This window comes from Oncorhynchus keta, chromosome 8, assembly GCF_023373465.1.
Source record: "Oncorhynchus keta strain PuntledgeMale-10-30-2019 chromosome 8, Oket_V2, whole genome shotgun sequence".
NCBI lineage: Eukaryota > Metazoa > Chordata > Actinopteri > Salmoniformes > Salmonidae > Oncorhynchus > Oncorhynchus keta.
Window position 1 is genome coordinate 47,793,781 of NC_068428.1, and position 71,035 is coordinate 47,864,815.

The 71,035-nt window shown below is 45.9% G+C and overlaps 2 protein-coding genes and 4 long non-coding RNA genes across 66 annotated transcripts in view; 2 read left to right on the forward strand and 4 right to left on the reverse strand.

Annotated features, from left to right (window-relative positions):
* The first annotated feature begins 4,481 nt into the window (after positions 1-4,481).
* On the forward strand, positions 4,482-32,182 carry tbpl1 (TBP-like 1). 2 transcript variants are annotated; one of them, XM_052524593.1, is made up of 8 exons: positions 4,482-4,901; positions 5,261-5,440; positions 8,939-9,182; positions 10,190-10,272; positions 12,036-12,099; positions 22,282-22,385; positions 31,261-31,355; positions 31,750-32,182. In XM_052524593.1, exons 3-8 carry the CDS (start codon positions 9,048-9,050, stop codon positions 31,830-31,832), a joined length of 564 nt encoding a protein of 187 aa, XP_052380553.1. In that variant the 5' UTR covers positions 4,482-4,901; positions 5,261-5,440; positions 8,939-9,047; the 3' UTR covers positions 31,833-32,182. The 2 variants fall into 2 exon arrangements, with proteins under 2 accessions (XP_052380553.1, XP_052380554.1); XM_052524594.1 differs by lacking the exon at positions 4,482-4,901 and adding an exon at positions 4,916-5,081.
* Positions 12,312-20,929, reverse strand: LOC127931529 (uncharacterized). 2 transcript variants are annotated; one of them, XR_008141648.1, is made up of 6 exons: positions 20,871-20,929; positions 19,130-19,215; positions 16,061-16,189; positions 13,911-13,954; positions 12,466-12,510; positions 12,312-12,377 (listed from the first exon to the last, which is right to left on the reverse strand). It is a non-coding gene; the product is annotated as an uncharacterized LOC127931529 (long non-coding RNA). The 2 variants fall into 2 exon arrangements; XR_008141647.1 differs by lacking the exons at positions 12,312-12,377; positions 12,466-12,510; positions 13,911-13,954 and having other exon boundaries at positions 15,745-16,189.
* LOC127931530 (uncharacterized) lies at positions 16,233-17,883 on the reverse strand. The gene is made up of 3 exons (XR_008141649.1): positions 17,601-17,883; positions 16,753-16,797; positions 16,233-16,331 (listed from the first exon to the last, which is right to left on the reverse strand). It is a non-coding gene; the product is annotated as an uncharacterized LOC127931530 (long non-coding RNA).
* Positions 29,958-31,252, reverse strand: LOC127931528 (uncharacterized). Of its 5 annotated transcripts, none has more exons than XR_008141645.1 (4): positions 30,834-31,252; positions 30,682-30,733; positions 30,371-30,448; positions 29,958-30,082 (listed from the first exon to the last, which is right to left on the reverse strand). It is a non-coding gene; the product is annotated as an uncharacterized LOC127931528 (long non-coding RNA). The 5 variants fall into 5 exon arrangements; XR_008141646.1 differs by lacking the exon at positions 30,371-30,448 and adding an exon at positions 30,474-30,551; XR_008141643.1 differs by having other exon boundaries at positions 30,682-30,759.
* A 119-nt stretch (positions 32,183-32,301) lies between the features above and the next one.
* LOC127931527 (uncharacterized) lies at positions 32,302-34,392 on the reverse strand. Of its 50 annotated transcripts, XR_008141639.1 has the most exons (7): positions 33,231-34,392; positions 33,135-33,192; positions 32,960-33,017; positions 32,824-32,881; positions 32,727-32,765; positions 32,547-32,668; positions 32,345-32,488 (listed from the first exon to the last, which is right to left on the reverse strand). It is a non-coding gene; the product is annotated as an uncharacterized LOC127931527 (long non-coding RNA). The 50 variants fall into 50 exon arrangements; XR_008141603.1 differs by lacking the exons at positions 32,727-32,765; positions 32,960-33,017; positions 33,135-33,192 and adding an exon at positions 33,018-33,134 and having other exon boundaries at positions 32,824-32,959; positions 33,231-33,405; positions 33,580-34,392; XR_008141602.1 differs by lacking the exons at positions 32,727-32,765; positions 32,960-33,017; positions 33,135-33,192 and adding an exon at positions 33,018-33,134 and having other exon boundaries at positions 32,824-32,959; positions 33,231-33,405; positions 33,522-34,392.
* Positions 34,393-65,322: 30,930 nt separating this feature from the next.
* The window catches only part of slc2a12 (solute carrier family 2 member 12), a 67,172-nt gene continuing 61,459 nt past the window's right edge, over positions 65,323-71,035 (forward strand). For 5 of the 6 annotated variants that reach the window (XR_008141650.1, XM_052524598.1, XM_052524595.1 and 2 more), the window contains exon 1: positions 65,323-65,513. The gene's annotated coding sequence lies outside the window, so the exon portion shown is untranslated. Of the gene's footprint in view, positions 65,514-65,758; positions 65,887-71,035 lie in introns of those variants that run through there. The other variant, XM_052524596.1, reaches the window with a different exon arrangement.

The following is a 71,035-nucleotide window of genomic DNA, read 5'->3' on the forward strand; positions in this document are numbered from 1 at the left end:
TAGGGTGTTGTCAGGGGCTAGGTGAGAGTAGGGGGTAGTGGTAGGGTGTTGTCAGGGGCTAGGTGAGAGTAGGGGTAGTGGTAGGGTGTTGTCAGGGGCTAGGTGAGAGTAGGGGGTAGTGGTAGGGTGTTGTCAGGGGCTAGGTGAGAGTAGGGGGTAGTGGTAGGGTGTTGTCAGGGGCTAGGTGAGAGTAGTGGGGGTGTCAGTGGTAGGGTGTTGTCAGGGGCTAGGTGAGAGTAGGGGGTAGTGGTAGGGTGTTGTCAGGGGCTAGGTGAGAGTAGGGGGTAGTGGTAGGGTGTTGTCAGGGGCTAGGTGAGAGTAGGGGGTAGTGGTAGGGTGTTGTCAGGGGCTAGGTGAGAGTAGGGGGTAGTGGTAGGGTGTTGTCAGGGGCTAGGTGAGAGTAGGGGGTAGTGGTAGGGTGTTGTCAGGGGCTAGGTGAGAGTAGGGGGTAGTGGTAGGGTGTTGTCAGGGGCTAGGTGAGAGTAGGGGCTAGGTGAGAGTAGGGGGTAGTGGTAGGGTGTTGTCAGGGGCTAGGTGAGAGTAGGGGGTAGTGGTAGGGTGTTGTCAGGGGCTAGGTGAGAGTAGGGGGTAGTGGTAGGGTTTAGTCAGGGGCTAGGTGAGAGTAGGGGGTAGTGGTAGGGTTTAGTCAGGGGCTAGGTGAGAGTAGGGGGTAGTGGTAGGGTTTAGTCAGGGGCTAGGTGAGAGTAGGGGGTAGTGGTAGGGTGTTGTCAGGGGCTAGGTGAGAGTAGGGGGTAGTGGTAGGGTGTTGTCAGGGGCTAGGTGAGAGTAGGGGGTAGTGGTAGGGTGTTGTCAGGGGCTAGGTGAGAGTAGGGGGTAGTGGTAGGGTGTTGTCAGGGGCTAGGTGAGAGTAGGGGGTAGTGGTAGGGTGTTGTCAGGGGCTAGGTGAGAGTAGGGGGTAGTGGTAGGGTGTTGTCAGGGGCTAGGTGAGAGTAGGGGGTAGTGGTAGGGTGTTGTCAGGGGCTAGGTGAGAGTAGGGGGTAGTGGTAGGGTTTAGTCAGGGGCTAAGTGAGAGTAGGGGGTAGTGGTAGGGTTTAGTCAGGGGCTAGGTGAGAGTAGGGGGTAGTGGTAGGGTTTAGTCAGGGGCTAGGTGAGAGTAGGGGGTAGTGGTAGGGTGTTGTCAGGGGCTAGGTGAGAGTAGGGGGTAGGTGGGAGTGGTAGGGTGTTGTCAGGGGCTAGGTGAGAGTAGGGGGTAGTGGTAGGGTGTTGTCAGGGGCTAGGTGAGAGTAGGGGGTAGTGGTAGGGTGTTGTCAGGGGCTAGGTGAGAGTAGGGGTAGTGGTAGGGTTTAGTCAGGGGCTAGGTGAGAGTAGGGGGTAGTGGTAGGGTTTAGTCAGGGGCTAGGTGAGAGTAGGGGGTAGTGGTAGGGTGTTGTCAGGGGCTAGGTGAGAGTAGGGGGTAGTGGTAGGGTGTTGTCAGGGGCTAGGTGAGAGTAGGGGGTAGTGGTAGGGTTTAGTCAGGGGCTAGGTGAGAGTAGGGGGTAGTGGTAGGGTTTAGTCAGGGGCTAGGTGAGAGTAGGGGTAGTGGTAGGGTGTTGTCAGGGGCTAGGTGAGAGTAGGGGGTAGTGGTAGGGTATAGTCAGGGGCTAGGTGAGAGTAGGGGGAGTGGTAGGGTGCTGTCATGGGCTGGGTGAGAGTAGGGGGTAGCGGTAGGGTGTTGTCAGGGGCTAGGTGAGAGTAGGGGGTAGTGGTAGGGTGTTGTCAGGGGCTAGGTGAGAGTAGGGGGTAGTGGTAGGGTGTTGTCAGGGGCTAGGTGAGAGTAGGGGGTAGTGGTAGGGTGTTGTCAGGGGCTAGGTGAGAGTAGGGGGTAGTGGTAGGGTGTTGTCAGGGGCTAGGTGAGAGTAGGGGGTAGTGGTAGGGTTTAGTCAGGGGCTAGGTGAGAGTAGGGGGTAGTGGTAGGGTTTAGTCAGGGACTAGGTGAGAGTAGGGGGTAGTGGTAGGGTTTAGTCAGGGGCTAGGTGAGAGTAGGGGTAGTGGTAGGGTGTTGTCAGTGGCTAGGTGAGAGTAGGGGTAGTGGTAGGGTGTTGTCAGGGCCTAGGTGAGAGTAGGGGGTAGTGGTAGGGTGTTGTCAGGGGCTAGGTGAGAGTAGGGGGTAGTGGTAGGGATTTGTCAGGGGCTAGGTGAGAGTAGGGGGAGTGGTAGGGTGCTGTCATGGGCTGGGTGAGAGTAGGGGGGAGTGGTAGGGTATAGCAAGGGTGGTTCGTTGCTCCAGAGCCTTTCCATTCACCTTCACACTCCTGGGCCAGACTACACTCAATCATATGACCCACTGAAGAGATGAGTGTTCAGTAAAGACTTAAAGGTTGAGACCGAGTTAGCGTCTCTCACATGGATAGGCAGACCGTTCCATAAAAATGGAGCTCTATAGAAGAAAGCCCTGCCTCCAGCTGTTTGCTTAGACATTCTAGGGACAATTAGGAGGCCTGCGTCTTGTGACCGTAGCGTACGTGTAGATATGTACGGCAGGACCAAATCAGAGAGGTAGGTAGGAGCAAGCCCATGTAATGCTTTGTAGGTTAGCAGTAAAACCTTGAAATCAGCCCTTGCCTTAACAGGAAGCCAGTGTAGGGAGGCTAGCATTGGAGTGATATGATCACATTTTTTGGTTCTTGTCAAGATTCTAGCAGCCATATTTAGTACGAACTAAAGTTTATTTAGTGTTTTATCCGGGTGTCCGAAAAGTAGAACATTGCAGTAGTTTAATTTAGAAGTGACAAAAGCATGGATTACCTTTTCTGCATCCTTCCTGGACAGAGTTTCTGATTTTTGCAATGTTACGAAGATGGAAAAAAGCTGTCCTTGAAACAGTCTTGATATGTTCGTCAAAAGAGAGATCAGGGTCCAGAGTAACGTCGAGGTCCTTTACAGTTTTATTTGAGACAACTGTACAACCGTCAAGATGAATTGTTAGATCCAACAGAAGATATCTTTGTTTATTGGGGCATAGAACTAGAATCTCTGAGTCGATGATGGCTCTGAAAGCCATTTGGACTGGGTCTGTAGACTTTTCCACGTGAATATTAAAGTCACCAAAACTTTTAATATTATCTGCCATGACTACAAGGTCCGATAGGAATTCAGGGAACTCAATGAGGACTGTAAACAGTAGCTATAAAAAGTGATTGAGTAGGCTGCATAGATTTCACGACTAGAAGCTCAAAAGATGAAAACACAGTCATTTATTTGTTTGTACATTGAAATTTGCTATCGTAAATGTTAGCAACAACTCCTTTGCGAGATGCACGGGGGATATGGTCAGTAGTGTAAACAGGAGAAGAGGCTTCATTTAACAGTAAATTCATCAGGCTTAAGCCATGTTTCCGTCAGGCCAATCACATCAAGATTATGATCAGTGATTAGTTCATTGACTATAACTGCCTTGGAAGTGAGGGATCTAACATTAAGTAGTCCTATTTTGAGATGTGAGGTACCACAATCTCATTCAATAATGGCAGGAATTGAGGAGGTGTTTATTTCAGTGAGATTGCTAAGGCGAACACCGCCATGTTTAGTTTTGCCCAACCTAGGTCGAGGCACAGACACGGTCTCAATGGGTAAAGCTGAGCTGACTACACTGACTGTGCTACTAATGGTAGACTCCACTAAGCTGGCAGGCTGGCTTACAGCCTGTTTCCTGGCCTGCACCCGATCTCATTGTGTATCATTCTCCACATTTAGCCTCATGTCAGTTTCAGTGAGGACGTTTCACCACAAGAGGGAGTTCCATAACTTCCATTTCACATTTCCACTTGGGCATCTTTTTTCAAAGTTGCCCAATTGCAAAAAAAAAACTGCGACATTGGCAACACTGTGAGCGGAAACACACGGTCTTGGAACTAAACCGGATACTAATTCCCTCATTGGTTGCTCTGATAAAAGTCAATTTGATCAAATGTCGATTTTTTTTTGCGAATTTACGGTGTAGAGGCAGAGTTTATGATTGTCAGAGATCACTCCTCCTTCCTGTGTGACCGTGCTCTCCTCAGTTGAAAACCTCTGAAGAATTAAAGCGGCGCACTGTAACATGGAAACGCGTTCGCAGACTAGAAGACACATATCTCGAATGTGACATGAGCTTTCATATAAGCATTGCGACGTTGACATTCGACGTGTGTTTTTATATATGCTATTTGTAATTCAACACAGTCCATTACTTGCACGACATTTTCATTATATACGATGTGTCAATTCTATAATTTTCTTTTTCTTCCATACTCTCTCCATTTTCATTATATACGATGTGTCAATTCTATAATTACATTTTTGTTATTATTATTATTATTATTATTATTATTATTATTATTTTTGTTCATACTCTCTCCGGGTGGGACATCCAACAATTGGATTGAATTAACCCTCATTGAAATATCAACTGGAGACATCTTTGTCCACAAGAGGGTGATATAACCACAGAGATTCTTATGTCGGAAAAACTGCAGCCCTGCCCCCTCCTCCCTTTTCTACAACCCAAACAGGAAGCAGTTAGCCAGAAGGTTATCTCACAGACGCGAGAGCAAATAACGTTACATTTCGCCCGTGATAATTGGCGATTGTTTTTTATTTTGGCAACAGTTCAGTGAGGTATATCTCCACTTAAGAAGAAAATACAGTCTTGGAGAATCCCATCAAAAATTAGCTAACTAATGTAAAATTAAAAAAAAAAAAGAATAATAATAAAAAGCAAGTTGCCCCTGAAGAGCTAACAACGTTAGCCATTTTCTTTGTTAATTGGCTGGCTAGCGAGCTGAAACGTGTACCGAGCTACATGTCAATTTCCTCTTTGTTCGCAAGCCTGCTAACTGACTATTGATGTAACTAGGTAACAAGCGAACGAACGTCAACGACCAATGAGTTACGAGGTGATTGTGCAGGTCAGGCGTACACAGGTACGTTACTACGCAACGCCGGGTAGCAAAACTAAACTGACCTAGCTAAGCTAAACTCAACTCCTATTCAATATCTTTATAGACTTTTTATTTTTGTTGTTGTTGATTTTAATGATGCAGAAACCTGACAACCAACTTATTTTGTAATAATATACAAGAGCGGTGTGTCTAGACGCCCTGGTAAGAAGTTAGCCAGTGCTACTCTGCTGATGCTAGCTAGCTAGTTCACTTGACTTACTAATTAGCTTAACGTTATTCCCCCTTTTATCTTACTTAGATAATGTCTCTCTGTACCATTCTGATGTTATTTGTGAAAAATTGAATGTAACGTTTTCAATGTAATGTTTTAATATTTGCAGTATATCGTTTTTTCTGACCGGGGTCGTATGAACATCCCTGGTCTGTGTGCTGCAAGGAGCAGCTGTTGAGGAGTTCCCGGATAAATCCTCATTATCACGTCCATCTGTGGAACTAATTGTCTCTATTTTCCACTTGAGACAAGTCTGATTGAAGAACAAGAACATCTATAGACACACCCGGTATGTTATGGTACACGAAACAACAACAAAGCTGAGGTGGATATTTAATATACATGGTCAGGTATACAGTACCAGTCAAATGTTTGGACACCTACTCGTTCCAGGTTTAAAAAAAAAAAACTATTTTCTACATTGTAGACTAATAGTGAAGACATCAAAACTATGAAAGAACACATATGGAATCATGTAGTAACCAAAAAAAGGGTTAAACAAATCACAATATATTTTATATTTGAGATTATTCAAAGAAGCCACCCTTTGCCTTGATGACCGCTTTGCACACTCTTGGCATTTAACAGGTGTGCCTGTGGAATTTCTTTCCTTCTCAATGCGTTCCAGCCAATCAGTTGTGTTGTGACAAGGTAGGGGTGGTTTACAGAAGATGGCCCAATTTGGTAAAAGACCAAGTCGATTTTATGGCAAGAACAGCTCAAATAAGCAAAGAGAAACGACAGTCCATCACTACTTTAAGACATGAAGGCCAGTCAATCCTGAAAATGTATTTGGACGTTTCTTCAAGTGCAGTGGCAAAAACCATCAAACGCTGTGATGAAACTGGCTCTCATGAGGACCGCCACAGGAAAGGAAGACCCAGAGTTACATCTGCTGCAGAAGATAAGTTCATTAAGAGTTACCAGCCTCAGAAACTGTAGCCCAAATAAATGCTTCAGAGTTCAAGTAACAGACACATCTCAACATCAACTGTTCAGGGGAGACTGTGTGAATCAGGCCTTCATGGTGGAATTGCTGCAAAGAAACCACTACTAAAGGACACCAATAAGAAGACCGAACATGAGCAATGGACATTAGACCGGTGGAAATTTGTCCTTTGGTCCAAATTTGACATTTTTGGTTACGCATGTGTGGTCCCCACCTTGAAGCATGGAGGGGGAGGAGGTGTGATGGTGTGGGGGTGCTTTGCTGTTGACACTGTCAGTGATTTATTTAGAATTCAAGGTACACTTAACCAGCATGGCTACCACAGCATTCTGCAGTGATACACCATCCCATCTGGTTTGCACTTAGTGGGAATATAATTTGTTTTTCAACAGGACAATGACCCAAAACGCCTCCAGGCTGTGAAGGGCTATTTAACCAAGAAGGATAGTGATGGAGTGCTGCATCAGATGACCTGGCCTCCACAATCACCTGACCTCAACCCAGTTGAGATGGTTTGGGATGAGTTGACCCGCAGAGTGAAGGAAAAGCAGTCAACAAGTGCTCAGCATATGTGGGAACTCTTTCAAGATGGTTGGAAAAGCATTCCAGGTGAAGCTGGTTGAGAGAATGCCAAGAGTGTGCAAAGCTGTCAAGGCAAAGGGTGGCTACTTTGAAGAATATAGAATATATTTAGATGGAACACTTTTTGTTGGTTACTACATGATTCCATGTCTGTTATTTCATTGTTTTGATGTCTTTACTATTATTCTACAATTTTAGAGAATTGTAAAAAATAAAAAATAAACTGTAATGAGAGGTATGTCCCAACTTTTGACCGAATCTGTACATTTTCTGTATCATTTCCTGTATCAATCGAGACTTTGGTCCATATACAGCTGAAGTCGGAAGTTTACATACTCTTAGGTCGGAGTCATTAAAACTAGTTTCTCAACCACTCCACAATTTCTTGATAACAAACTATAGTTTTGGCAAGTCGGTTAGGGCATCTACTTTGTGCATGACACAATTTTTCCAACAATTGTTTACAGACAGATTATTTCACTTATAATTCACGATCACAATTCCAGTGGGTCAGAAGTTTACATACACTAAGTTGACTGTGCCTTTAAACAGCTTGGAAAATTCCAGAAAATTATGTAATGTCTTTAGAAGCTTCTGATAGGCTAATTGACATCATTTGAGTCAATAGGAGGTGTACTTGTGGATGTATTTCAAGGCCTGTCGTCAAACTCAGTGCCTCTTTGCTTGACATGGGAAAATCAAAAGATATCAGTCAAAACCTCAGGGGGAAAAAAATTGTAGACTTCCACAAGTCTGGTTCATCCTTGGGAGCAATTTCCAAACGTCTGAAGGTACCACGTTCATCTGAACAAACAATAGGACGCAAGTATAAACACCATGGGATCACACAGCCGTCATACCGCTCAGGAAGGAGACGCATTCTGTCTCCTAGAGGTGAACTTACTTTGGTGCGAAAAGTGAGAAACAATCCCGGAAGAACAGCGAAGGACCTTTTAAAAAATATATATTATTTCACCTTTATTTAACCAGGGAGGCTAGTTGAGAACAAGTTCTCATTTACAACTGCGACCTGGCCAAGATAAAGCAAAATGAAGCCTTGTGAAGATGCTCGAGGAAACGGGTACAAAAGTATCTATATCCACAGTAAAACGAGTCCTATATCGACATAACCTGAAAGGTCGCTCAGCAAGGAAGAAGCCACTGCTCCAAAACCGCCATAAAAAAGCCAGACTACGATTTGCAACTGCACATGGGGACAAATATTGTACTTTTTGGAGAAATGTCCTCTGGTCTGATGAAACAAAAATAGAACTGTTTGGCCAAAATGACCATCTTTATGTTTGGAGGATAAAGGGGGAGGCTAGCATGCCGAAGAACAACATCCCAACCATGAAGAACGGGGGTGGCAGCATCATGTTGTGGGGGTGCTTTGCTGCAGGAGGGACTGGTGCACTTCAAAAAAATAGATGGCATCATGAGGCAGGAGAATTATGTGGATATATTGAAGCAACATCTCAAGACATCAGTCAGGAAGTTAAAGCTTGGTCATAAATGGGTCTTCCAAATGGACAATGACCCGAAGCATACTTCCAATGTTGTGGCAAAAATGACTTAAGGACAACAAAGTCTAGGTATTGGAGTGGCCATCACAAAGCCCTGACCTCAATCCTATGGAACATTTGTGGACAGAACTGAAAAAGTGTGTGTGAGCAAGGAGGCCTACAATTATACCAGCTTTGTCTGGAGGAATGGGCTAAAATTCACCCAACTTATTGTGGGAAGCTTGTGGAAGGCTACCTGAAACGTTTGACCCAAGTGAAACAATTTAAAGGCAATGCTACCAAATACTAATTGAGTGTATGTAAACTTCTGACCCACTGGCAATGTGATGAGACATAAAAGCTGAAATAAATCATTCTCTATTATTCTGACTTTTCACATTTCTTAAAATAAAGTGGTGATCCTAACTGACCTAAGACAGGGGATTTTTACTAGGATTAAATGTCAGGAATTGTGAAACTGAGTTTTAAATGTGTTTGGCTAAGTTGTATTTAAACTTCAACTGTACATTTATCAAGCCTTTCAGTGTAGAAGTGCTGGTCTAGGATCAGTTCCCCTCTCCATGTAAATCTGATACATTGTGATCTAAAATGTAAAACTGATCTTAGACCAGCACTCCTACTCTGAGATGCTGCGATATCGAATGGCTATTGGTGAAGGTGGTGAAGACTTCATTCATCTAGCTAGCGGAATGAGATCTCTAATACTAGGAATGTCTCTGTCTGTGATTTCTAGTGTTCTTCTCCAGGCGGTTGTCATGCACCTGTAATCCGCTTCCTGTCAGCCAGACAGCCGGGCCCAGCCACCCAGACCCAGCCACAGCGCTCCGGTCCAGTGGGTCCCCATGGAGCCCAGTAATGACGTAGCGTTGGATATCATTATCACCAACGTGGTGGCTGTATTCAGGACACGCTGCCACCTCAACCTGCGCACCATCGCTCTGGAGGGGGTCAACGTAATCTATAAACCTGAATATGGGGTAAGGACAGACGCACAATGGGTGGACTGGCGGCCATTTTGAGTGTACACACAACCTGTATTATTTTACTTAGCTCTTAAGACTACAGGATTCTAATATCCCATAACTCTTTGCAGCAATGGAACCAGCTTTGCTTGTTAGCAACGGTCGCTAGCACTTTATTTTCAAACACTCCAGCATGGAATTATTAGTGTCTTAACCTGTATTTTTTTAAACATTTTTTTTTTAAACAGAAGTAAAATCAGAAAGTGTAACCCTCAATCTTTTTCTGTAATTTGTCGATTCAACTCAACTGACTTGACAATACATGCAATCGATTGCATGAGCCACATCAGTTGGCATCATTTGAATGAAAATTCTACGTTACCATGGAAATTATTGCATCACAATACCAGCCAGCCATTGTGAGTTTCCCAGTCAAATTGCCATGGTTATAGGTTCCGAGCCTGTTCTATGTCTATGGTGAGGACACCACCTGTAATGTTGTTTCACCTTTCAACTCAGTTGGCCAGAGAATTGGCTTTCCCGGAATTCCTCTCAACGTTTCTACAGTTTTTTTTTTTTTTTTTTTTTTTTGTGTTCTCAAAGGAACCCGGGGCGTTTTGTTTTGAGGGAACCCGGTGCGTTTTGTTTTGAGGGAACCCGGTGCGTTTTGTTTTGAGGGAACCCGGTGCGTTTTGCTTTGAGGGAACCCGGTGCGTTTGAGGGAACCCGGTGCGTTTGAGGGAACCCGGTGCGTTTGAGGGAACCCGGGGCGTTTTTCTTTGAGGGAACCCGGTGCGTTTGAGGGAACCCGGGGCCCTTATCTTAATTGATCTACATACTGTGTTACACTCTCCTTTAGTTCTATGCACTTCTGTGCAGATTAGTTTTTGAACCGGGCCGTATACAACTCTCCGTGGTTCTGTTTGCGTAGAGTATGTAGAGTCCTTCAGGTGCTCTGTGACTAGTAACTATGTGAGGACAGTGGGTATTGTATAGTCCTATCCTGTGTGTGTATCTTCTAGAAAGTCCTGATGAAACTCCGCAAACCCAGGATCACCGCTTCCATCTGGTCTTCAGGGAAAATCATCTGTACGGGCGCTACCAGGTAAACACACCTCAACACACACACACCTCAACACACACACACACCTCAACACCCACACACACCTCAACACCCACACACACCTCAACACACACACACCTCAACACCCACACACACCTCAACACACACACACACCTCAACACACACACACACCTCAACACACACACACACCTCAACACACACACACCTCAATAAACACACACACCTCAATACACACACACACCTCAACACACACACACACCTCAACAAACACACACACACCTCACACACACACACACCTCAACACACACACACACACCTCAACACACACACACACCCCAACACACACACACACACACCTCAACACACACACACACACCTCACCCTCACACACACACACACACACCTCAACACACACACACACACACCTCAACACACACACACACACCTCAACACACACACACACACACACCTCAACACACACCTCAACACACACACACACACACACCTCAACACACACACACACACACCTCAACACACACACACACACACACACACACCTCAACACACACACACACACACCTCAACACACACACACCTCAACACACACCTCAACACACACACCTCAACACACACCTCAACACACACACACACACACACCTCAACACACACACCTCAACACACACACCTCAACACACACACACACACCTCAACACACACACACCGCAATGCAATACACACACACCTCAATACACACACACACCTCAACACACACACACACCTCAACACACACACACACCCCAACACACACACCACACACACCTCACACACACACACACACACACACACCTCAACACACACACCTCAACACACACACACACCTCACACACACACACACACCTCAACACACACACACACACCTCAACACACACACACACACACCTCAACACACACACCTCACACACACACACACACACCTCAACACACACACACACACACCTCAACACACACACACCGCAATGCAATACACACACACCTCAACACACACACACACCTCAACACACACACACCTCAACACACACACACACCTCATCACACACACACACCTCAACACACACCTCAACACACACACACACACGCAATGCAATGCAACACACACACACCTCAACACACACCTCAACACACACACACGCCTCAACACACACACACGCCTCACACACACACACACGCCTCAACACACACACACACCTCACACACACACACACCTCAACGCACACACACACACACCTCAACGCACACACACACACACCTCAACGCACACACACACACACCTCAACGCACACACACACACCTCAACGCACACACACACACCTCAACGCACACACACACACACACACACCTCAACGCGCACACACACACCTCAACGCGCACACACACACCTCAATGCACACACACACACACCTCAATGCACACACACACGCCTCAATACACACACACACGCCTCAATACACACACACACGCCTCAACACACACACACCTCAACACACACACACCTCAATACACACACACACCTCAATACACACCTCAATACACACACCACACACACCTCAATACACACCTCAATACACACACCACACACCCCACCATACACACACACCACACACACCACCATACACACACACACACCACAATACACACAGTAGACAACACACCACAATATACACACACGCAACACACCAACGCTATCATGTATACACACACTGATCTGTGTCTCTCTGTCTCCCCAGCGAGGATGAGGCTAAGCAGGGAGCCCGGAGGTTAGCCCGCACCCTGCAGAAACTGGGCTTCAAGGTATGAGAACTAACCTGTTCATGACCCGTGGGGTTCAGTTGGTAGAGCGTGGTACTAACCTGTTCATGACCCGTGGGGTTCAGTTGGTAGAGCGTGGTACTAACCTGTTCATGACCCGTGTGGTTGTTGGTAGAGCGTGGTACTAACCTGTTCATGACCCGTGGGGTTCAGTTGGTAGAGCGTGGTACTAACCTGTTCATGACCCGTGTGGTTGTTGGTAGAGCGTGGTACTAACCTCTTCATGACCCTTGGGGTTGTTGGTAGAGCGTGGTACTAACCTGTTCATGACCCGTGTGGTTCAGTTGATAGAGCGTGGTACTAACCTTCATGACCCGTGGGGTTCAGTTGATAGAGCGTGGTACTAACCTGTACATGACCCATGGGGTTCAGTTGGTAGAGCGTGGTACTAACCTGTTCATGACCCGTGGGGTTGTTGGTAGAGCGTGGTACTAACCTGTTCATGACCCGTGGGGTTGTTGGTAGAGCGTGGTACTAACCTGTTCATGACTCGTGGTGTTGTTGGTAGAGCGTGGTACTAACCTGTTCATGACCCGTGGGGTTGTTGGTAGAGCGTGGTACTAACCTGTTCATGACTCGTGGTGTTGTTGGTAGAGCGTGGTACTAACCTGTTCATGACTCATGGGGTTCAGTTGGTAGAGCGTGGTACTAACCTGTTCATGACTCGTGGGGTTGTTGGTAGAGCGTGGTACTAACCTGTTCATGACCCGTGGGGTTGTTGGTAGAGCGTGGTACTAACCTGTTCATGACCCGTGTGGTTGTTGGTAGAGCGTGGTACTAACCTGTTCATGACCCTTGGGGTTGTTGGTAGAGCGTGGTACTAACCTGTTCATGACCCTTGGGGTTGTTGGTAGAGCGTGGTACTAACCTGTTCATGACTCGTGGGGTTCAGTTGGTAGAGCGTGGTACTAACCTGTTCATGACTCGTGGGGTTCAGTTGGTAGAGCGTGGTACTAACCTGTACATGACCCGTGGGGTTCAGTTGGTAGAGCGTGGTACTAACCTGTTCATGACTCATGGGGTTCAGTTGGTAGAGCGTGGTACTAACCTGTTCATGACTCATGGGGTTCAGTTGGTAGAGCGTGGTACTAACCTGTTCATGACCCTTGGGGTTGTTGGTAGAGCGTGGTACTAACCTGTTCATGACCCGTGGGGTTCAGTTGGTAGAGCGTGGTACTAACCTGTTCATGACCCTTGGGGTTGTTGGTAGAGCGTGGTACTAACCTGTTCATGACCCGTGTGGTTCAGTTGGTAGAGCGTGGTACTAACCTGTTCATGACTCGTGGTGTTCAGTTGGTAGAGCGTGGTACTAACCTGTTCATGACTCGTGGTGTTCAGTTGGTAGAGCGTGGTACTAACCTGTTCATGACCCGTGTGGTTGTTGGTAGAGTGTGGTACTAACCTCTTCATGACCCTTGGGGTTGTTGGTAGAGCGTGGTACTAACCTGTTCATGACCTGTGTGGTTGTTGGTAGAGCGTGGTACTAACCTGTTCATGACCCGTGGGGTTGTTGGTAGAGCGTGGTACTAACCTGTTCATGACTCGTGGTGTTCAGTTGGTAGAGCGTGGTACTAACCTGTTCATGACCCGTGGGGTTCAGTTGGTAGAGCGTGGTACTAACCTGTTCATGACCCGTGTGGTTCATTTGTTAGCGTGGTACTGACCTGTAGATGACCCGTGGGGTTGTTGGTAGAGCGTGGTACTAACCTTCATGACCCTTGGGGTTGTTGGTAGAGCGTGGTACTAACCTGTTCATGACCCGTGGGGTTCAGTTGGTAGAGCGTGGTACTAACCTGTTCATGACCGTGGGGTTCAGTTGGTAGAGCGTGGTACTAACCTGTACATGACCTGTGTGGTTGTTGGTAGAGCGTGGTACTAACCTGTTCATGACTCGTGGTGTTCAGTTGGTAGAGCGTGGTACTAACCTGTTCATGACCCTTGGGGTTCAGTTTGTAGAGCGTGGTACTAACCTGTTCATGACCTGTGTGGTTGTTGGTAGAGCGTGGTACTAACCTGTTCATGACCCGTGGGGTTGTTGGTAGAGCGTGGTACTAACCTGTTCATGACCCGTGGTGTTCAGTTGGTAGAGCGTGGTACTAACCTGTTCATGACTCGTGGTGTTCAGTTGGTAGAGCGTGGTACTAACCTGTTCATGACCGTTGGGTTCAGTTGGTAGAGCGTGGTACTAACCTGTTCATGACCCGTGGTGTTCAGTTGGTAGAGCGTGGTACTAACCTGTTCATGACCCGTGGGGTTGTTGGTAGAGCGTGGTACTAACCTGTTCATGACCTGTGTGGTTGTTGGTAGAGCGTGGTACTAACCTGTTCATGACCCGTGTGGTTGTTGGTAGAGCGTGGTACTAACCTGTTCATGACCCGTGGGGTTCAGTTGGTAGAGCGTGGTACTAACCTGTTCATGACCCGTGTGGTTGTTGGTAGAGCGTGGTACTAACCTGTTCATGACCCGTGGGGTTGTTGGTAGAGCGTGGTACTAACCTGTTCATGACCCGTGGGGTTGTTGGTAGAGCGTGGTACTAACCTGTTCATGACCCATGGGGTTGTTGGTAGAGCGTGGTACTAACCTGTTCATGACCCGTGGGGTTCAGTTGGTAGAGCGTGGTACTAACCTGTTCATGACCCGTGGTGTTCAGTTGGTAGAGCGTGGTACTAACCTGTTCATGACCCGTGGGGTTGTTGGTAGAGCGTGGTACTAACCTGTACATGACCCATGGGGTTCAGTTGGTAGAGCGTGGTACTAACCTGTTCATGACCCGTGTGGTTGTTGGTAGAGCGTGGTACTAACCTGTTCATGACCCGTGGGGTTGTTGGTAGAGCGTGGTACTAACCTGTTCATGACTCGTGGGGTTGTTGGTAGAGCGTGGTACTAACCTGTTCATGACCCTTGGGGTTGTTGGTAGAGCGTGGTACTAACCTGTTCATGACCCGTGGGGTTGTTGGTAGAGCGTGGTACTAACCTGTACATGACCCGTGGGGTTCAGTTGGTAGAGCGTGGTACTAACCTGTAGATGACCCGTGGTGTTCAGTTGGTAGAGCGTGGTACTAACCTGTTCATGACCCGTGGGGTTCAGTTGGTAGAGCGTGGTACTAACCTGTTCATGACCCGTGGTGTTGTTGGTAGAGCGTGGTACTAACCTGTTCATGACCCGTGGGGTTGTTGGTAGAGCGTGGTACTAACCTGTTCATGACTCGTGGTGTTCAGTTGGTAGAGCGTGGTACTAACCTGTTCATGACCCGTGTGGTTGTTGGTAGAGCGTGGTACTAACCTGTTCATGACCTGTGTGGTTGTTGGTAGAGCGTGGTACTAACCTGTTCATGACCCGTGTGGTTGTTTGTAGAGCGTGGTACTAACCTGTACATGACCTGTGTGGTTGTTGGTAGAGCGTGGTACTAACCTGTTCATGACCCGTGGGGCTGTTGGTAGAGCGTGGTACTAACCTGTTCATGACCCGTGTGGTTCAGTTGGTAGAGCGTGGTACTAACCTGTTCATGACCCGTGGGGTTCAGTTGGTAGAGCGTGGTACTAACCTGTTCATGACTCATGGGGTTGTTGGTAGAGCGTGGTACTAACCTGTACATGACCCGTGGGGTTCAGTTGGTAGAGCGTGGTACTAACCTGTACATGACCCGTGGGGTTGTTGGTAGAGCGTGGTACTAACCTGTACATGACCCGTGGGGTTCAGTTGGTAGAGCGTGGTACTAACCTGTACATGACCCGTGGGGTTCAGTTGGTAGAGCGTGGTACTAACCTGTACATGACCCGTGGGGTTGTTGGTAGAGCGTGGTACTAACCTGTTCATGACCCGTGGTGTTCAGTTGGTAGAGCGTGGTACTAACCTGTTCATGACCGTGGTGTTCAGTTTGTAGAGCGTGGTACTAACCTGTTCATGACCCGTGGTGTTCAGTTGGTAGAGCGTGGTACTAACCTGTTCATGACCCGTGGGGCTGTTGGTAGAGCGTGGTACTAACCTGTACATGACCTGTGTGGTTGTTGGTAGAGCGTGGTACTAACCTGTTCATGACCCGTGGGGCTGTTGGTAGAGCGTGGTACTAACCTCTTCATGACCCGTGGGGTTGTTGGTAGGGTTGTTGGTAGAGCGTGGTACTAACCTGTTCATGACCCTTGGGGTTGTTGGTAGAGCGTGGTACTAACCTGTTCATGACCGTGGGGTTCAGTTGGTAGAGCGTGGTACTAACCTGTTCATGACCCGTGGGGTTGTTGGTAGAGCGTGGTACTAACCTGTACATGACCCGTGGGGTTCAGTTGGTAGAGCGTGGTACTAACCTGTACATGACCCGTGGGGTTGTTGGTAGAGCGTGGTACTAACCTGTTCATGACCCGTGTGGTTGTTGGTAGAGCGTGGTACTAACCTGTTCATGACCCGTGGGGTTGTTGGTAGAGCGTGGTACTAACCTGTTCATGACCCGTGGGGTTGTTGGTAGAGCGTGGTACTAACCTGTTCATGACCCGTGGGGTTGTTGGTAGAGCGTGGTACTAACCTGTTCATGACCCGTGGGGTTCAGTTGGTAGAGCGTGGTACTAACCTGTTCACGTGGGGTTGTTGGTAGAGCGTGGTACATGACCCGTGGGGTTCAGTTGGTAGAGCGTGGTACTAACCTGTTCATGACCCGTGGGGTTCAGTTGGTAGAGCGTGGTACTAACCTCTTCATGACCCGTGGGGCTGTTGGTAGAGCGTGGTACTAACCTGTACATGACCTGTGGGGTTGTTGGTAGAGCGTGGTACTAACCTGTTCATGACCCTTGGGGTTGTTGGTAGAGCGTGGTACTAACCTGTTCATGACCCTTGGGGTTGTTGGTAGAGCGTGGTACTAACCTGTTCATGACCCTTGGGGTTGTTGGTAGAGCGTGGTACTAACCTGTTCATGACCCTTGGGGTTGTTGGTAGAGCGTGGTACTAACCTGTTCATGACCCTTGGGGTTGTTGGTAGAGCGTGGTACTAACCTGTTCATGACCCGTGGGGTTCAGTTGGTAGAGCGTGGTACTAACCTGTTCATGACCCGTGGGGTTCAGTTGGTAGAGCGTGGTACTAACCTGTTCATGACCCGTGGGGTGGTGTTCAGTTTGTTCAGTTGGTAGAGCGTGGTACTAACCTGTTCATGACTCGTGGGGTTGTTGGTAGAGCGTGGTACTAACCTGTACATGACTCGTGGGGTTCAGTTGGTAGAGCGTGGTACTAACCTGTTCATGACCCGTGGGGTTCAGTTGGTAGAGCGTGGTACTAACCTGTTCATGACCGTGGGGTTCAGTTGGTAGAGCGTGGTACTAACCTGTTCATGACTCGTGGGGCTGTTGGTAGAGCGTGGTACTAACCTGTACATGACCCGTGGGGTTCAGTTGGTAGAGCGTGGTACTAACCTGTTCATGACCTGTGTGGTTGTTGGTAGAGCGTGGTACTAACCTGTTCATGACCCGTGGTGTTCAGTTGGTAGAGCGTGGTACTAACCTGTTCATGACCCGTGGTGTTCAGTTGGTAGAGCGTGGTACTAACCTGTTCATGACTCGTGGGGTTGTTGGTAGAGCGTGGTACTAACCTGTTCATGACCCGTGGGGTTGTTGGTAGAGCGTGGTACTAACCTGTACATGACCCATGGGGTTCAGTTGGTAGAGCGTGGTACTAACCTCTTCATGACCCTTGGGGTTGTTGGTAGAGCGTGGTACTAACCTCTTCATGACCCTTGGGGTTGTTGGTAGAGCGTGGTACTAACCTGTACATGACCCATGGGGTTCAGTTGGTAGAGCGTGGTACTAACCTGTTCATGACCCGTGGGGTTGTTGGTAGAGCGTGGTACTAACCTGTTCATGACCCGTGGGGTTGTTGGTAGAGCGTGGTACTAACCTGTTCATGACCCGTGGGGTTCAGTTGGTAGAGCGTGGTACTAACCTGTTCATGACCCGTGGGGTTGTTGGTAGAGCGTGGTACTAACCTGTTCATGACCCGTGGGGTTGTTGGTAGAGCGTGGTACTAACCTGTTCATGACCCGTGGGGTTGTTGGTAGAGCGTGGTACTAACCTGTTCATGACCCGTGTGGTTGTTGGTAGAGCGTGGTACTAACCTGTTCATGACCCGTGGGGTTCAGTTGGTAGAGCGTGGTACTAACCTGTTCATGACCCGTGGGGTTGTTGGTAGAGCGTGGTACTAACCTGTTCATGACCCGTGGTGTTCAGTTGGTAGAGCGTGGTACTAACCTGTTCATGACCCGTGGTGTTCAGTTGGTAGAGCGTGGTACTAACCTGTTCATGACCCGTGGGGTTCAGTTGGTAGAGCGTGGTACTAACCTGTTCATCACCCGTGGGGCTGTTGGTAGAGCGTGGTACTAACCTGTTCATGACCCGTGGGGTTGTTGGTAGAGCGTGGTACTAACCTGTTCATGACCCGTGGGGTTGTTGGTAGAGCGTGGTACTAACCTGTTCATGACCCATGGGGTTGTTGGTAGAGCGTGGTACTAACCTGTTCATGACCCGTGGGGTTGTTGGTAGAGCGTGGTACTAACCTGTTCATGACCCGTGGGGTTCAGTTGGTAGAGCGTGGTACTAACCTGTTCATGACCCGTGGGGTTCAGTTGGTAGAGCGTGGTACTAACCTGTTCATCACCCGTGTGGCTGTTGGTAGAGCGTGGTACTAACCTGTACATGACCTGTGTGGTTGTTGGTAGAGCGTGGTACTAACCTGTACATGACCTGTGTGGTTGTTGGTAGAGCGTGGTACTAACCTGTTCATGACCCGTGTGGTTGTTGGTAGAGCGTGGTACTAACCTGTTCATGACCCGTGGGGTTGTTGGTAGAGCGTGGTACTAACCTGTTCATGACCCGTGGGGTTCAGTTGGTAGAGCGTGGTACTAACCTGTACATGACCCGTGTGGTTGTTGGTAGAGCGTGGTACTAACCTGTACATGACCTGTGTGGTTGTTGGTAGAGCGTGGTACTAACCTGTACATGACCCATGGGGTTCAGTTGGTAGAGCGTGGTACTAACCTCTTCATGACCCTTGGGGTTGTTGGTAGAGCGTGGTACTAACCTGTTCATGACCCTTGGGGTTGTTGGTAGAGCGTGGTACTAACCTGTTCATGACCCGTGTGGTTGTTGGTAGAGCGTGGTACTAACCTGTTCATGACTCGTGGTGTTCAGTTGGTAGAGCGTGGTACTAACCTGTTCATGACCCGTGTGGTTGTTGGTAGAGCGTGGTACTAACCTGTACATGACCCATGGGGTTCAGTTGGTAGAGCGTGGTACTAACCTGTTCATGACCCGTGGGGTTGTTGGTAGAGCGTGGTACTAACCTGTTCATGACCTGTGGGGCTGTTGGTAGAGCGTGGTACTAACCTGTTCATGACCCGTGGGGTTGTTGGTAGAGCGTGGTACTAACCTGTTCATGACCCGTGGGGTTGTTGGTAGAGCGTGGTACTAACCTGTTCATGACCCGTGGGGTTCAGTTGTAGAGCGTGGTACTAACCTGTTCATGACCCGTGGGGTTGTTGGTAGAGCGTGGTACTAACCTGTACATGACCCGTGGGGTTCAGTTGGTAGAGCGTGGTACTAACCTGTTCATGACCCGTGGGGCTGTTGGTAGAGCGTGGTACTAACCTGTTCATGACCCGTGGGGTTGTTGGTAGAGCGTGGTACTAACCTGTTCATGACCCGTGGGGTTGTTGGTAGAGCGTGGTACTAACCTGTTCATGACCCGTGGGGTTGTTGGTAGAGCGTGGTACTAACCTGTTCATGACCCGTGTGGTTGTTGGTAGAGCGTGGTACTAACCTGTTCATGACTCGTGGGGTTGTTGGTAGAGCGTGGTACTAACCTGTTCATGACCCGTGGGGTTGTTGGTAGAGCGTGGTACTAACCTGTTCATGACCCTTGGGGTTGTTGGTAGAGCGTGGTACTAACCTGTTCATGACCCGTGGGGTTGTTGGTAGAGCGTGGTACTAACCTGTTCATGACCCGTGGGGTTGTTGGTAGAGCGTGGTACTAACCTGTTCATGACCCGTGGGGTTGTTGGTAGAGCGTGGTACTAACCTGTTCATGACCCGTGGGGTTGTTGGTAGAGCGTGGTACTAACCTGTTCATGACCCGTGGGGTTGTTGGTAGAGCGTGGTACTAACCTGTTCATGACCCGTGGGGTTCAGTTGGTAGAGCGTGGTACTAACCTGTTCATGACCCGTGGGGTTGTTGGTAGAGCGTGGTACTAACCTGTTCATGACCCGTGGGGTTCAGTTGGTAGAGCGTGGTACTAACCTGTTCATGACCCGTGGGGTTCAGTTGGTAGAGCGTGGTACTAACCTGTTCATGACCCGTGGGGTTGTTGGTAGAGCGTGGTACTAACCTGTTCATGACCCGTGGGGTTGTTGGTAGAGCGTGGTACTAACCTGTTCATGACCCGTGGGGTTCAGTTGGTAGAGCGTGGTACTAACCTGTTCATGACCCGTGGGGTTGTTGGTAGAGCGTGGTACTAACCTGTTCATGACCCGTGGGGTTGTTGGTAGAGCGTGGTACTAACCTGTTCATGACCCGTGGGGTTCAGTTGGTAGAGCGTGGTACTAACCTGTTCATGACCCGTGGGGTTCAGTTGGTAGAGCGTGGTACTAACCTGTTCATGACCCGTGGGGTTGTTGGTAGAGCGTGGTACTAACCTGTTCATGACCCGTGGGGTTGTTGGTAGAGCGTGGTACTAACCTGTACATGACCCGTGGGGTTCAGTTGGTAGAGCGTGGTACTAACCTGTTCATGACCGTGGGGTTCAGTTGGTAGAGCGTGGTACTAACCTGTACATGACCTGTGTGGTTGTTGGTAGAGCGTGGTACTAACCTGTTCATGACCCATGGGGTTCAGTTGGTAGAGCGTGGTACTAACCTTCATGACCGTGGGGCTGTTGGTAGAGCGTGGTACTAACCTGTACATGACCTGTGTGGTTGTTGGTAGAGCGTGGTACTAACCTGTACATGACCTGTGGGGTTCAGTTGGTAGAGCGTGGTACTAACCTGTTCATGACCCGTGGGGTTCAGTTGGTAGAGCGTGGTACTAACCTGTTCATGACCCGTGGGGTTCAGTTGGTAGAGCGTGGTACTAACCTGTTCATGACCCGTGGGTTCAGTTGGTAGAGCGTGGTACTAACCTGTTCATGACCTGTGTGGTTGTTGGTAGAGCGTGGTACTAACCTGTTCATGACCCATGGGGTTCAGTTGGTAGAGCGTGGTACTAACCTGTTCATGACCCGTGGGGTTGTTGGTAGAGCGTGGTACTAACCTGTTCATGACCCGTGGGGTTGTTGGTAGAGCGTGGTACTAACCTGTACATGACCCGTGGGGTTCAGTTGATAGAGCGTGGTACTAACCTGTTCATGACCCGTGGGGTTCAGTTGGTAGAGCGTGGTACTAACCTGTTCATGACCCGTGGGGTTCAGTTGGTAGAGCGTGGTACTAACCTGTTCATGACCCGTGGGGTTGTTGGTAGAGCGTGGTACTAACCTGTTCATGACCCGTGGGGTTCAGTTGGTAGAGCGTGGTACTAACCTGTTCATGACCCGTGGGGTTCAGTTGGTAGAGCGTGGTACTAACCTGTTCATGACCCGTGGGGTTAGTTGGTAGAGCGTGGTACTAACCTGTTCATGACCCGTGTGGTTCAGTTGATAGAGCGTGGTACTAACCTGTACATGACCCATGGGGTTGTTGGTAGAGCGTGGTACTAACCTGTTCATGACCCGTGGGGTTGTTGGTAGAGCGTGGTACTAACCTGTTCATGACCCGTGGGGTTCAGTTGATAGAGCGTGGTACTAACCTTCATGACCCGTGGGGTTCAGTTGATAGAGCGTGGTACTTGCAATGCCAGGGTTGTGGGTTTAATTCCCACGGGGGACCGTTACGGGCCCAGAAAATACCATGTGCTAAATGACTCCAATGTAAACATCACAAAACGTTATTAAAATGACAGGAATCGATTCCTTACGACAGTGTTGATTCCTTAAGAAATTGTAAATCGAGCCCTAACTACAGCCCACCACAAACTATCGTGTGTGTGTGTGTGTGTGTGTGTGTGTGTGTGTGTGTGTGTGTGTGTGTGTGTGTGTGTGTGTGTGTGTGTGTGTGTGTGTGTGTGTGTGTGTGTGTGTGTGTGTGTGTGTGTGTGTGTGTAGGTGAGGTTCTCAGAGTTCAAGGTGGTGAATGTCCTGGCAGTGTGCTCCATGCCCTTCGCCATCCGACTCATCGACTTCACCATGAACAACCGGCCCATCGCCAGGTAAAACAGACAACGACGTCACGCCAGCAATGGATCACGCACACACACACACACACACACACACACACACACACTGCAACAACCATTGCCAACCGTTTCCACAGATCTCCACTCTCAACACAGCAGTGTGTGACCGTGTAGATGAGGCCTTTCTATAGTAAAGGGTGTCCCAGCCAGAACAACCCATAGGACACTAGTCCATCTCCTGTTTCTGTAGTGAGACAGCTTGATGTACCAGGACACCCCCTGGACAGGACACTAGTCCATCTCCTGTTTCTGTAGTGAGACAGCTTGATGTACCAGGACACCCCCTGGACAGGACACTAGTCTATCTCCTGTTTCTGTAGTGAGACAGCTTGATGTACCAGGACACCCCCTGGACAGGACACTAGTCCATCTCCTGTTTCTGTAGTGAGACAGCTTGATGTACCAGGACACCCCCTGGACAGGACACTAGTCTGTCTCCTGTTTCTGTAGTGAGACAGCTTGATGTACCAGGACACCCCCTGGACAGGACACTAGTCTGTCTCCTGTTTCTGTAGTGAGACAGCTTGATGTACCAGGACACCCCCTGGACAGGACACTAGTCCGTCTCCTGTTTCTGTAGTGAGACAGCTTGATGTACCAGGACACCCCCTGGACAGGACACTCGTCAAGAATCAATGCTATATCTTTAATTGAAATGCTCTTTGATTTTGGTACAATCTGACATTCACTGCTGTTCAAAGTTTTTTAGGGAAACTGGCCCATAGATTTTAAATTCTCAATGGGAATAGAGTCCATCTCCTGTTTCTGTAGTGAGACAGCTTGATGTCAAAACACATTTAGCTATTGCACCTTTTGTCCATCTCCTGTTTATGTCAAATCACTGACTCACTAGTCTGTCCCTGTTTCACATGAGACAGCTGGATGGAAACGTGGTACTGACTCACTAGTCCATCTCCTGTTTCTGTAGTGAGACAGCTTGATAAACTGGATGGAAACTAGTCTGTGTTTCTGTAGTGAGACAGCTTGATGTACCAATTAGTCCCTCTCCTGTTTCTGTAGTGAGACAGCTTAATGTACGTGACACTAGTCCATCTCCTGTTTCTGGTGAGACTTGACAGGACACCCCTGGACAGGACACTAGTGTGTTTAAACTGGATGGAACACGTGGGTAAGCCTGTCTCCTGACTCTGTAGTGAGACACTCGACACTAGTCTGCCCCTGTAGTGAGCCCACATAAACGTGAATCAATGAAATGCTCTTTGATTTTGGTACAACTGACTCACTGCTGTTCAAAGTTTTTTAGGGCCCCTGGCCCATACATTTTAAATTCTCATGGGAATAGATGACTGTCAATTAGCCCCTGTACCCAAAAACATTTAGCTATTGCACCTTTTCATTCTATTAGCCCCTGTTATGTCAAATCACTGGTCATGGAAACGTGGGTACTGACTCACTCAATTAGCCCCTGTGCCCACATAAACGTGGATGGAAACGTGGGTACTGACTCACTCAGCTAATATTGTTTCAGATTGGTAAATTGGTCTAGCCAGCTATCTAAACTTGTAGTAATCATGGTGGATTTACTGACCTAGGGGCCCCCATTCATTTTGTTAGTCACGCTCACTCAGATATCCTGTTCAAAACTGAAAACATTTCTCTCCACCCTATGACAAAATCAATAGCATTGCAGGAAATTACTTTTAAAATGTCAAATTGATCTCCGCGCCATGGCAAAATAAGAATTGCACGAAATGCCTTTCTATAAATGTCATACATCTCCTCTCAGACCCATGGTACCTGCCTACAGAGCAGCAAGAGGAACTACCCCTTCCCTACCTTCAGGCTCTGCTCAAATCCCTCCATCCCGAGCACTCTATCTGCCACCGCTGGTCTCTTGACCCTCCCACTGCTACAGAATGGCTGTTCCTGCTGGTCTCTTGACCCTCCCACCCCTACAGGAGGGCTGTTCCTGCTGGTCTCTTGACCCTCCCACCCCTACAGGAGGAATGTTCCTGCTGGTCTCTTGACCCTCCCACCCCTACAGGAGGGCAGTTCCCTCTGGTCTCTTGACCCTCCCACCCCTACAGGAGGGAGTTCCCTCTGGTCCCTTGACCCTCCCACCCCTACAGGAGGGAGGTTCCCTCTGGTCTCTTGACCCTCCCACCCCTACAGGAGGGCAGTTCCCTCTGGTCTCTTGACCCTCCCACCCCTACAGGAGGGAGTTCCCTCTGGTCCCTTGACCCTCCCACCCCTACAGGAGGGAGGTTCCCTCTGGTCTCTTGACCCTCCCACCCCTACAGGAGGGAGGTTCCCTCTGGTCCCTTGACCCTCCCACCCCTACAGGAGGGAGGTTCCCTCTGGTCCCTTGACCCTCCCACCCCTACAGGAGGGAGTTCCCTCTGGTCCCTTGACCCTCCCACCCCTACAGGAGGGATGTTCCTGCTGGTCTCTTGACCCTCCCACCCCTACAGGAGGGAGTTCCCTCTGGTCCCTTGACCCTCCCACCCCTACAGGAGGGAGTTCCCTCTGGTCCCTTGACCCTCCCACCCCTACAGGAGGGCAGTTCCCTCTGGTCTCTTGACCCTCCCACCCCTACAGGAGGGCAGTTCCCTCTGGTCTCTTGACCCTCCCACCCCTACAGGAGGGAGGTTCCCTCTGGTCTCTTGATCCTCCCACCCCTACAGGAGGGAGTTCCCTCTGGTCCCTTGACCCTCCCACCCCTACAGGAGGGAGTTCCCTCTGGTCCCTTGACCCTCCCACCCCTACAGGAGGGAGTTCCCTCTGGTCTCTTGACCCTCCCACCCCTACAGGAGGGCAGTTCCCTCTGGTCTCTTGACCCTCCCACCCCTACAGGAGGGAGTTCCCTCTGGTCCCTTGACCCTCCCACCCCTACAGGAGGGAGGTTCCCTCTGGTCCCTTGACCCTCCCACCCCTACAGGAGGGAGTTCCCTCTGGTCCCTTGACCCTCCCACCCCTACAGGAGGGAGTTCCCTCTGGTCCCTTGACCCTCCCACCCCTACAGGAGGGAGTTCCCTCTGGTCTCTTGACCCTCCCACCCCTACAGGAGGGCAGTTCCCTCTGGTCTATTGACCCTCCCACCCCTACAGGAGGGAGTTCCCTCTGGTCTCTTGACCCTCCCACCCCTACAGGAGGAATGTTCCTGCTGGTCTCTTGACCCTCCCACCCCTACAGGAGGGAGTTCCCTCTGGTCTCTTGACCCTCCCACCCCTACAGGAGGAATGTTCCTGCTGGTCTCTTGACCCTCCCACCCCTACAGGAGGGAGTTCCCTCTGGTCTCTTGACCCTCCCACCCCTACAGGAGGGCAGTTCCCTCTGGTCTATTGACCCTCCCACCCCTACATGAGGGCAGTTCCCTCTGGTCTATTGACCCTCCCACCCCTACAGGAGGGAGTTCCCTCTGGTCCCTTGACCCTCCCACCCCTACAGGAGGGAGTTCCCTCTGGTCCCTTGACCCTCCCACCCCTACAGGAGGGAGTTCCCTCTGGTCTCTTGACCCTCCCACCCCTACAGGAGGGAGTTCCCTCTGGTCTCTTGACCCTCCCACCCCTACAGGAGGGAGTTCCCTCTGGTCTCTTGACCCTCCCACCCCTACAGGAGGGAGTTCCCTCTGGTCCCTTGACCCTCCCACCCCTACAGGAGGGAGTTCCCTCTGGTCTCTTGACCCTCCCACCCCTACAGGAGGGAGTTCCCTCTGGTCTCTTGACCCTCCCACCCCTACAGGAGGGAGTTCCCTCTGGTCTCTTGACCCTCCCACCCCTACAGGAGGGAGTTCCCTCTGGTCCCTTGACCCTCCCACCCCTACAGGAGGGAGTTCCCTCTGGTCCCTTGACCCTCCCACCCCTACAGGAGGGCAGTTCCTGCTGGTCTCTTGACCCTCCCACCCCTACAGGAGGGAGTTCCCTCTGGTCTCTTGACCCTCCCACCCCTACAGGAGGGAGTTCCAGCTGGTCTCTTGACCCTCCCACCCCTACAGGAGGGAGTTCCCTCTGGTCTCTTGACCCTCCCACCCCTACAGGAGGGAGTTCCCTCTGGTCCCTTGACCCTCCCACCCCTACAGGAGGGAGTTCCCTCTGGTCTCTTGACCCTCCCACCCCTACAGGAGGGAGTTCCCTCTGGTCTCTTGACCCTCCCACCCCTACAGGAGGGCAGTTCCCTCTGGTCTATTGACCCTCCCACCCCTACAGGAGGGAGTTCCCTCTGGTCCCTTGACCCTCCCACCCCTACAGGAGGGAGGTTCCCTCTGGTCCCTTGACCCTCCCACCCCTACAGGAGGGAGGTTCCCTCTGGTCCCTTGACCCTCCCACCCCTACAGGAGGGAGGTTCCCTCTGGTCCCTTGACCCTCCCACCCCTACAGGAGGGAGGTTCCCTCTGGTCCCTTGACCCTCCCACCCCTACAGGAGGGAGGTTCCCTCTGGTCTCTTGACAGGAGGGGTGGGAGGGGTTCCCTCTGGTCCCTTGACAGGAGGGGTGGGAGGGGTTCCCTCTGGTCCCTTGACAGGAGGGGTGGGAGGGGTTCCCTCTGGTCTCTTGACAGGAGGGGTGGGAGGGGTTCCCTCTGGTCTCTTGACAGGAGGGGTGGGAGGGGTTCCCTCTGGTCTCTTGACAGGAGGGGTGGGAGGGGTTCCCTCTGGTCTCTTGACAGGAGGGGTGGGAGGGGTTCCCTCTGGTCTCTTGACAGGAGGGGTGGGAGGGGTTCCCTCTGGTCTCTTGACAGGAGGGGTGGGAGGGGTTCCCTCTGGTCTCTTGACAGGAGGGGTGGGAGGGGTTCCCTCTGGTCTCTTGACAGGAGGGGTGGGAGGGGTTCCCGCTCGTCTCTGTCCTGGCAACCCGATGATGGAAGTAGCTTCCCCCTGAAGGACAGCAGAGTCCCTTCCCGTCTTCTAAAAACCTGCCCTCTTCAAATAGTATCTTAAATAGTCCTACAGCAACCACGCCAAACACCCCCTTACTAGCTCTGATCTTGCTACTTTTTGTTGAGGTAAAACATGTATTACTACGAATGTGTGATGTAGTTGTCCCACCTGGCTCATCTTAAGATAAGAGCTTCTGCTAAATGACTAAAATGTCAAATTTCATGGCAAAATGTGTAGACTTGCAGGACATGAATTCAAAAATTTAAAAAAAATTTTTAAAAATGTCCCAGGGTCCTTAGCTCAGTAATGAGCTTTATTGTCGAACCGCTGAGCTGTAGTCAACGAATAGCATTCTCACATAGGTGTTTGTTTTGTCTAGGTGGGAAAGGGCAGTGTGGAGTGAAATAGAGACCGCATCATCTGTGGATGTGTTATGGCGGTATGCAAATTGGAGTGGGTCAAGGGTCTCTGGGATAATGGTGTTGATGTGAGCCATTTACTAGCTTTTCAAAGCACTTCATGGCTACAGACGTGAGTGCTACGGGTCTGTAGTCATGTAGGCAGGTTACATTAGTGTACTTGGGCACAGTGACTATAGTAGTCTGCTTGAAGCATGTTGGTATTTCAGACTCAATCAGGGACATGTTGAAAATGTCAGTGAAGACACTTGCCAGTTGGTCAGCACATGCTTGGAGCACACGTCCTGGTAATCCGTCTGGCCCTGCGGCCTTGTGAATGTTGACCTGTTCAAAGGGGTCTAACTCACAGCGTCACCCACAGACTATTGGTTAGAGTGTTTTTTTGGATTTAGTAATTTAGTGAAAAAGGTTGCATAAGTATTCAAACCCCTGAGCTGACAAGGTACAAATCTGTCGTTCTACCCCTGAACAGGCAGTTAGCCCCACTGTTCCCAGGCCGTCATTGAAAATAAGAATGTGTTTGAGTCTTAAGTCTTGCCTGGTTAAATAAAGGTTCAAATTCTGCTTTTTTTAAAAAAAAAAAAAAAACTGTCAAGTTGGTTGTTGACACATTTTCACTCTGCTCATGATGTTAATGCCTCGAAAATTGAAAACATGTATATTTTTTGAATGTTTTGGTTAATTTAGTTGAAAATGTATTTACATAAGTCTTTTATTCTAAAAAAACTCAAAAAGTCCTTGAGCCAATACATTTTGAGTCTTTCTGGTTAGAATCACCTTTGAGTCTTTCTGGTTCGAATCACCTTTTGAGTCTTTCTGGTTCGAATCACCTTCGAGTCTTTCTGGTTAGAATCACCTTTGAGTCTTTCTGGAGGAATGTTTTGAGTTTTTTCTGGTACAGGCTCACTTTCTTTTGAGTCTTTCTGGTTGAAAATCTATGGCAAGACTTAAAAATTTCAACAAAATCTTTCTGGTTCGAATCACCTTTTGAATCTTTCTGGTTAGAATCACCTTTTGAGTCTTTCTGGTTAGAATCACCTTTTGAGTCTTTCTCAGTAATTGGAAAACCTCCCTGGTCTTTGTGGTTGGAAAACCTGGAAAACCTCCTGGTCTTTGTGGTTGGAAACACCTGGTCTGGAAATTTCTGGAAACCTGGTCTTACCATCATTGGTCTCTAAGAACTGGTTGATCACCTGTTTTCTCCTTTAACACATTAAACTTTTAATAAAATTCTTAAAGCTCTGTCAAGTTGGTTGTTGACAGTCATTTTTTAAGTCTTGCCTTTGTGGTAAGATGTTCAAGCCTCCCTGGTCAGAAACATTCAAACTCTTTGTGGTTTTTTTTGTAATTTATTTGTACCCACCTTAGGTCTTTTTTGGTTATTGTCTGTTGAAAAGTGAATTTGTCTCCTCCCTGGTCTTTTTTATCCTGGTTGGAAAACTCAAAAAGTCCTTGTCTTTGTGGTTGGAAAACCTCCCTGGTCTTTGATGTTGGAAAACCACCATGGTCTTTGTGGTTGAAAAGTGGTCTCTTGTGGTTGGAAAACCTCCAAACTTTGTGGTAACTCTTCGTGGTTGGACATGAACCTCCCTGGTTTTGTCTTTGGAAAACCTTGGTCTTTGTGGTTGGAAAACCTTTGGTAACTTTGTGGTTAAAACCTCCTGGTCTTTGTTTTGGAAAACCTCCCTTTTTATTCTGTAAAGGCTTCCTGGTCTTTTCATGGTTGGTCTTTGTGGTTGAAAATCTATGGTCAAGACTTAAAAACCTCCCTGGTCTGGTTGTGGAACAAAACCTCCTGGTCTTTGTGGTTAAAACCTTAATTAACCTTGTCTGGTTGGAAAACCTCCCATCATGGTTGGAAAACTATGGTCTTTGTGGTTGGAATACCTCTGGTCTTTGTGGTCTTTGTGGTTCTTCTCACTCTGGTCTTTGTGGTTGGAAAACCTCCCTGGTCTTTGTGGTTGGAAAACCTCCTGGTGTTTTCCTATGGTTGGAAAGCCATCCCTGGTCTTCCTGGTTGGAAAACCTCCCTGGTCTTTGTGGTTGGAAAAACTACTGGTCTTTGTGGTTGATCCAGTCCCTGGTCTTTGTGGTTGAAATACCTGGTCTTTGTGGTTGGAAAACCTTCCTCTCCTGGTCTGGCAACTAAGAACCTCTGGTCCTGGTCTTTGTGGTTATAAACCTCCCTCAAATTCTGCTTTTTTGGAAAACCATTGGTATTTTTGGAAACCCATCCTGGTCTTTGTGGTTGGAAAACCTCTTTGTGAGTCTTTGTGGTTGGAAAACCTCCTGGTCTTTGTGGTTGGAAAACCTCCCTGGTCTTTGTGGTTGGAAAACCTCCCTGGTCTTTGTGGTTGGAAAACCTCCCTGGTCTTTGTGGTTGGAAAACCTCCCTGGTCTTTGTGGTTGGAAAACCTGGTCTTTGTGGTTGGAAAACTGGTCTCCCTGGTCTTTGTGGTTGGAAAACCTCCCTGGTCTTTGTGGTTGGAAAACCTCCCTGGTCTTTGTGGTTGGAAAACCTCCCTGGTCTTTTGGTTGGAAAACCTCCCTGGTCTTTGTGGTTGGAAAACCTCCCTGGTCTTTGTGGTTGGAAAACCTCTCCCTGGTCTTTGTGGTTGGAAAACCTCCCTCTGGTCTTTGTGGTTGGAAAACCTCCCTGGTCTTTGTGGTTGGAAAACCTCCTGGTCTTTGTGGTTGGAAAACCTCCCTGGTCTTTGTGGTTGGAAAACCTCCCTGGTCTTTGTGGTTGGAAAACCTCCCTGGTCTTTGTGGTTGGAAAACCTCCTGGTCTTTGTGGTTGGAAAACCTCCCTGGTCTTTGTGGTTGGAAAACCTCCCTGGTCTTTGTGGTTGGAAAACCTCCCTGGTCTTTGTGGTTGGAAAACCTCTCCTGGTCTTTGTGGTTGGAAAACCTCTCTGGTCTTTGTGGTTGGAAAACCTCCCTGGTCTTTGTGGTTGGAAAACCTCTCTGGTCTTTGTGGTTGGAAAACCTCCTGGTCTTTGTGGTTGGAAAACCTCCCTGGTCTTTGTGGTTGGAAAACCTCCCTGGTCTTTGTGGTTGGAAAACCTCCCTGGTCTTTGTGGTTGGAAAACCTCTCTGGTCTTTGGTTGGAAAACCTCCCTGGTCTTTGTGGTTGGAAAACCTCCCTGGTCTTTGGTTGGAAAACCTCCCTGGTCTTTGTGGTTGAATCTGTGTTGTGAAAATGCACTGCTCGACTGAGGGACCTTACAGATAATTGTTTGTTTTGGGGTAGAGAGATGAGGTCGTCATTCACAAATCATGTTACGCTTATTATTGCACACAGTGAGTCCATCCATACAACTTATTTTTTACTCCTGAACTTGTTTAGGCTTGAAAATAACAAAGGGGTTGAATACTTATTGACTCATTACATTACAGCTGTTCATTTTTTAAATAATTCCACTTTGACATTATGTGGTTTGTGTCACTGATCTACACACATCGCAATTGAATCTGTTTTTAAATTCAAGCTGTAACGCAACAAAATGTGAAAACGTCAAGGGGTGTGAATACTTTCTGAAAGTGTGTGTGTGTGTGTGTGTGTGTGTGTGTGTGTGTGTGTGTGTGTGTAGCTATGAGCCAGAGCTCCACCCCGCTGCCACCTACAGGATCAAAACCCTCAAGGCCACCGTCCAGGTCTTCTCTACTGGCAGCCTTACCATCACAGGTACACACACACACACACCGTCCAGCGACAGCCTTACCATCACAGGTACACACACACACCGTCCAGCGACAGCCTTACCATCACAGGTACACACACACACCGTCCAGCGACAGCCTTACCATCACAGGTACACACACATACCGTCCAGCGACAGCCTTACCATCACAGGTACACACACACACACCGTCCAGCGACAGCCTTACCTTCACAGGTACACACACACCGTCCAGCGACAGCCTTACCTTCACAGGTACACACACACCGTACACAATAAAACTTTTAAGTCTTTTCACTTTTGTGGGGAAACTTGAAAACCGTGTCCAACCACACCCAACGCATTTCATATGACTAACTTTGTCTGTCTGTGTGTCTGTGTCTCGTCTGTCTCTCTCAGGACCAAATGTGCAGGCTGTAGCCACGGCTGTAGAGCACATCTACCCCATGCTGTTAGAGTGTCAGAAACCCCTCCGCAAATAACACACACGGAAAAACAGCAACGGACTGGAGAGAGAGAAAGACAGAGGCTAAAAAGCACCTCACCCATTGGATGCATTGTATTATCCTCAACTTGTCTGCCCCGGCAACAGTCTGGGCCTTCGTCCTGATTGGCTGGATTTGTCCAGGAAGTCAGAAAGGCAGCTTCCGTCCTCCTACTGTCCAATGACCTGTTGTCTTGGTGACAGCTACGCCCTCTGAACTTTGACCCTGGATGACCTCTACAGGATGACCTCTACAGTATGACCTCTAACCTTTCACCTTTAGCAGCCAGCCAGCCAATGATGGCTGCTCCAGTGACTGATTCACACTAGAAGGGGCGGGACTCTCCAAGCCAACCATGATTCCTTATTATTTTAGATTTGATGATGTCACGGGTTGTGTTCCAAATGGCAGCCTATTCCCTATATAGTGTACTACTTTCATGGGTCCTGGTCTAAGGTAGTACACTATGTAGGGAATATGGCCCTGGTCTAAAGTAGTGCACTATGTAGGGAATAGGCTGTCATTTGGAACACACAAAGGGTTTTAATGCATGGGCAGACAGACCAGTCTTCAACATGACCTGTCCCACAGAACATGACAGACCAGTCTTCAACATGACCTGTCCCACAGAACATGACAGACCAGTCTTCAACCTGACCTGTCCCACAGAACACAAGGGTTTTAACAGAACATGACAGACCAGTCTTCAACATGACCTGTCCCACAGAACATGACAGACCAGTCTTCAACATGACCTGTCCCACAGAACATGACAGACCAGTCTTCAACATGACCTGTCCCACAGAACATGACAGACCAGTCTTCAACATGACCTGTCCCACAGAACACAAGGGTTTTAACAGAACATGACAGACTAGTCTTCAACATGACCTGTCCCACAGAACATGACAGACCAGTCTTCAACATGACCTGTCCCACAGAACACAAGGGTTTTAAAAGAACATGACAGACCAGTCTTCAACCTGACCTGTCCCACAGAACACAAGGGTTTTAACAGAACATGACAGACCAGTCTTCAACATGACCTGTCCCACAGAACATGACAGACCAGTCTTCAACATGACCTGTCCCACAGAACATGACAGACCAGTCTTCAACATGACCTGTCCCACAGAACACAAGGGTTTTAACAGAACATGACAGACCAGTCTTCAACATGACCTGTCCCACAGAACATGACAGACCAGTCTTCAACATGACCTGTCCCACAGAACATGACAGACCAGTCTTCAACATGACCTGTCCCACAGAACATGACAGACCAGTCTTCAACATGACCTGTCCCACAGAACACAAGGGTTTTAACAGAACATGACAGACCAGTCTTCAACATGACCTGTCCCACAGAACATGACAGACCAGTCTTCAACAGACCTGTCCCACAGAACACAAGGGTTTTAAAAGAACATGACAGACCAGTCTTCAACATGACCTGTCCCACAGAACATGACAGACCAGTCTTCAACATGACCTGTCCCACAGAACATGATAGACCAGTCTTCAACATGACCTGTCCCACAGAACATGACAGACCAGTCTTCAACATGACCTGTCCCACAGAACACAAGGGTTTTAAAAGAACATGACAGACCAGTCTTCAACATGACCTGTCCCACAGAACACAAGGGTTTTAACAGAACATGACAGACCAGTCTTCAACATGACCTGTCCCACAGAACACAAGGGTTTTAACAGAACATGACAGACCAGTCTTCAACATGACCTGTCCCACAGAACACAAGGGTTTTAACAGAACATGACAGACCAGTCTTCAACATGACCTGTCCCACAGAACACAAGGGTTTTAACAGAACATGACGTAACAGACAGACCAGTCTTCAACATGACCTGTCCCACAGAACACAAGGGTTTTAACAGAACATGCCAGACCAGTCTTCAACATGACCTGTCCCACAGAATGAGGGTTTTAACAGAACATGACGTAACAGACATTTCCATAAGAAGCTTTGAAAGTCCCATTTGACCGTGAAGTCGAACAGAGCGTTGTGTTTAGACCCTGTAGTCATCTGCTCTATTCAAATCACTGGGATTACAAAATTCCTGTAACTTTCCACAAAATTCCCAGGTTCTCCGAAAATTCTCGGTCGAAAATTCTCGGTCGGACGATTCCAGGTGACCTGTTTCTTCTATCCTTTATCCTGAGAAAACTTCCTACTGTGATTTCTTGAAAACCTGTGAATTCTGGGAGAGTTGCCGGTGTTAAGCAACCCGACATGTCCCCCTTTTAACCACAGATCAGATGTTTCCATCCACCTTGGTAGTCTTTGACTTGAGATGCGTCTTCTGGACGATTCCGTCCCGTGAGCTGTTCAGGCTGGGGCTTTGAATACTTGACAGACAGGTGGTGGTTGCTGATCTGTGATGAGAAACACCTGCTGGAATGGGAAATGCAGGCTTGTCCTCTTCCTGTCCTGATTGTTGTATGGTTGGACTTTTTTGTATTTTATAAATAAAATAAAACATTTTAAAAAAAAAGGGGGAAAAAAAGGAACGTAACAATAAAATAGGTTAATCAGAGGAATTGAGTTGTAAATGTCTCTCTCTCACGGTCTCTCTCACTGTCTCTCTCTCACGGTCTCTCTCACTGTCTCTCTCGCTGTGTCTCTCTCTCACGGTCTCTCTCACTGTCTCTCTCTCATTGTGTCTCTCTCACTGTCTCTCACGGTCTCTCACTGTGTCTCTCACTGTCTCTCTCACGGTCTCTCTCACTGTCTCTCTCTCGTTGTGTCTCTCTCACTGTCTCTCACTGTCTCTCACGGTCTCTCACTGTGTCTCTCACTGTCTCTCTCACGGTCTCTCACTGTGTCTCTCACGGTCTCTCACTGTGTCTCTCACTGTCTCTCTCACGGTCTCTCACTGTGTCTCTCACTGTCTCTCTCACGGTCTCTCACTGTGTCTCTCACTGTCTCTCTCACGGTCTCTCTCACTGTCTCTCGCTGTGTCTCTCTCTCGTTGTGTCTCTCTCACTGTCTCTCTCGCTGTGTCTCTCTCTCTCTCGTTGTGTCTCTCTCACTGTCTCTCTCGCTGTGTCTCTCTCTCTCTCGTTGTGTCTCTCTCACTGTCTCTCTCGCTGTGTCTCTCTCTCTCTCGTTGTGTCTCTCTCACTGTCTCTCTCGCTGTGTCTCTCTCTCGTTGTGTCTCTCTCACTGTCTCTCGCTGTGTCTCGCTGTGTCTCTCTCGCTGTGTCTCTCTCTCGTTGTCTCTCTCTCTCGTTGTGTCTCTCTCTCGCTGTCGTGTCTCTCTCACTGTCTCTCTCTCACTGTCTCTCTCTCACTGTCTCTCTCTCTGTGTCTCTCACTGTCTCTCTCACTGTCTCTGTCTCTCTCACTGTCTCTGTCTCTCTCGCTGTGTCTCTCTCTCGTTGTGTCTCTCTCTCTCGCTGTCTCTCTCTCTGTGTCTCTCACTGTCTCTCTCACTGTCTCTGTCTCTCTCGCTGTGTCTCTCTCTCGTTGTCTCTCTCTCTCGTTGTCTCTCTCTCTCGTTGTGTCTCTCTCTCTCGTGTCTCTCTCTCGCTGTCGTGTCTCTCTCACTGTGTCTCTCACGGTGTCTCTCTCACTGTCTCTCTCTCACTGTCTCTCTCTCTGTGTCTCTCTCTCTGTGTCTCTCACTGTCTCTCTCACTGTCTCTGTCTCTCTCGCTGTGTCTCTCTCTCGCTGTGTGTGAGGAGGGGGTTACAGTTTCTTGGCTTTCTTTATGTAAGAAGCAGACTAAAGTGCACTTTGGCCCCTATCTTGCCTAGTCTCATTCCCCAGGCAGTGGGCCTCCAGCACAGACCTCCTCCTTACCCAGCCTGCCTTGCAACACACTCCCTGGTCTTTTTTCAATTTGATTTGCTCACCGTCCGTCCTCTTGTCTCTTTTTGAAAAAGCTCCAAGTTAATTGTTGAGGAGAGTGAACGTGGAAGGAAATGTGTTTGTTTGAAATGAGAGGGTCCTCCTTCACTCACGCAAAATTCGATAAATTACGTTCACAAGGGTGGATCCACGAATAAATTATGTTTACAGGAGGGTGGATCCCCAAATAAATTACATTTACAAGAGTGGATCCCCAAATAAATGACGTTTACAAGGGTGGATCCCCAAATAAATGACGTTTCCAGGAGAGTGGATCCCCAAATAAATGATGTTTCCAGGAGAGTGGATCCCCAAATAAATGTTTCCAGGAGAGTGGATCCCCAAATAAATTATGTTTACAAGTGTGGATCCCCAAATAAATTATGTTTCCAGGAGAGTGGATCCCCAAATAAATTATGTTTACAAGTGTGGATCCCCAAATAAATTATGTTTCCAGGAGAGTGGATCCCCAAATAAATGACGTTTCCAGGAGAGTGGATCCCCAAATAAATTATGTTTCCAGGAGGGTGGATCCCCAAATAAATGACGTTTCCAGGAGAGTGGATCCCCAAATAAATTATGTTTACAAGTGTGGATCCCCAAATAAATGATGTTTCCAGGAGAGTGGATCCCCAAATAAATGACGTTTCCAGGAGAGTGGATCCCCAAATAAATGAAGTTTACAAGGGTGGATCCCCAAATAAATGACGTTTCCAGGAGAGTGGATCCCCAAATAAATGACGTTTCCAGGAGAGTGGATCCCCAAATAAATGAAGTTTACAAGGGTGGATCCCCAAATAAATGACGTTTCCAGGAGAGTGGATCCCCAAATAAATGACGTTTACAAGGGTGGATCCCCAAATAAATGACGTTTACAAGGTTGGATCCCCAAATAAATGATGTTTTCATGAGTGGATCCCCAAATAAATGACGTTTCCAGGAGAGTGGATCCCCAAATAAATTATGTTTCCAGGAGGGTGGATCCCCAAATAAATGACGTTTCCAGGAGAGTGGATCCCCAAATAAATGACGTTTCCAGGAGAGTGGATCCCCAAATAAATGAAGTTTACAAGGGTGGATCCCCAAATAAATGACGTTTCCAGGAGAGTGGATCCCCAAATAAATGACGTTTACAAGGGTGGATCCCCAAATAAATGACGTTTACAAGGTTGGATCCCCAAATAAATGATGTTTTCATGAGTGGATCCCCAAATAAATGACGTTTCCAGGAGAGTGGATCCCCAAATAAATGAAGTTTACAAGGGTGGATCCCCAAATAAATTACGTTTACAAGGGTGGATCCCCAAATAAATTACGTTTACAAGGGTGGATCCCCAAATAAATGACGTTTACAAGGCTGGATCCCCAAATAAATGATGTTCCCAGGAGAGTGGATCCCCAAATAAATTATGTTTCCATGAATGGATCCCCAAATAAATGACGTTCCCAGGAGAGTGGATCCCCAAATAAATGATGTTTCCAGGAGAGTGGATCCCCAAATAAATGACGTTTCCAGGAGAGTGGATCCCCAAATAAATGACGTTTCCAGGAGAGTGGATCCCCAAATAAATGACGTTTCCAGGAGTGGATTCCCAAATAAATGACGTTTCCAGGAGAGTGGATCCCCAAATAAATTATGTTTCCATGAATGGATCCCCAAATAAATGACGTTCCCAGGAGAGTGGATCCCCAAATAAATTATGTTTCCATGAATGGATCCCCAAATAAATGACGTTTCCAGGAGAGTGGATCCCCAAATAAATGACGTTTCCAGGAGAGTGGATCCCCAAATAAATGATGTTTCCAGGAGAGTGGATCCCCAAATAAATGACGTTTCCAGGAGAGTGGATCCCCAAATAAATGACGTTTCCAGGAGAGTGGATCCCCAAATAAATGACGTTTCCAGGAGTGGATCCCCAAATAAATGACATTTCCAGGAGAGTGGATCCCCAAATAAATTATGTTTCCAGGAGAGTGGATGCCCAAATAAATAATGTTTCCATGAATGGATCCCCAAATAAATGACGTTTCCAGGAGAGTGGATCCCCAAATAAATGACGTTTCCAGGAGAGTGGATCCCCAAATAAATGATGTTTCCAGGAGGGTGTATCCCCAAATAAATTATGTTTCCAGGAGAGTGGATCCCCAAATAAATGACGTTTCCAGGAGAGTGGATCCCCAAATAAATGACGTTTCCAGGAGAGTGGATTCCCAAATAAATGATGTTTCCATGAATGGATCCCCAAATAAATGACGTTTCCAGGAGAGTGGATCCCCAAATAAATAATGTTTCCATGAATGGATCCCCAAATAAATGATGTTTCCAGGAGAATGGATCCCCAAATAAATGACGTTTCCAGGAGAGTGGATCCCCAAATAAATGACGTTTCCAGGAGAGTGGATTCCCAAATAAATGATGTTTCCATGAATGGATCCCCAAATAAATGACGTTTCCAGGAGAGTGGATCCCCAAATAAATAATGTTTCCTTGAATGGATCCCCAAATAAATGACGTTTCCAGGAGGGTGTATCCCCAAATAAATTATGTTTCCAGGAGAGTGGATCCCCAAATAAATTACATTTACAAGAGTGGATCCCCAAATAAATGACGTTTACAAGGGTGGATCCCCAAATAAATGACGTTTCCAGGAGAGTGGATCCCCAAATAAATGATGTTTCCAGGAGAGTGGATCCCCAAATAAATGTTTCCAGGAGAGTGGATCCCCAAATAAATTATGTTTACAAGTGTGGATCCCCAAATAAATTATGTTTCCAGGAGAGTGGATCCCCAAATAAATTATGTTTACAAGTGTGGATCCCCAAATAAATTATGTTTCCAGGAGAGTGGATCCCCAAATAAATGACGTTTCCAGGAGAGTGGATCCCCAAATAAATTATGTTTCCAGGAGGGTGGATCCCCAAATAAATGACGTTTCCAGGAGAGTGGATCCCCAAATAAATTATGTTTACAAGTGTGGATCCCCAAATAAATTATGTTTCCAGGAGAGTGGATCCCCAAATAAATGACGTTTCCAGGAGAGTGGATCCCCAAATAAATTATGTTTCCAGGAGGGTGGATCCCCAAATAAATGACGTTTCCAGGAGAGTGGATCCCCAAATAAATGACGTTTCCAGGAGAGTGGATCCCCAAATAAATGAAGTTTACAAGGGTGGATCCCCAAATAAATGACGTTTCCAGGAGAGTGGATCCCCAAATAAATGACGTTTACAAGGGTGGATCCCCAAATAAATGACGTTTACAAGGTTGGATCCCCAAATAAATGATGTTTTCATGAGTGGATCCCCAAATAAATGACGTTTCCAGGAGAGTGGATCCCCAAATAAATGAAGTTTACAAGGGTGGATCCCCAAATAAATGACGTTTCCAGGAGAGTGGATCCCCAAATAAATGACGTTTCCAGGAGAGTGGATCCCCAAATAAATGAAGTTTACAAGGGTGGATCCCCAAATAAATGACGTTTCCAGGAGAGTGGATCCCCAAATAAATGACGTTTACAAGGGTGGATCCCCAAATAAATGACGTTTACAAGGTTGGATCCCCAAATAAATGATGTTTTCATGAGTGGATCCCCAAATAAATGACGTTTCCAGGAGAGTGGATCCCCAAATAAATTATGTTTCCAGGAGGGTGGATCCCCAAATAAATGACGTTTCCAGGAGAGTGGATCCCCAAATAAATGACGTTTCCAGGAGAGTGGATCCCCAAATAAATGAAGTTTACAAGGGTGGATCCCCAAATAAATGACGTTTCCAGGAGAGTGGATCCCCAAATAAATGACGTTTACAAGGGTGGATCCCCAAATAAATGACGTTTACAAGGTTGGATCCCCAAATAAATGATGTTTTCATGAGTGGATCCCCAAATAAATGACGTTTCCAGGAGAGTGGATCCCCAAATAAATGAAGTTTACAAGGGTGGATCCCCAAATAAATTACGTTTACAAGGGTGGATCCCCAAATAAATTACGTTTACAAGGGTGGATCCCCAAATAAATGACGTTTACAAGGCTGGATCCCCAAATAAATGATGTTCCCAGGAGAGTGGATCCCCAAATAAATTATGTTTCCATGAATGGATCCCCAAATAAATGACGTTCCCAGGAGAGTGGATCCCCAAATAAATGATGTTTCCAGGAGAGTGGATCCCCAAATAAATGGCGTTTCCAGGAGAGTGGATCCCCAAATAAATGACGTTTCCAGGAGAGTGGATCCCCAAATAAATGACGTTTCCAGGAGTGGATTCCCAAATAAATGGCGTTTCCAGGAGAGTGGATCCCCAAATAAATTATGTTTCCATGAATGGATCCCCAAATAAATGACGTTCCCAGGAGAGTGGATCCCCAAATAAATTATGTTTCCATGAATGGATCCCCAAATAAATGACGTTTCCAGGAGAGTGGATCCCCAAATAAATGACGTTTCCAGGAGAGTGGATCCCCAAATAAATGATGTTTCCAGGAGAGTGGATCCCCAAATAAATGACGTTTCCAGGAGAGTGGATCCCCAAATAAATGACGTTTCCAGGAGAGTGGATCCCCAAATAAATGACGTTTCCAGGAGTGGATCCCCAAATAAATGACATTTCCAGGAGAGTGGATCCCCAAATAAATTATGTTTCCAGGAGAGTGGATGCCCAAATAAATAATGTTTCCATGAATGGATCCCCAAATAAATGACGTTTCCAGGAGAGTGGATCCCCAAATAAATGACGTTTCCAGGAGAGTGGATCCCCAAATAAATGACGTTTCCAGGAGAGTGGATCCCCAAATAAATGACGTTTCCAGGAGAGTGGATTCCCAAATAAATGACGTTTCCAGGAGAGTGGATCCCCAAATAAATGCGTTTCCAGGAGAGTGGATTCCCAAATAAATGATGTTTCCATGAATGGATCCCCAAATAAATGACGTTTCCAGGAGAGTGGATCCCCAAATAAATAATGTTTCCATGAATGGATCCCCAAATAAATGATGTTTCCAGGAGAATGGATCCCCAAATAAATGACGTTTCCAGGAGAGTGGATCCCCAAATAAATGACGTTTCCAGGAGAGTGGATTCCCAAATAAATGATGTTTCCATGAATGGATCCCCAAATAAATGACGTTTCCAGGAGAGTGGATCCCCAAATAAATAATGTTTCCTTGAATGGATCCCCAAATAAATGACGTTTCCAGGAGGGTGTATCCCCAAATAAATTATGTTTCCAGGAGAGTGGATCCCCAAATAAATGACGTTTCCAGGAGAGTGGATCCCCAAATAAATGACGTTTCCAGGAGAGTGGATCCCCAAATAAATGACGTTTCCAGGAGAGTGGATTCCCAAATAAATGATGTTTCCATGAATGGATCCCCAAATAAATGACGTTTCCAGGAGAGTGGATCCCCAAATAAATGACGTTTCCAGGAGAGTGGACCCCCAAATAAATGATGTTTCCAGGAGGGTGGATCCCCAAATAAATTATGTTTCCAGGAGAGTGGATCCCCAAATAAATGACGTTTCCAGGAGAGTGGATCCCCAAATAAATGACGTTTCCTGGAGAGTGGATCACAAAAAATGACGTTTCCAGGAGAGTGGATCCCCAAATAAATGACGTTTCCTGGAGAGTGGATCACAAAAAAATGACGTTTCCAGGAGAGTGGATCCCCAAATAAATGACGTTTCCAGGAGAGTGGATCCCCAAATAAATGACGTTTCCAGGAGAGTGGATCCCCAAATAAATTATGTTTCCATGAATGGATCCCCAAATAAATGACGTTCCCAGGAGAGTGGATCCCCAAATAAATGATGTTTCCAGGAGAGTGGATCCCCAAATAAATGACGTTTCCAGGAAAGTGGATTCCCAAATAAATGATGTTTCCATGAATGGATCCCCAAATAAATGACGTTTCCAGGAGAGTGGATCCCCAAATAAATGACGTTTCCAGGAGTGGATTCCCAAATAAATGACGTTTCCAGGAGAGTGGATCCCCAAATAAATTATGTTTCCATGAATGGATCCCCAAATAAATGACGTTCCCAGGAGAGTGGATCCCCAAATAAATTATGTTTCCATGAATGGATCCCCAAATAAATGACGTTTCCAGGAGAGTGGATCCCCAAATAAATGACGTTTCCAGGAGAGTGGATCCCCAAATAAATGATGTTTCCAGGAGAGTGGATCCCCAAATAAATGACGTTTCCAGGAGAGTGGATCCCCAAATAAATGACGTTTCCAGGAGAGTGGATCCCCAAATAAATGACGTTTCCAGGAGTGGATCCCCAAATAAATGACATTTCCAGGAGAGTGGATCCCCAAATAAATTATGTTTCCAGGAGAGTGGATGCCCAAATAAATAATGTTTCCATGAATGGATCCCCAAATAAATGACGTTTCCAGGAGAGTGGATCCCCAAATAAATGACGCGTTTCCAGGAGAGTGGATCCCCAAATAAATGATGTTTCCAGGAGGGTGTATCCCCAAATAAATTATGTTTCCAGGAGAGTGGATCCCCAAATAAATGACGTTTCCAGGAGAGTGGATCCCCAAATAAATGACGTTTCCAGGAGAGTGGATTCCCAAATAAATGATGTTTCCATGAATGGATCCCCAAATAAATGACGTTTCCAGGAGAATGGATCCCCAAATAAATGACGTTTCCAGGAGAGTGGATCCCCAAATAAATGACGTTTCCAGGAGAGTGGATTCCCAAATAAATGATGTTTCCATGAATGGATCCCCAAATAAATGACGTTTCCAGGAGAGTGGATCCCCAAATAAATAATGTTTCCATGAATGGATCCCCAAATAAATGACGTTTCCAGGAGGGTGTATCCCCAAATAAATTATGTTTCCAGGAGAGTGGATCCCCAAATAAATGACGTTTCCAGGAGAGTGGATCCCCAAATAAATGACGTTTCCAGGAGAGTGGATCCCCAAATAAATGACGTTTCCAGGAGAGTGGATTCCCAAATAAATGATGTTTCCATGAATGGATCCCCAAATAAATGACGTTTCCAGGAGAGTGGATCCCCAAATAAATGACGTTTCCAGGAGAGTGGACCCCCAAATAAATGATGTTTCCAGGAGGGTGGATCCCCAAATAAATTATGTTTCCAGGAGAGTGGATCCCCAAATAAATGACGTTTCCAGGAGAGTGGATCCCCAAATAAATGACGTTTCCTGGAGAGTGGATCACAAAAAAATGACGTTTCCAGGAGAGTGGATCCCCAAATAAATGACGTTTCCTGGAGAGTGGATCACAAAAAATGACGTTTCCAGGAGAGTGGATCCCCAAATAAATGACGTTTCCAGGAGAGTGGATCCCCAAATAAATGACGTTTCCAGGAGAGTGGATCCCCAAATAAATTATGTTTCCATGAATGGATCCCCAAATAAATGACGTTCCCAGGAGAGTGGATCCCCAAATAAATGATGTTTCCAGGAGAGTGGATCCCCAAATAAATGACGTTTCCAGGAAAGTGGATTCCCAAATAAATGATGTTTCCACGTTTGAGAGTGGATCCCCAAATAAATGACGTTTCCAGGAGAGTGGATCCCCAAATAAATTATGTTTCCATGAATGGATCCCCAAATAAATGACGTTCCCAGGAGAGTGGATCCCCAAATAAATTATGTTTCCATGAATGGATCCCCAAATAAATGACGTTTCCAGGAGAGTGGATCCCCAAATAAATGACGTTTCCAGGAGAGTGGATCCCCAAATAAATGATGTTTCCAAATGATCCCCAAATAAATGACGTTTCCAGGAGAGTGGATCCCCAAATAAATGACGTTTCCAGGAGAGTGGATCCCCAAATAAAAATGGATCCCCAAATAAATGACATTTCCAGGAGAGTGGATCCCCAAATAAATTATGTTTCCAGGAGAGTGGATGCCCAAATAAATAAAATCCCCAAATAAATGACGTTTCCAGGAGAGTGGATCCCCAAATAAATACGTTTCCTGGAGAGTGGATCACAAAAAATGACGTTTCCAGGAGAGTGGATCCCCAAATAAATGACGTTTCCAGGAGAGTGGATCCCCAAATAAATGACGTTTCCAGGAGAGTGGATCCCCAAATAAATTATGTTTCCATGAATGGATCCCCAAATAAATGACGTTCCCAGGAGAGTGGATCCCCCCAGGAAATAAATAAATGACGTTTCCAGGAAAGTGGATTCCCAAATAAATGATGTTTCCATGAATGGATCCCCAAATGACGTTTCCAGGAGAGTGGATCCCCAAATAAATGACGTTTCCAGGAGTGGATTCCCAAATAAATGACGTTTCCAGGAGAGTGGATCCCCAAATAAATTATGTTTCCATGAATGGATCCCCAAATAAATGACGTTCCCAGGAGAGTGGATCCCCAAATAAATTATGTTTCCATGAATGGATCCCCAAATAAATGACGTTTCCAGGAGAGTGGATCCCCAAATAAATGACGTTTCCAGGAGAGTGGATCCCCAAATAAATGATGTTTCCAGGAGAGTGGATCCCCAAATAAATGACGTTTCCAGGAGAGTGGATCCCCAAATAAATGACGTTTCCAGGAGAGTGGATCCCCAAATAAATGACGTTTCCAGGAGTGGATCCCCAAATAAATGACATTTCCAGGAGAGTGGATCCCCAAATAAATTATGTTTCCAGGAGAGTGGATGCCCAAATAAATAATGTTTCCATGAATGGATCCCCAAATAAATGACGTTTCCAGGAGAGTGGATCCCCAAATAAATGACGTTTCCAGGAGAGTGGATCCCCAAATAAATGATGTTTCCAGGAGGGTGTATCCCCAAATAAATTATGTTTCCAGGAGAGTGGATCCCCAAATAAATGACGTTTCCAGGAGAGTGGATCCCCAAATAAATGACGTTTCCAGGAGAGTGGATTCCCAAATAAATGATGTTTCCATGAATGGATCCCCAAATAAATGACGTTTCCAGGAGAATGGATCCCCAAATAAATGACGTTTCCAGGAGAGTGGATCCCCAAATAAATGACGTTTCCAGGAGAGTGGATTCCCAAATAAATGATGTTTCCATGAATGGATCCCCAAATAAATGACGTTTCCAGGAGAGTGGATCCCCAAATAAATAATGTTTCCATGAATGGATCCCCAAATAAATGACGTTTCCAGGAGGGTGTATCCCCAAATAAATTATGTTTCCAGGAGAGTGGATCCCCAAATAAATGACGTTTCCAGGAGAGTGGATCCCCAAATAAATGACGTTTCCAGGAGAGTGGATCCCCAAATAAATGACGTTTCCAGGAGAGTGGATTCCCAAATAAATGATGTTTCCATGAATGGATCCCCAAATAAATGACGTTTCCAGGAGAGTGGATCCCCAAATAAATGACGTTTCCAGGAGAGTGGACCCCCAAATAAATGATGTTTCCAGGAGGGTGGATCCCCAAATAAATTATGTTTCCAGGAGAGTGGATCCCCAAATAAATGACGTTTCCAGGAGAGTGGATCCCCAAATAAATGACGTTTCCTGGAGAGTGGATCACAAAAAAATGACGTTTCCAGGAGAGTGGATCCCCAAATAAATGACGTTTCCTGGAGAGTGGATCACAAAAAAATGACGTTTCCAGGAGAGTGGATCCCCAAATAAATGACGTTTCCAGGAGAGTGGATCCCCAAATAAATGACGTTTCCAGGAGAGTGGATCCCCAAATAAATTATGTTTCCATGAATGGATCCCCAAATAAATGACGTTCCCAGGAGAGTGGATCCCCAAATAAATGATGTTTCCAGGAGAGTGGATCCCCAAATAAATGACGTTTCCAGGAAAGTGGATTCCCAAATAAATGATGTTTCCATGAATGGATCCCCAAATAAATGACGTTTCCAGGAGAGTGGATCCCCAAATAAATGACGTTTCCAGGAGTGGATTCCCAAATAAATGACGTTTCCAGGAGAGTGGATCCCCAAATAAATTATGTTTCCATGAATGGATCCCCAAATAAATGCGTTCCCAGGAGAGTGGATCCCCAAATAAATTATGTTTCCATGAATGGATCCCCAAATAAATGACGTTTCCAGGAGAGTGGATCCCCAAATAAATGACGTTTCCAGGAGAGTGGATCCCCAAATAAATGATGTTTCCAGGAGAGTGGATCCCCAAATAAATGACGTTTCCAGGAGAGTGGATCCCCAAATAAATGACGTTTCCAGGAGAGTGGATCCCCAAATAAATGACGTTTCCAGGAGTGGATCCCCAAATAAATGACATTTCCAGGAGAGTGGATCCCCAAATAAATTATGTTTCCAGGAGAGTGGATGCCCAAATAAATAATGTTTCCATGAATGGATCCCCAAATAAATGACGTTTCCAGGAGAGTGGATCCCCAAATAAATGACGTTTCCAGGAGAGTGGATCCCCAAATAAATGATGTTTCCAGGAGGGTGTATCCCCAAATAAATTATGTTTCCAGGAGAGTGGATCCCCAAATAAATGACGTTTCCAGGAGAGTGGATCCCCAAATAAATGACGTTTCCAGGAGAGTGGATTCCCAAATAAATGATGTTTCCATGAATGGATCCCCAAATAAATGACGTTTCCAGGAGAATGGATCCCCAAATAAATGACGTTTCCAGGAGAGTGGATCCCCAAATAAATGACGTTTCCAGGAGAGTGGATTCCCAAATAAATGATGTTTCCATGAATGGATCCCCAAATAAATGACGTTTCCAGGAGAGTGGATCCCCAAATAAATAATGTTTCCATGAATGGATCCCCAAATAAATGACGTTTCCAGGAGGGTGTATCCCCAAATAAATTATGTTTCCAGGAGAGTGGATCCCCAAATAAATGACGTTTCCAGGAGAGTGGATCCCCAAATAAATGACGTTTCCAGGAGAGTGGATCCCCAAATAAATGACGTTTCCAGGAGAGTGGATTCCCAAATAAATGATGTTTCCATGAATGGATCCCCAAATAAATGACGTTTCCAGGAGAGTGGATCCCCAAATAAATGACGTTTCCAGGAGAGTGGACCCCCAAATAAATGATGTTTCCAGGAGGGTGGATCCCCAAATAAATTATGTTTCCAGGAGAGTGGATCCCCAAATAAATGACGTTTCCAGGAGAGTGGATCCCCAAATAAATGACGTTTCCTGGAGAGTGGATCACAAAAAATGACGTTTCCAGGAGAGTGGATCCCCAAATAAATGACGTTTCCTGGAGAGTGGATCACAAAAAAATGACGTTTCCAGGAGAGTGGATCCCCAAATAAATGACGTTTCCAGGAGAGTGGATCCCCAAATAAATGACGTTTCCAGGAGAGTGGATCCCCAAATAAATTATGTTTCCATGAATGGATCCCCAAATAAATGACGTTCCCAGGAGAGTGGATCCCCAAATAAATGATGTTTCCAGGAGAGTGGATCCCCAAATAAATGACGTTTCCAGGAGAGTGGATCCCCAAATAAATGACGTTTCCAGGAGAGTGGACCCCCAAATAAATGATGTTTCCAGGAGGGTGGATCCCCAAATAAATTATGTTTCCAGGAGAGTGGATCCCCAACTAAATGACGTTTCCAGGAGAGTGGATCCCCAAATAAATGACGTTTCCAGGAGAGTGGATCCCCAACTAAATGACGTTTCCAGGAGAGTGGATCCCCAAATAAATGACGTTTCCAGGAGAGTGGATCCCCAAATAAATGACGTTTCCAGGAGTGGATTCCCAAATAAATGACGTTTCCAGGAGAGTGGATCCCCAAATAAATTATGTTTCCATGAATGGATCCCCAAATAAATGACGTTCCCAGGAGAGTGGATCCCCAAATAAATTATGTTTCCATGAATGGATCCCCAAATAAATGACGTTTCCAGGAGAGTGGATCCCCAAATAAATGACGTTTCCAGGAGAGTGGATCCCCAAATAAATGATGTTTCCAGGAGAGTGGATCCCCAAATAAATGACGTTTCCAGGAGAGTGGATCCCCAAATAAATGACGTTTCCAGGAGAGTGGATCCCCAAATAAATGACGTTTCCAGGAGTGGATCCCCAAATAAATGACATTTCCAGGAGAGTGGATCCCCAAATAAATTATGTTTCCAGGAGAGTGGATGCCCAAATAAATAATGTTTCCATGAATGGATCCCCAAATAAATGCGTTTCCAGGAGAGTGGATCCCCAAATAAATAATGTTTCCATGAATGGATCCCCAAATAAATGACGTTTCCAGGAGAGTGGATCCCCAAATAAATGACGTTTCCAGGAGAGTGGATCCCCAAATAAATGACGTTTCCAGGAGAGTGGATCCCCAAATAAATGACGTTTCCAGGAGAGTGGATTCCCAAATAAATGATGTTTCCATGAATGGATCCCCAAATAAATGACGTTTCCAGGAGAATGGATCCCCAAATAAATGACGTTTCCAGGAGAGTGGATCCCCAAATAAATGACGTTTCCAGGAGAGTGGATTCCCAAATAAATGATGTTTCCATGAATGGATCCCCAAATAAATGACGTTTCCAGGAGAGTGGATCCCCAAATAAATAATGTTTCCATGAATGGATCCCCAAATAAATGACGTTTCCAGGAGGGTGTATCCCCAAATAAATTATGTTTCCAGGAGAGTGGATCCCCAAATAAATGACGTTTCCAGGAGAGTGGATCCCCAAATAAATGACGTTTCCAGGAGAGTGGATCCCCAAATAAATGACGTTTCCAGGAGAGTGGATTCCCAAATAAATGATGTTTCCATGAATGGATCCCCAAATAAATGACGTTTCCAGGAGAGTGGATCCCCAAATAAATGACGTTTCCAGGAGAGTGGACCCCCAAATAAATGATGTTTCCAGGAGGTGGATCCCCAAATAAATTATGTTTCCAGGAGAGTGGATCCCCAAATAAATGACGTTTCCAGGAGAGTGGATCCCCAAATAAATGACGTTTCCTGGAGAGTGGATCACAAAAAAATGACGTTTCCAGGAGAGTGGATCCCCAAATAAATGACGTTTCCTGGAGAGTGGATCACAAAAAAATGACGTTTCCAGGAGAGTGGATCCCCAAATAAATGCGTTTCCAGGAGAGTGGATCCCCAAATAAATGACGTTTCCAGGAGAGTGGATCCCCAAATAAATTATGTTTCCATGAATGGATCCCCAAATAAATGACGTTCCCAGGAGAGTGGATCCCCAAATAAATGATGTTTCCAGGAGAGTGGATCCCCAAATAAATGGCGTTTCCAGGAAAGTGGATTCCCAAATAAATGATGTTTCCATGAATGGATCCCCAAATAAATGACGTTTCCAGGAGAGTGGATCCCCAAATAAATGACGTTTCCAGGAGTGGATTCCCAAATAAATGACGTTTCCAGGAGAGTGGATCCCCAAATAAATTATGTTTCCATGAATGGATCCCCAAATAAATGACGTTCCCAGGAGAGTGGATCCCCAAATAAATTATGTTTCCATGAATGGATCCCCAAATAAATGACGTTTCCAGGAGAGTGGATCCCCAAATAAATGACGTTTCCAGGAGAGTGGATCCCCAAATAAATGATGTTTCCAGGAGAGTGGATCCCCAAATAAATGACGTTTCCAGGAGAGTGGATCCCCAAATAAATGACGTTTCCAGGAGAGTGGATCCCCAAATAAATGACGTTTCCAGGAGTGGATCCCCAAATAAATGACATTTCCAGGAGAGTGGATCCCCAAATAAATTATGTTTCCAGGAGAGTGGATGCCCAAATAAATAATGTTTCCATGAATGGATCCCCAAATAAATGAGCGTTTCCAGGAGAGTGGATCCCCAAATAAATGACGTTTCCAGGAGAGTGGATCCCCAAATAAATGATGTTTCCAGGAGGGTGTATCCCCAAATAAATTATGTTTCCAGGAGAGTGGATCCCCAAATAAATGACGTTTCCAGGAGAGTGGATCCCCAAATAAATGACGTTTCCAGGAGAGTGGATTCCCAAATAAATGATGTTTCCATGAATGGATCCCCAAATAAATGCGTTTCCAGGAGAATGGATCCCCAAATAAATGACGTTTCCAGGAGAGTGGATCCCCAAATAAATGACGTTTCCAGGAGAGTGGATTCCCAAATAAATGATGTTTCCATGAATGGATCCCCAAATAAATGACGTTTCCAGGAGAGTGGATCCCCAAATAAATAATGTTTCCATGAATGGATCCCCAAATAAATAGCGTTTCCAGGAGGGTGTATCCCCAAATAAATTATGTTTCCAGGAGAGTGGATCCCCAAATAAATGCGTTTCCAGGAGAGTGGATCCCCAAATAAATGACGTTTCCAGGAGAGTGGATCCCCAAATAAATGACGTTTCCAGGAGAGTGGATCCCCAAATAAATGATGTTTCCAGGAATGGATCTCCAAATAAATGACGTTTCCAGGAGAGTGGATCCCCAAACAAATGACGTTTCCAGGAGAGTGGACCCCCAAATAAATGATGTTTCCAGGAGGGTGGATCCCCAAATAAATTTTGTTTCCAGGAGAGTGGATCCCCAAATAAATGACGTTTCCAGGAGAGTGGATCCCCAAATAAATGACGTTTCCTGGAGAGTGGATCACAAAAAAATGGCGTTTCCAGGAGAGTGGATCCCCAAATAAATGACGTTTCCTGGAGAGTGGATCACAAAAAAATGGCGTTTCCAGGAGAGTGGATCCCCAAATAAATGCGTTTACAGGAGAGTGGATCCCCAAATAAATGGCGTTTCCAGGAGAGTGGATCCCCAAATAAATTATGTTTCCATGAATGGATCCCCAAATAAATGACGTTCCCAGGAGAGTGGATCCCCAAATAAATGATGTTTCCAGGAGAGTGGATCCCCAAATAAATGACGTTTCCAGGAGAGTGGATCCCCAAATAAATGACGTTTCCAGGAGAGTGGACCCCCAAATAAATGATGTTTCCAGGAGGGTGGATCCCCAAATAAATTATGTTTCCAGGAGAGTGGATCCCCAACTAAAACGTTTCCAGGAGAGTGGATCCCCAAATAAATGACGTTTCCAGGAGAGTGGATCCCCAACTAAAACGTTTCCAGGAGAGTGGATCCCCAAATGACGTTTCCAGGAGAGTGGATCCCCCCCAAATTCCCAAATGACGTTTCCAGGGAGTGGATCCCCAAATAAATTATGTTTCCATGGATCCCCAAATAAAACGTTAAATGGATCCCCAAATAAATTATGTTTCCATGAATGGATCCCCAAATAAAGCGTTTCCAGGAGAGTGGATCCCCAAATAAATGACGTTTCCAGGAGAGTGGATCCCCAAATAAATGATGTTTCCAGGAGAGTGGATCCCCAAATAAATGACGTTTCCAGGAGAGTGGATCCCCAAATAAATGACGTTTCCAGGAGAGTGGATCCCCAAATAAATGACGTTTCCAGGAGTGGATCCCCAAATAAATGACATTTCCAGGAGAGTGGATCCCCAAATAAATTATGTTTCCAGGAGAGTGGATCCCCAAATAAATAATGTTTCCATGAATGGATCCCCCCAAATCCCCAAATGACGTTTCCAGGAGAGTGGATCCCCAAATAAATGATGTTTCCAGGAGAGTGGATCCCCAAATAAATGACGTTTCAAGGAGAGTGGATTCCCAAATAAATTATGTTTCCATGAATGGATCCCCAAATAAATGACGTTTCCAGGAGAGTGGATCCCCAAATAAATGACGTTTCCAGGAGAGTGGACCCCCAAATAAATGATGTTTCCAGGAGGGTGGATCCCCAAATAAATTATGTTTCCAGGAGAGTGGATCCCCAAATAAATGACGTTTCCTGGAGAGTGGATCACAAAAAAATGACGTTTCCAGGAGAGTGGATCCCCAAATAAATGACGTTTCCTGGAGAGTGGATCACAAAAAAATGACGTTTCCAGGAGAGTGGATCCCCAAATAAATGACGTTTCCAGGAGAGTGGATCCCCAAATAAATGACGTTTCCAGGAGAGTGGATCCCCAAATAAATTATGTTTCCATGAATGGATCCCCAAATAAATGACGTTCCCAGGAGAGTGGATCCCCAAATAAATGATGTTTCCAGGAGAGTGGATCCCCAAATAAATGACGTTTCCAGGAGAGTGGATTCCCAAATAAATGATGTTTCCATGAATGGATCCCCAAATAAATGACGTTTCCAGGAGAGTGGATCCCCAAATAAATGACGTTTCCAGGAGAGTGGACCCCCAAATAAATGATGTTTCCAGGAGGGTGGATCCCCAAATAAATTATGTTTCCAGGAGAGTGGATCCCCAACTAAATGACGTTTCCAGGAGAGTGGATCCCCAAATAAATGACGTTTCCAGGAGAGTGGATCCCCAACTAAATGACGTTTACAAGAGTGGATCCCCAAATAAATGACGTTTCCAGGAGAGTGGATCCCCAAATAAATGATGTTTCCAGGAGAGTGGATCCCCAAATAAATGACGTTTCCAGGAGAGTGGATTCCCAAATAAATAATGTTTCCATGAGTGGATCCCCAAATAAATGACGTTTACAAGAGTGGTTTGACGTTTCCAGGAGAGTGGATCCCCAACTAAATGACGTTTACAAGAGTGGATCCCCAAATAAATGACGTTTCCAGGAGAGTGGATCCCCAAATAAATGATGTTTCCAGGAGAGTGGATCCCCAAATAAATGACGTTTCCAGGAGAGTGGATTCCCAAATAAATAATGTTTCCATGAGTGGATCCCCAAATAAATGACGTTTACAAGAGTGGATCCCCAAATAAATGACGTTTCCAGGAGAGTGGATCCCCAAATAAATGATGTTTCCAGGAGAGTGGATCCCCAAATAAATGACGTTTCCAGGAGAGTGGATTCCCAAATAAATAATGTTTCCATGAATGGATCCCCAAATAAATGACGTTTACAAGAGTGGATCCCCAAATAAATGACGTTTCCAGGAGAGTGGATCCCCAAATAAATGATGTTTCCAGGAGAGTGGATCCCCAAATAAATGACGTTTCCAGGAGAGTGGATCCCCAAATAAATGATGTTTCCAGGAGAGTGGATCCCCAAATAAATGACGTTTACAAGAGTGGATCCCCAAATAAATGACGTTTCCAGGAGAGTGGATCCCCAAATAAATGATGTTTCCAGGAGAGTGGATCCCCCAAAAAATGACGTTTCCAGGAGAGTGGATCCCCAAATAAATGACGTTTCCAGGAGAGTGGATCCCCAAATAAATGATGTTTCCATGAATGGATCCCCAAATAAATGAAAACTAATGAAGTTAGTTTAACTATGAGCAGCAGTAGTTTTTAAACACATGTTTTAAAAGTCTGTGTGCGATAACAGCGTGCACACAATTTAATTTTTCACCTAAATTTTCAGGTACAGATTTTTTCTTAAACAAACATCTAAAGTTCAATGTGTTTCCATCCATTTTCAACTTTACCGATTTTAGTTTTGTCACAAACTGTTGCGTTTTAAATAGCGAATGTGCCCACTGGTCCTGCCACGTGCTCTAGTCAACAGCTGGCAGACACAGTACGGGTGAGTTTATCTACATGAGATTATGGATAAGAGCAAGAATATTTGTATTTGTCAAACGGCAGTCAAGCATCGATCATCATGTCACCAGAATCAGACCCTCGATATTTATTGGAAAGGAGCATCAAGCTCATCACAGTGCACTTTCACCAGCCTGTGAAGTTCATCATAATTTATTTAATCTGTAGTCTAATAAACTGCATGCCTTTCCCGAGTCGTAGTGGGAGGACCACACACACCATATCAACGCCTGACTCCAAATTGACTTCCATACGATGGTTATTATATCAATATTTGCGCATGAAGGTGTTTCCACCGCCATTTTGCGCATAATTCGGTTTCAAGGCGCAACAAGATCCCACCATGTCAAACGAACAAATTCTGTCGCCACTATAGTCCGGTATCCCATTGTGACGTACAGAGGCAAGGAAAAGTACGTAAACCCTTTGGAAATACCTGGATTTCTGAATAAATTGGTCATAAAATATGATCTTCATGTCTCTGTTTCCATCACAACTGTCGTGATTTCATTTATGACTGTACTCACAGAAACCGTGGATGGAAACGTGGTTCCTGACAGTCAACTCAATTAGCCCATGTCAGCCAACATGTTTTATATTGGTAAATTAGTCTAGCCGGCTATCGAAACTTGTGGTAATCATGGTCAAATTACCGACCAGTGGCCCCCATTTTTATGTTGTTATTCACTAGAACTCAAGATATATTAATCAGAACTGCAAATGTTTCTCTCTACTCTATGGCAAAATTAATAGAATTGCAGACAATTATCTACGAAATGTGATTTTCTCTCTCCTGCTGTCAAGGGATACTAAAATGTTTTGCACACAAGGTGGTTGGGGTGGGACCCCCCAATAAAATGTCACGTAGGGCCCCCAATAAAATGTCACGTAGGGCCCCCAATAAAATGTCACGTAGGGCCCCCAATAAAATGTCACGTAGGGCCCCCCAATAAAATGTCACGTAGGGCCCCTCCCCCAATAAAATGTCACGTAGGGCCCCCAATAAAATGTCACGTAGGGCCCCCCACCCAATAAAATGTCACGTAGGGCCCCCCACCCAATAAAATGTCACGTAGGGCCCATAAATGCAAGGGCTTGCTCTGACTGTATGTGTGGGTATTGACGTGGGTAAGCAGACTCACGACCCCCTTATTATGTTCAGATTGCCCTACAACAAGTTGTTACGCGGTGGTGTGGTATGAACAATCTGCATATTACAATGCTTATACTGGTGAAGGATGAAAAGTAGACAAAAGCAACACCTTAAACACACACGGAATAATCTAACCCACACAAACTTTTTGTCAGAGGCGCAGCATCGCATGACTTCCGGGAATGGTTGCAAACAGATCAAGCACGCGGGGTTTTGGGGTTAGTGAAGTCTATAGAGTACCACAGTATGAGTCATAATACCCATAATAGCTGAACTCCTGCGCAGAAAAAGGTAGTCGCTGTCGTCTCAGGCGTTTATAATGACACCTCCACTGTGGAGCTCTATGAGAAGAGAAACTATCTTCCTTAGTTGTTAATTTTCCCGAAATCTAAAGGCACATCCTAGATTCGAGACAATTTGAACATGTTATTAAGCCAACCACGTCAAAGTGACAAACTTGACAACGTTTTAATTTTCGTTTAAAACAACTTTTTTTTTTTTTTGACGGCCTGCTCATGCGCATAAACGCCTGAGACGACAGCTCGACCCGATTACCTTTTTCTGCGCAGGAGTTTAGCTACCCAACCGCGCCATGACGTACCTGTGAAGCTAGCCACAATAAGGATGAGTCATAATCGTGGAATTTGCGGTTTGCCTTCAAAATAAAAGTCCCCCAATGAAGGGGATTTAAACGGTTACAAATAGGGGAATCATGCCATATTTGGATTATATAGTGCTAAACAAGGTCGGAATGTTGTTATATATATATATATATATATATATATTAAACAAAATACAATAATTTGTTAATTTGACACCAAAAACGATCTGAAATCGCACTGTGGCTGTGTTACAGTATACAGTATGAGGTGAGACGGTATGAGGTGAGATGGTGAACTGATGAAATCCGCCTACTCAGTGTACTCAGTGATACTCCAAAGAACACACCCACTCAGCACGTGACCGCGAATTATGGGCTACCCCCCACACACAAAGTAAAATAGTCATCCCAAATATGGAGTGACAGAGAAGGAGGGGTATGAGGCTGGCTGAATGTACCTACTGTTGGTGCAGAAAACCGGCAGGAATACGATTACTGCACCGTTTGTATCAGTTCGCTGTGTGTCTCACTGACTAATTCAGTCCCACACTGAGAGAGACCTGTGCGTTCTCCTTGCCAGAGTTGTTCGGCTGTGATTACACCTCGTTTTATTACTGAGTGACACCTGTAATAGCAGGCTAGTGGTGTTATCGCCACACCAGTGCCAGAATGATAGATAACTCATGGTAGAATAACACCAACAGGTTTCCCAGAATGATAACTACAGGAGGTGTGCTGTTACAGGAGGTGTGATGTTACAGGAGGTGGACTGTTACAGAAGGTGGGCTGTTACAGGAGGTGGGCTGTTACAGAAGGTGGGCTGTGGATTTATGCCAATGTTTTTGACTGTGTCCAGCTGCTGTATGTGATGCAGAGATACAGAGCTCTACTGTAGATATAACAGCTCCAACACTCCAATATATCATCAGAGATACAGAGCTCTACTGTAGATATAACACCTCCAACAATCCAATATATCATCAGAGATACAGAGCTCTACTGCAGATATAACACCTCCAACACTCCAATATATCATCAGAGATACAGAGCTCTACTGTAGATATAACACCTCCAACACTCCAATATATCATCAGAGATACAGAGCTCTACTGCAGTTATAACACCTCCAACACTCCAATATATCATCAGAGATACAGAGCTCTACTGTAGATATAACACCTCCAACACTCCAATATATCATCAGAGATACAGAGCTCTACTGCAGATATAACACCTCCAACACTCCAATATATCATCAGAGATACAGAGCTCTACTGCAGATATAACACCTCCAACACTCCAATATATCATCAGAGATACAGAGCTCTACTGTAGATATAACACCTCCAACACTCCAATATATCATCAGAGATACAGAGCTCTACTGCAGATATAACACCTCCAACACTCCAATATATCATCAGAGATACAGAGCTCTACTGTAGATATAACACCTCCAACACTCCAATATATCATCAGAGATACAGAGCTCTACTGCAGATATAACACCTCCAACACTCCAATATATCATCAGAGATACAGAGCTCTACTGCAGATATAACACCTCCAACACTCCAATATATCATCAGAGATACAGAGCTCTACTGTAGATATAACACCTCCAACACTCCAATATATCATCAGAGATACAGGACTAGTCTCAGATAACAACTCCAACACTCCAACACAGTATTATATCATCAGAGATACAGAGCTCTACTGCAGATATAACACCTCCAACACTCCAATATATCATCAGAGATACAGAGCTCTACTGCAGATATAACACCTCCAACACTCCAATATATCATCAGAGATACAGAGCTCTACTGTAGATATAACACCTCCAACACTCCAATATATCATCAGAGATACAGGACTAGTCTCAGATAACACCTCCAACACTCCAACACAGTATTATATCATCAGAGATACAGGACTAGTCTCAGATAACACCTCCAACACTCCAACACAGTATTATATCATCAGAGATACAGGACTAGTCTCAGATAACACCTCCAACACTCCAACACAGTATTATATCATCAGAGATACAGGACTAGTCTCAGATAACAACTCCAACACTCCAACACAGTATTATATCATCAGAGATACAGGACTAGTCTCAGATAACACCTCCAACACTCCAACACAGTATCGTGTCACACAGTCAGAGCTGTTCTCACTACTGTCGGACCTGTCCAACTCTGAGTTGTGTTCATTTGAGAAATAAAAAGTAAAAAATGAATCCTAGGAAAACAACAATGATCGTTTTGTTATGGGACGTGTCCACGTGGTACCGCCTTGTTGATGTCGGTTTTCTTCTGTTTGGTGCTTCTGATCACGGCCCTGATGTCCTTCCCCCTGTTAGAGCTGCTGCAGTGCATGCTGGGAGGGATGCAGTGCCACCTGGACAGCCGTGTAGTGCGTGTGAGGGGAATGGTGGTGGTTAGTATCAACGGAGCCAAGTTGGAGGTACAGAACAGTCAGGCACCTATCCCTCAATAGTCTGAATCCGAGGTTTAGGGTGCATCTCGCTAGTCTGAATCTGAGGTTTAGGGTGCATCTCCGTAGTCTGAATCTGAGGTTTAGGGTGCATCTCGCTAGTCTGAATCTGAGGTTTAGGGTGCATCTCCGTAGTCTGAATCTGAGGTTTAGGGTGCATCTCCGTAGTCTGAATCTGAGGTTTAGGGTGCATCTCGCTAGTCTGAATCTGAGGTTTAGGGTGCATCTCCGTAGTCTGAATCTGAGGTTTAGGCTGCATCTCCGTAGTCTGAATCCGAGGTTTAGGCTGCATCTCCGTAGTCTGAATCCGAGGTTTAGGGTGCATCTCCGTAGTCTGAATCTGAGGTTTAGGGTGCATCTCCGTAGTCTGAATCTGAGGTTTAGGCTGCATCTCCGTAGTCTGAATCCGAGGTTTAGGGTGCATCTCGCTAGTCTGAATCCGAGGTTTAGGGTGCATCTCCGTAGTCTGAATCCGAGGTTTAGGGTGCATCTCCGTAGTCTGAATCCGAGGTTTAGGGTGCATCTCGCTAGTCTGAATCTGAGGTTTAGGGTGCATCTCGCTAGTCTGAATCTGAGGTTTAGGGTGCATCTCCGTAGTCTGAATCTGAGGTTTAGGGTGCATCTCCGTAGTCTGAGGTTTATAATATAATAATAATAATAATAATTATTATTATATTATAATATAATAATATATGCCATTTAGCAGACGCTTTTATCCAAAGCGACTTACAGTCATGTGTGCATACATTCTACGTATGGGTGGTCCCGGGAATCGAACCCACTACCCTGGCGTTACAAGCGCCATGCTCTACCAACTGAGCTACAGAAGGACCACTAGGGTGCATCTCCGTAGTCTGAGGTTTAGGGTGCATCTCCGTAGTCTGAGGTTTAGGGTGCATCTCCGTAGTCTGAGGTTTAGGGTGCATCTCCGTAGTCTGAATCTGAGGTTTAGGGTGCATCTCCGTAGTCTGAGGTTTAGGGTGCATCTCCGTAGTCTGAGGTTTAGGGTGCATCTCCGTAGTCTAAATCCGAGGTTTAGGCTGCATCTCCGTAGTCTGAATCTGAGGTTTAGGGTGCATCTCGATTGTCTGAATCTGAGGTTTAGGGTGCATCTCGATTGTCTGAATCCGAGGTTTAGGGTGCGAGATGCACCCTAACCCTAACCCTAGGTTTAGGGTGCATCTCGATTGTCTGAATCTGAGGTTTAGGGTCCATCTCGATTGTCTGAATCCGAGATTTAGGGTGCATCTCGATTGTCTGAGGTGACTCACTGTCACTATGTTTTGTTCTGTAATACTGATCTGGTCGGATGAAAACAAAAACCATAATGCTTTCACCTGTCTGCTGTTCAGATCAGTGAAAGGAAGGAGGTAGAGGAAGCCACTGTCGACTATTGAGATGCACCCCAAACAGTAGACCTCCTCGTTATGAGTGCTGTGTAACAGATGTATGTCGTACTCTCCTTGCGTCGTGTTTAGTCCTAATATATCACATTAGCCAGTGGTCTGGGTCACGGTCTCCTAATATATCACATCAGCCAGTGGTCTGGGTCACGGTCTCCTAATATATCACATTAGCCAGTGGTCTGCGTCACAGTCTCCTAATATATCACATTAGCCAGTGGTCTGGGTCACGGTCTCCTAATATATCACATTAGCCAGTGGTCTGGGTCACGGTCTCCTAATATATCACATTAGCCAGTGGTCTGGGTCACGGTCTCCTAATATATCACATCAGCCAGTGGTCTGGGTCACGGTCTCCTAATATATCACATCAGCCAGTGGCCATTAGTGTAACAGATGTATATTGTACTCTCCTTGCGTTGTGTTTTCTCCTAATATATCACATTAGCCAGTGGTCCGGGTCACGGTCTCCTCATATATCACATTAGCCAGTGGTCTGGGTCACGGTCTCCTAATATATCACATCAGCCAGTGGTCCGGGTCACGGTCTCCTCATATATCACATTAGCCAGTGGTCTGGGTCACGGTCTCCTAATATATCACATCAGCCAGTGGTCCGGGTCACGGTCTCCTCATATATCACATTAGCCAGTGGTCTGGGTCACGGTCTCCTAATATATCACATCAGCCAGTGGTCCGGGTCACGGTCTCCTCATATATCACATTAGCCAGTGGTCTGGGTCACGGTCTCCTAATATATCACATCAGCCAGTGGTCCGGGTCACGGTCTCCTCATATATCACATTAGCCAGTGGTCTGGGTCACGGTCTCCTAATATATCACATCAGCCAGTGGTCCGGGTCACGGTCTCCTCATATATCACATTAGCCAGTGGTCTGGGTCACGGTCTCCTAATATATCACATCAGCCAGTGGTCCGGGTCACGGTCTCCTCATATATCACATTAGCCAGTGGTCTGGGTCACGGTCTCCTAATATATCACATCAGCCAGTGGTCCGGGTCACGGTCTCCTCATATATCACATTAGCCAGTGGTCTGGGTCACGGTCTCCTCATATATCACATCAGCCAGTGGTCCGGGTCACGGTCTCCTCATATATCACATTAGCCAGTGGTCTGGGTCACGGTCTCCTCATATATCACATCAGCCAGTGGTCCCAGTTGAGCATCATGTATTCCTGTTGCTGTTGTTAAATGGGAAACAGCAGGTTAGTTGTTCAGGGATTAACGGTATTGATGGCTGTCGATGGCATTAATCTGTAGCATGAAGACAACTGTGTTAGCAGTGGGCTTATGTGACCATTACATCGGTGTATGCTAGCTAACACACTTATTTACAGAAATCATATGCCAAAGCACATCCCAGAAAGCCCCTCAAATCCCTCACAGGTACCATATACCCACACATGTATAAATCAGTAACGTACAGCAAACTTGTACACATTGTAAAATAGAAAACACTATTCAGAAGGTGACCCACCCCTTGCATCACATTTTCATACTGGGGAGACCTGACGTTCTCGATCTCCCCCTATCTGCAAGCGGGGCCAATCACAACACACCTTATTGTCATCCTAGTCGAACCAACCAATAAGAATGCTTGAACATTAAATACACATTTTCTTTAGAGGCAAGTGATCCCTGTTACATTAGGACACAGGGGTGTGGTGTGTTCAGTGTTTCTTTCCCACAGGATGACCAAGGAGCTGCTCTCACTGACGACTCTACTGTCTGAGGAAGAAACAGCAGCTGCTTGATGACTGATTGGATCAAACTGAAATGGTCCACCCACACAGATGGCGTGGTGAAGAAGGCGCAGCAGCGCCTCTTCTACCTCAGGAGGCTGAAGAAATTTGGCTTGTCACCAAAAAACACTCACATGCCACTTTCTATAATGTTTACATACCCTACATTACTCATCTCGTGCGTGTATACTGTACTCTATACCATCTACTGCATCTTGCCTATGCCGTTCGGCCATCGCTATTTATATATACATATTCTTATTCATTCCTTGACACTTGTGTGTGTATAAGGTAGTTCAAATCAAATCAAATGTATTTATAAATACTGGAGGCTGAGACAGGAGGGGTCAGGAGACACTGTGGCCCCATCTGAGGACACATCGTCCCCCCACCCCCTAGTTGTTGTGAGTTTACTGTCTGTTGAAGAAATGGCAGCCGCTTGATAACCCAAAATATAAGCTCGTTTTAACTCCATTGTTGTGTTATTTTAAAAATAAATTGTACAAATACATTCTCAGTTAGTGGCATAAATAATTATGATTTCTGAATGTTATATGAAATATCAAAACCAAATGGAAATTCACTTCAGCGTGAGGCATGGAATAATAATAATAATATATATATATATTTTGCCCTGCTGGAAGTTTGAGGTCAAGCTTCTTCAGGAGTTGGGGGGAAAAAAATACCATTTGCACTTGTATGTTGTAAATAAATACTGTGTATGAATACTGGAGTGATGTATGATTTAAAATCCAATTGTTCATAGACCAGGTTGATTCTGTGTCCATGTGTTTGCTGAAATTACATTGTTTTCAAGTAAACAAATCAACGACCTGAAAAATATATATTTTTTAAATTAATTTAATTTAAACCGAACATAGACTGGACGTCGTCTTTTCAATTACATTTTGCTATGCGGTCAACTGCCCCCCCCAACCCCTCTTTTACACTGCTGCTACTCTCTGTTTATCATATATGCATAGTCACTTTAACCATATCTACATGTACATACTGTCTCAATTGGCCCGACCAATCAGTGCTCCCGCACATTGGCTAACCGGGCTATCTGCATTGTGTCCCACCCACCACCCCAACTCCTCTTTTACGCTACTGCTACTCTCTGTTCATCATATATGCATAGTCACTTTAACCATATCTACATGTACATATTACCTCAATCAGCCTGACTAACCCGTGTCTGTATATAGCCTCTCTACTGTATATAGCCTCTCTACTGTATATAGCCTCTCTACTGTATATAGCCTCTCTACTGTATATAGCCTCTCTACTGTATATAGCCCCTCTACTATATATAGCCTCTCTACTGTATATAGCCTCTCTACTGTATATAACCTCTCTACTGTATATAGCCTCTCTACTGTCTATAGCCTCTCTACTGTATATAGCCTCTCTACTGTATATAGCCTCTCTACTGTATATAGCCCCTCTACTATATATAGCCTCTCTACTGTATATAGCCTCTCTACTGTATATATCCTTTCTACTGTCTATAGCCTCTCTACTGTATATAGCCTCTCTACTGTATATAGCCTCTCTACTGTATATAGCCCCTCTACTATATATAGCCTCTCTACTGTATATAGCCTCTCTACTGTATATTATTATATAACCTCTCTACTGTATATAGCCTCTCTACTGTATATAGCCCCTCTACTATATATAGCCTCTCTACTGTATATAGCCTCTATACTGTATATAACCTCTCTACTGTATATAGCCTCTCTACTGTATATAGTCTCTCTACTGTATATAACCTCTCTACTGTATATAGCCCCTCTACTGTATATAGCCTCTCTACTGTATATAGCCCCTCTACTGTATATAGCCTCTCTACTGTATATAGTCTCTCTACTGTATATAACCTCTCTACTGTATATAGCCCCTCTACTGTATATAGCCTCTCTACTGTATATATCCTCTCTACTGTATATAACCTCTCTACTGTATATAGCCCCTCTACTGTATATAGCCCCTCTACTGTATATAGCCCCTCTACTGTATATAACCTCTCTACTGTATATAGCCCCTCTACTGTATATAGCCTCTCTACTGTATATAGCCTCTCTACTGTATATAGCCCCTCTACTGTATATAGCCTCTCTACTGTATATAGCCTCTCTACTGTATATAGCCTCTCTACTGTATATAGTCTCTCTACTGTATATAACCTCTCTACTGTATATAGCCCCTCTACTGTATATAACCTCTCTACTGTATATAGCCCCTCTACTGTATATAGCCTCTCTACTGTATATAGCCTCTCTACTGTATATAGTCTCTCTACTGTATATAACCTCTCTACTGTATATAGCCTCTCTACTGTATATAGCCTCTCTACTGTATATAGCCTCTCTACTGTATACAGCCTCTCTACTGTATATAGTCTCTCTACTGTATATAGCCTCTCTACTGTATATAACCTCCCTACTGTATATAGCCCCTCTGCTGTATATAACCTCTCTACTGTATACAGCCTCTCTACTGTATATACCCTCTCTACTGTATATAGCCTCTCTACTGTATATAGCCTCTCTACTGTATATAACCTCTCTACTGTATATAGCCTCTCTACTGTATATAAATGTCTTTTTACTGTTGTTTTGTTTCTTTACTTACCTACACACACACACACACACACACACACACACACACACACACACACACCTTTTTTCCCCGCACTATTGGTTAGAACCTGTTAGTCAGAATTTCACTGTAAGGTCTACTACACCTGTTGTATTCAGCATTTCACTGTAAGGTCTACTACACCTGTTGTATTCAGCATTTCACTGTGAGGTCTACTACACCTGTTGCATTCGGCACTTCACTGTGAGGTCTACTACACCTGTTGTATTCAGCATTTCACTGTAAGGTCTACTACACCTGTTGTATTCAGCATTTCACTGTAAGGTCTACTACACCTGTTGTATTCAGCATTTCACTGTGAGGTCTACTACACCTGTTGTATTCAGCATTTCACTGTGAGGTCTACTACACCTGTTGTATTCAGCATTTCACTGTGAGGTCTACTACACCTGTTGTATTCAGCATTTCACTGTGAGGTCTACTACACCTGTTGTATTCAGCATTTCACTGTAAGGTCTACTACACCTGTTGTATTCAGCATTTCACTGTAAGGTCTACTACACCTGTTGTATTCAGCATTTCACTGTAAGGTCTACTACACCTGTTGTATTCAGCATTTCACTGTAAGGTCTACTACACCTGTTGTATTCGGCATTTCACTGTAAGGTCTACTACACCTGTTGTATTCAGCATTTCACTGTGAGGTCTACTACACCTGTTGTATTCAGCATTTCACTGTAAGGTCTACTACACCTGTTGCATTCGGCGCATGTGACAAATTTTGATTTGATAAGTTTCCACAAATATTATCATCTTAGCTCTTATTGCAGGACTTTGAATGTGAGAAATCACCTCACCAGTCAGTCGATTGTGTACATTACACATTCATATTGCACTGTAACAGCTTAACCTATGGGATGTGGAACCCATGAAATGGGGTTATCAGCCAACTCCCGTGTATCCGTTTTGAATCACTTTCAGTTGGGGACCTTTATTTTGAAGGCGAACCGCAAATTCCACTATTGTGTTCTAATCCTTATTGGAGACAGCTTCACACAGGTCCATGACTTAGTTTATGTGATCGGGGGATTTCTATTGGAGAATACATTTTTTTTTTTTTTTGTGTGCATATCTTCAGATTAGATTACAGAGTTTTAATAGTCACATGTACAAGGTTACAGATGTAATTACAGGGTACAGTGACATTTCTGCCGGACAAAGTGAAATAAAACAATAATAGATTATAGTAATATATTAACGAGGGATAAATGTTCATTTGGTTTGGGGGGCGACAGAGTAAACGTACTGTCTTTGTTATTAGGCTTTTGATTTCGTAACATAGATATTACATTTGCAAAAGTGCATGAACTCTTATCTGCTGTTATTATGTCATACAACTATAGACAATCAATGTCCCGTAGTTGATGTGACTGATTTCCACACACCATTAGTGTAGATTGTAAAACAAGCTCTTCTATAGAGACTTCTGGTCCTTCTGTAGCTCAGTTGGTAGAGCATGGCGCTTGTAACGCCAGGGTAGTGGGTTCGATTCCCGGGACCACCCATACGTAGAATGTATGCACACATGACTGTAAGTCGCTTTGGATAAAAGCGTCTGCTAAATGGCATATATTATTATATTATTATATTACTTCTGATCACTTGACGTTTTCTACACATCTGTGATTTTTGTGGACTGGGATACAAAGGAAGGTGGGTTTATAATTACACAATAAGAAGTTCAACCAGTTTACTTGGTTTGGACAGAGTTTTACCGCACCGGACATAGACATCATTAAAACTTCTAGTTTAGTTTTTATATTTGGTTGAGTTGAGTTGTCAACTAACGTGAATTAAACGTGAAAATCAACAAAACACGGAACCATGTCATTGGATTGATATATATTTTTAAATGGGGTAAAAAAATAAATAAAAAAATAAACAATTGGTTTACCTCCATAATTTTTTGCAAATCCAATACATTTCGTCATCACGTAGATTCGTTTTATTATGACGTGGCAAAAACGTCGCTTCAACAAGTTTTTTTTTTGCCCAGTGGGACGTTAGTTCTGCAGTTTTTCTATTGGTGTGTTATAAACATGGAGGCGGATCTTTCCCGAGCACCTCTGGTCAAAAACAAGTACCGTGTACTGTACCAACTGGAGGACGAGCTGAGTTGTTTTTAAAAATACTACTCATTTACTATTATTTAAAAATGAGGATAATTACTGCTGCAAATGGACGGGTTTAGATAGCATTCAGGGTACCCTATATTGATCCGGTAAGTGATTAATACTGCGAATCAATCAATCATCAGATTCAGATATGAATCAATATCTCAATTAGTTCATACCCTGTGCACATCGACTCGGTAATGGGACCACGTGTATATATCTACGTTATCATTACTCAGTACTTATTGTATGATTACGTGTTATGACTTATCATTTCTCTATTTTCTCTCTCTCTCTCTGCGTTTCTGGGAAGAGCCCGTCAGTAAGCATTTCACTGTTAGTCTACACCTGTTGTTTACCAAGCATGTGACGAATAAAATGCGGTTTGATGTCATTCCGAGTCGAGCCGTGTAGTCCAGGGTAGCCTAATGTTTTGGAACGGGACTGTACTAGTTTACTCTCGTCTATCCTCTTCAAAAGGTATGTGGAACGTCTTGTCAACAACGCAGCCGAAGTTACGCACTGGCCCGGATAGTTTATTTTGAAGGAGGTCTTGAGTATGTTGCCCAGCCAGACCAGTAAGAGGTAAAGTAGACTGGTGTCGAGACCAGTGTGTAATCATGCCACAATTGTATTTTGTACAATAATTAGTTAATTTGACACAAAAATGTTAAAAAATGGTTGATTGCAATATACAGCCTTACAAATATTACAACATTCAGTCGTGAGCAACAATAGTGGAATCCGGGCTTCACCTTAAAAAAAAAAAAGTCCCCCTTTGGAACTGATGCGAACGGATAAAATGGTGTAATCATGCCACAATTGTATTTGATAATACTAAGTCAAGGGGGGTCTGAATAATTTCTTGAAGGCACTGTATATAGTTGATGACCGTAATCGTCTTCTTCAGCCTGAAGGCTGTAGTTCTGTAAATATACGATTGATAGCAGAATAAAAATAAAATAAATTGTTGTGCCTGTGTAGCAGATGCAGATTTCTGAAACTCAATACTCAGCTTGATGTGACACCCCTTGTGTAAATTAAGGCCTTTTTCAGTGGCGCAAGGGTTGGAACTTTTGAGGGTTGGAACTCTTGGGAGTTGGAACTCTTGAGGGTTGGAACTCTTGAGGGTTGGAACTCCTGATGGTTGGAACTCTTGAGTGTTGGAACTCCTGAGTTGCAACTCCTGATGGTTGGAACTCTTGAGGGTTGGAACTCCTGAGGGTTGGAACTCTTGAGTTGGAACTCCTGAGTTGGAACTCCTGATGGTTGGAACTCTTGAGGGTTGGAACTCTTGAGGGTTGGAACTCTTGAGGGTTGGAACTCCTGATGGTTGGAACTCTTGAGGGTTGATGGTTGGAACTCTTGAGGGTTGGAACTCTTGAGGTTGGAAGGGTTGGAACTCTTGAGGGTTGGAACTCTTGAGGGTTGGAACTCTTGAGGGTTGGAACTCTTGAGGGTTGGAACTCTTGAGGGTTGGAACTCTTGAGGGTTGGAACTCTTGAGGGTTGGAACTCTTGAGGTTGGAACTCCTGGTTGGAACTCCTGATGGTTGGAACTCTTGAGGGTTGGAACTCTTGATGGTTGGTTGGAACTCTTGAGGGTTGGAACTCTTGAGTGTTGGAACTCTTGAGGGTTGGAACTCTTGATGGTTGGAACTCCTTAGGGTTGGAACTCTTGAGGGTTGGAACTCTTGATGGTTGGAACTCTTGAGGGTTGGAACTCTTGAGGGTTGGAACTCTTGAGGGTTGGAACTCTTGAGGGTTGGAACTCTTGAGGGTTGGAACTCCTGAGTTGGAACTCTTGAGGGTTGGAACTCTTGAAGGGTTGGAACTCTTGAGGGTTGGGGTTGGAACTCTTGAGGGTTGGAACTCTTGAGGGTTGGAACTCTTGGGTTGGAACTCTTGAGGGTTGGAACTCTTGAGGGTTGGAACTCTTGACTCTTGGGTTGGAACTCTTGAGTTGGAACTCTTGAGGGTTGGAACTCTTGATGGTTGGAACTCTTGAGGGTTGGAACTCTTGAGGGTTGGAACTCTTGAGGGTTGGAACTCTTGAGGGTTGGAACTCTTGATGGTTGGAACTCTTGAGGGTTGGAACTCTTGAGGGTTGGAACTCTTGAGGGTTGGAACTCTTGATGGGAACTCTTGAGGGTTGGAACTCTTGAGGGTTGGAACTCTTGAACTCTTGAGTTGGAACTCTTGAGGGTTGGAACTCTTGATGGTTGGAACTCTTGACGGTTGGAACTCTTGACGGTTGGAACTCTTGAGGGTTGGAACTCTTGACGGTTGGAACTCTTGATGGTTGGAACTCCTGAGGGTTGGAACTCTTGAGTTGGAACTCTTGATGGTTGGAACTCTTGAGTTGGAACTCTTGAGGGTTGGAACTCTTGAGTTGGAACTCCTGAGGGTTGGAACTCTTGAGGGTTGGAACTCTTGAGGGTTGGAACTCTTGAGTTGGAACTCCTGAGGGTTGGAACTCTTGAGTTGGAACTCCTGAGTTGGAACTCTTGAGGGTTGGAACTCTTGAGGGTTGGAACTCTTGAGGGTTGGAACTCTTGAGGGTTGGAACTCCTGATGGTTGGAACTCTTGAGGGTTGGAACTCTTGATGGTTGGAACTCTTGAGGGTTGGAACTCTTGAGGGTTGGAACTCCTGAGGGTTGGAACTCTTGAGGGTTGGAACTCTTGAGGGTTGGAACTCTTGAGGGTTGGAACTCCTGATGGTTGGAACTCTTGATGGTTGGAACTCTTGAGTTGGAACTCTTGAGGGTTGGGTTGGAACTCTTGAGGGTTGGAACTCCTTGAGGGTTGATGGGAACTCTTGAGTTGGAACTCTTGAGGGTTGGAACTCTTGAGGGTTGGAACTCTGATGGTTGGAACTCTTGAGGGTTGGAACTCTTGATGGTTGGAACTCTTGAGGGTTGGAACTCTTGATGGTTGGAACTCTTGAGGGTTGGAACTCCTGATGGTTGGAACTCTTGAGGGTTGGAACTCTTGATGGTTGGAACTCTTGAGTTGGAACTCCTGAGTTGGAACTCTTGAGTTGGAACTCTTGAGGGTTGGAACTGGAACTCTTGAGGGTTGGAACTCTTGAGGGTTGGAACTCTTGAGGGTTGGAACTCTGAGGGTTGGAGGGTTGGAACTCTTGAGGGTTGGAACTCTTGATGGTTGGAACTCTTGAGTTGGAACTCTTGATGGTTGGAACTCTTGAGGGTTGGAACTCTTGAGGGTTGGAACTCTTGAGGGTTGGAACTCCTGAGGGTTGGAACTCTTGAGGGTTGGAACTCCTGAGTTGGAACTCTTGAGGGTTGGAACTCTTGAGGGTTGGAACTCTTGAGGGTTGGAACTCTTGAGGGTTGGAACTCTTGAGGGTTGGAACTCTTGAGGGTTGGAACTCTTGAGGGTTGGAACTCTTGAGTTGGAACTCTTGAGTTGGAACTCTTGAGGGTTGGAACTCTTGAGGGTTGGAACTCTTGAGGGTTGGAACTCTTGAGGGTTGGAACTCTTGAGGGTTGGAACTCTTGAGGGTTGGAACTCTTGATGGTTTGGAACTCTTGAGGTTGGAACTCTTGAGGTTCTTGAGTTGGAAGAGGAGTTGGAACTCTTGAGTTGGAACTCTTGAGGGTACTCTTGAGGGTTGGAACTCTTGAGGGTTCTCTTGAGTGGAACTGAGTTGGAACTTGGAACTCTTGAGGTTGGAACTCTTGAGGGTTGGAACTCTTGAGGGTTGGAAAACTCTTGATGGTTGGAATTGAGTTGGAACTCTGGTTGGAACTCTTGAGGTTGGAACTCTTGAGGGTTGGAACACACTCTTGAGGGTTGGAACTCTTGAGGTTGGAACTCTTGATGGTTGGAACTCTTGAGGTTGGAACTCTTGAGGGTTGGAACAACTAATGACACCTGGAACTCTGAGGTTGGAACTCATACTGAGGTTGGAACTCTTGATTGGAACTCTTGAAAACCTGAGACAAACAAACTCTTGAGTTGGAACTCCTGAGTTGGAACTCTTGAGGGTTGGAACTCTTGAGGGTTGGGTTGGAACTCAACACAAAACACAGAAAATGGAAAGGTTGGAACTCTTGACAGTTGGAACTCTCCAAAGGTTGGAACTCTTGAGGTTGGAACTCTTGAGGGTTGGAACTCTGAGGGGAGGAACTCTGGGTTGGAACTCTTGAGTTGTGAGTTGGAACTCTTGAGGGTTGGAACTCTTGATGGTTGGAACTCTGAGGGTTGGAACTCGGTTGGAACTCTTGAGGGTTGGAACTCCTTGTTGGAACTCTTGAGGGTTGGAACTCTTGATGGTTGGAACTCTTGATGGTTGGTGGCTTGAGGTTGGAACTCTTGAGGTTGGAACTCCTGATGGTTGGAACTCTTGAGGGTTGGAACTCTTGATGGTTGGAACTCAGAGGGGAACTCTTGAGGGACAGAGGGGTTGGAACTCTGACAGAGGGACAGGGGCTCTGAGGGTTGGAACTCTTGAGTTGGAACTCTTGAGGGTTGGAACTCTTGAGTTGGAACTCTTGAGGTTGGAACTCCTGGGCTGAGGGGAACTCTGGGAACTCTGGGGCTTGAGGGTGGAACTGACTCTTGGGGAACTCTTGGAACTCTTGATGGTTGGAACTGAGGGGCTGGAACTCCTGAGTTGGCAGTTGGCTGGTTGGAACAGGAGGGTTGGAACTCTCCTGAGCGTTGGAACTCTTGAGGGTTGGAACTCTTGAGGGGGTTGGAACTCTGAGTTGGAACTCTTGAGGGTTGGAACTCTTGAGGGTTGGAACTCTTGATGGTTGGAGGTTGGAACTCTTGATGGTTGGAACTCTTGAGGGGTTGGAACTCTTGAGTTGGAACTCCTGAGTTGGAACTCTAAGGTTGAGGGTTGGAACTCTTGAGGTTGGAACTCTGAGTTGGGGAACTCTTGAGCGGCGAACTCTTGAGGGTTGGAACTCTTGAGGCGGGAACTCCTGAGGGTTGGAACTCTTGAGGTTGGAACTCTTGATGGTTGGAACTCCTGATGGTTGGACTCTTGAGGGTTGGAACTCTTGAGTTGGAACTCTTGAGTTGGAACTCTTGAGGGTTGGAACTCTTGACAGGTTGGAACTCTTGAGGGTTGGAACTCTTGAGGTTGGAACTCTTGAGGGTTGGAACTCTTGACAGGTTGGAACTCTTGAGGTTGGAACTCGGACTGGTTGGAACTCCTTGAGAACTCTTGATGGTTGGAACTCGGGAGGTTGGAACTCTTGGTTGGAACTCCTGAACTCTTGAGGGTTGGAACTCTTGAGGGTTGGAACTCTTGGGGAACTCTTGAGGGTTGGAACAGCCTGGTGCGTTGGAACTCTTGAGGAGTTGGAACTCTTGCGGTTGGAACTCTTGAGAAGGTTGGAACTCTTGAGTTGGAACTCCTGAGTTGGAACTCTTGAGGTTGGAAGCTCGATGGTTGGAACTCTTGGTTGGAACTCTTGAGGTTGGAACTCTTGAGGTTGGAACTCTTGGAACTCTTGAGGGGGAACTCTTGAGGTTGGAACTCTTGGTTGGAACTCCTGAGTTGGAAGCTGAGGTTGGAACTCTTGAGGGTTGGAACTCTTGAGGGTTGGAACTCCTGAGTTGGAACTCTTGAGGGTTGGAACTCTTGAGGCGG

Bases quoted from the DNA above. Each gene is read 5' to 3' on its own strand.
- tbpl1 (XM_052524593.1), top strand. From the start codon at position 9,048: ATGGAGCCCAGTAATGACGTAGCGTTGGATATCATTATCACCAACGTG. The intron at 12,100-22,281 runs GTATGAGAACTA...GTGTGTGTGTAG, and splicing joins TGCAGAAACTGGGCTTCAAG to GTGAGGTTCTCAGAGTTCAA. The intron at 31,356-31,749 runs GTACACACACAC...TGTCTCTCTCAG, and splicing joins TGGCAGCCTTACCATCACAG to GACCAAATGTGCAGGCTGTA.